General features: G+C 44.5%; 2 long non-coding RNA genes across 3 annotated transcripts; one reads left to right on the top strand and one right to left on the bottom strand.

Annotated features, from left to right (window-relative positions):
• Window positions 1-17,243: 17,243 nt before the first annotated feature.
• Window positions 17,244-45,582, top strand: LOC137376492 (uncharacterized). The gene is made up of 4 exons (XR_010976254.1): window positions 17,244-17,323; window positions 18,551-18,725; window positions 43,555-43,642; window positions 44,809-45,582. It is a non-coding gene; the product is annotated as an uncharacterized lncRNA (long non-coding RNA).
• On the bottom strand, window positions 41,788-69,115 carry LOC137376491 (uncharacterized). Of its 2 annotated transcripts, XR_010976252.1 has the most exons (5): window positions 68,809-69,115; window positions 47,746-47,818; window positions 47,103-47,152; window positions 42,897-43,002; window positions 41,788-42,804 (listed from the first exon to the last, which is right to left on the bottom strand). It is a non-coding gene; the product is annotated as an uncharacterized lncRNA (long non-coding RNA). The 2 variants fall into 2 exon arrangements; XR_010976253.1 differs by lacking the exon at window positions 42,897-43,002.
• Between the last annotated feature and the right edge of the window lie 2,974 nt (window positions 69,116-72,089).

Below are 72,089 nucleotides of genomic sequence, written 5' to 3'. Positions count from 1 at the left end.
GAAATTCCCTCCAAGTAACCTTTTGGACCCCCACACTATAATGCAATGGCTGACATGAACAGAAGGGGTTCTACTCCATCAATGTGCAGTCAGTTACATCAGCACCTGTTGGAGAAATTCAGATTATGCCAAATTGTTGAACAAATTCTCTGGACTCAGACCTTGAGAATAAACACTTTATTGCATGATATCATGGGGCGCACACCTTTCCTAAGTGCGGTCCAGTGCCACTGCACCGAACAAAGGAAAATCCTCAACGGATATACAGTTACTCAGCCCATCCTGGCTGGACATAATCCAATCATAACGGTTATTGATTACATACATTACACATATTACCAATTAGATTACTCATTAGGCATCATGTGGCTACGTGATCAGCTCGTGCAAGCCCCCTGATCATCTCGTGATGTTTCCTTCTACCTTTATCAAGCTTGCATTCCTGAGTGTTTCGTGCAGTCTGCAGTTACACTGATAAGAGGGGCCCTGCTTGGTGTTTGTGCTAAGCCATACCATGCTCAAGGCTGCAAGCTAACTAACTTGTCCCACAATGCCTTGGGTAAATACTCCATTTTGTAACAATATGTGGCTATACTTTCAACTTGTATATGAGTGTATATATATATATATTCACTAGGATTATATTAATCTACTTACTCAAATAACAGTTATAGAAGCAAAAGCTCAGCAAAACTGCTACCACAGCACCCTATTATAAACGTCAATGCCTGCTTGTGGCAGTTCCCGCAAGGCTTTTGTTTCAGGCCAGTTATCAGTATGAGGCTTTTTTAAAGGTGAAGAGTAAACTAGAAACATTTTTTAAAAATGTATTTGCTTCATGGGATGTGGGCATCGCCAGCATATGTTGCCCATCCCTAATTGCCCTTGAGAAGGTGGTGGTGAGCTGCCTTCTTGAACCGCTGCAGTCCATCTGGTGCAGGTACACCCACAGTGCTGTTAGGGAGGGAGTTCCAGTATATTGATCCAGTGACAGCAAGATACCAAAGATATTTTCTTCATCCTTGGCTAATAACACACTTGTGCAGCCATACACAGAAGTGAAAAGCAATACAATGAAGCCCATGCAGCCAACAGCATTTTTATTTGGGATCTGGAAGCATCATCTTGATATACTGGGGTCACATGATGGTACATCCCCTACAATCTCCAAGATCATCACAGTCTGTTGCATGCTCCATACCTTTGCTGTAAAAAGAACACTAACCATTGAGGGGGAGGAGGACCATCTAGAAACAATTCCAGACCAGAAAGTTCTCAGTGACCATTCGGATATAAACTCCAAAATACCAGCACAGCTAGGGTAACTGGTTCATCAGACTCTCATACAAGATACATTTAACTATGGGCCTAAGCTGGTACTTTAAGGAACTCTTCAGTTCAAATGTATGAAATAAAGTGGCCAAGACTCTTTAGTAATACTCACCTCTGCATTTCCTCAACTACCATAAATGCCCATACTTTTTCTGTGCTGCTACCTTATTCTGAACAAATCAATCTGTAAGTCACCAGACACTACCTCTCCAACCAATTATCCTCATCTTGCAGGCTGTGCCTGTGTGTGCTGGTGCTTGGAAAATGTGATGAATATGATCCAGGGTGCTGTGAGGCGTGGCTTAATTATGAACATTAGGTGTGCTTCAGTCTGTTGTTTCAGGTCGACAACAGTTGGGGAGAAACACTATCAAATGCTGCCTCAAAGAAGCATCTTCAAATAGTGATTGCACTGCAACACACTGCAGGAGGGGAGTCACAAGGCAGGATGGTGTGTGATGTTACTGAAATTGAAAAATGCCTGGTTATCAACATGATGGTATGAGCCTTAAACTTCGAGGAGGCATTTAGCTTCACTGTCCTCTATTGTCTCAATGTTCCCGCTCAGTGATGCCCAGGGTGGCTTCCTGAAATCTTCACAATCTGATTTGCTGTCTGTTATGTGCAAACTTATCCTGCAAGCAGGTAAGCGCTCATGACATGTTGTTAGTTTAGGTAGTGCAGGCAGTAATACACAGCTGTCCACTTTCTAGGTCGTCTTGCCTAAATGATCTAATAAATAGGTTGTAGGTTGGCACATAAGAATTTCCTGTGTGCAATTTAAGATTTTTGGATGTCCATAGTCTGATTTACACCGTTGCTGTTTGGCATGGTCAGCGTCTGGTGGCTTGCTTCTTTGTGGCAGAACACCACAGATAAACTTCTATTAATGATTCTGATGATTCAGCACAAAATGATTTACCCTTTGTTTCGCGGTGATGTGGAGCAGGTGTTCTACATTCTAAACTGTACTTGAGATTTAACCTAGCTGCTTTCTTGAGGTCAGCCATCTGTTTCCTCATATCTGTCCAGGTCCAGTTTGTTCTGCAGACTGTGTTCACTCTGCTATTTTTTCCAAGCCTACTGGGATAAATGCTCCTGGGGAGGGTGTCCTTCAAGTCTCCAGTAGACCTGCCCTCCGGTTTCTTACTTCTTGAATCAGGTTTCCAGTATTTACTCTTTATAACAACTCTTGCAAACATAGGATGCCTGGATTTTACTGAAGTGTCAATGAGAAAACACCAGACCTACTCGTGCCTGTTCAAGCGCTCAGTTTAAACGCCCATCTGAAAGCATATAATACCTGATCAGTCTTGTTATTACTTCTGGCACTCCATTGGCCAGCCCATTGTGCTTGTGTTGTATTATATAATGAAACCAGTGACATTGGGGTTATGAAACAGGCACAAATTCACCTAGAAACTTTAAGTAACTTACAGTTCACCCTGAATAGAGCTAACACCTATTTTTAGGCCTTGCTATCCGTATCTGATGTGCTGCAGGGCTCATATAGCTAACATTTTGGAGTTTAATCTATAATTTATGAGCCAAGCATTGGCCATCTCGCCTTAGATGATTCTCCATATGTTGGAACAGTCTCTGATTTGTAACTTGAGTTCATCATATTGAATGATTCATAATTGATTCCTAAAGTGAATTGTTATCAAGATATAATACAGCATCTATATAAGACGTATCAGGAGCAAAGCCTATAATAGGCCATCAGTTTAACAAGCCTCGGCTGAACCAAAAATCAGCCAGCTGTCGTGCCTCTCCCAAATAAAAGGTACCATTCCCCCACCATCTCCCTCCCAAGACACAAGACAGAAGGGCAATTTTATGGCTACAATTTTCCATATATGGTATTTTTGGAAATGGTACTGAAAGTTTTAAGTTCTCCAGTGTTTTCTGATAATGATGGTCCATTGTTGCCAATGATGATGGTCTATGATTCCCCTTCAATTTACTACAGGCTGTATTCATGAATGGAACCCAAGTGCCACCTACATAAAGTAATAGGAAGCTGCCTGTCATCCACTGTGTTCTGCTTGATTCATGATTAGATTAGATTAGATTAGAGATACAGCACTGAAACAGGCCCTTCGGCCCACCGAGTCTGTGTCGAACATCAACCACCCATTTATACTAATCCTACACTAATCCCATATTCCTACCAAACATCCCCACCTGTCCCTATATTTCCCTACCACCTACCTATACTAGTGACAATTTATAATGGCCAATTTACCTATCAACCTGCAAGTCTTTTGGCTTGTGGGAGGAAACCGGAGCACCCGGAGAAAACCCACGCAGACACAGGGAGAACTTGCAAACTCCACACAGGCAGTACCCGGAATCGAACCCGGGTCCCTGGAGCTGTGCGGCTGCGGTGCTAACCACTGCGCCACTGTGCCGCCCTGAAATGTTGCATCATGTTATAAAATGTTCTGTTTGCAGGAACAGTGAGTTACAATTAGTGTGAAAACCATTTTTTCGAGACATTACTTAAAATTTGTATCAAAGGTGAATAGTGTGACCAGGTTTTAAAGTGCTACTGTCATGAATTAAAAGGTTTTGTATGATAAAAAATACAAAACACTAAAATGCAATTTAAAAATACTCCAGCAATACTAAATGCTAAACTAGAGTTAAATATGTGGAAACATTAAAGAAAACTCTGACCATATTGAACACAAATCAGAATGATTCATTCACAATCTACTTGCCATAATTTCCAATGCTATTTAATGCTGAAACTATTTTTCTTTACTCAAGAAAAATTCATGTTCCATTATGACCACACTACTTTGAAAATATTTCTATCTTTCAACAAGTAATTCATACGATTTACTTCTTTGACATCATCAACTGCCAATGCCACAGTAGTATCTCAAACTCGGCCCAAGCCCAGGAGTCACACACAGCTGACAACATGACAACCAAATCACAGCATACAAATCCTGTTTCATTCAATTTTGAAAAAGCCTAAGCCTTCGTTTGAAACCATAAAATCAATTTCCATTTGTGTAACCAGGTCACTGGACCATTCTAATGTCATGCAATGGTTTTCTTTCTTATTATAGAAAAGAATTGATGAGATCTTTAAAAAAACTTGTGGACATGACTGATTGTAACAAATTTGTGAATCGATTGCTCATTCTAGGTAATTGGGTCTGCAATGATTGGTAAGCTTCTGTAGAAAGGTTCCAATTTAAACAAAAATTCTGTACCTGCAAGTGAATGGTTTTCTCTGGAAAAAGTCTGAAACATAAGTTGATCCCACATATTTCTGAATGTCATACACTGATGTTTGTCAAATGAATTTAAGTAGATTGGCCATTATTTTAATCTGCTAGCCTGTTGGAAAATATTGTAACACATGCATAAGTATACAAGCTTATGGGGTCAATTAATGTTATTCCACAATCTCTCATTTACAAAATGTATTCAGATGTATGAGCCAGAGCTATTTCCCTTCCACTTTAATACTTTTTCAGTCTCCACCTCCCACCAAAGTCAACAGCTTCAATAAATTTATTTTTGACATGGAACTTGATTAAATATTTCTTTGAATGTTTACACTCCCAAAAATTCTCAGGACAAATTTGGTGACAAATTGTACAACTGTGCTGTTTAGGGGCTTGTACTTGTCTGTAATTTCTAACTTAAATCCCTGCTTTGGGAATTTCCAATATGGCTACCAAGGAAAATACTGCTAAATTAGAATTCACACAACAGCGAGTATGTGGAGAGGAAGTGATGGCTGAAATCCAATCTCAGTGGTAATGACCTTATGGAATATTGTCCAGTTTGATATGAAGGGAACTGTTAATTGCTGAAACCACAGGGACACAATGGAAAATGGCTGTCAGCATCAAATGTGTGAAGCATACAATGGTGCCAAATTAAAGAAAGAGGAAATTGCCATTCCTGCAGAGATTAGCCAGCAAGCACTGAGAGCAATCGAAGTGCAGAAAAGCTCCATTAATCCCAGCTTGTTTCAGTCAATGTCTCAGAGGGGTTAAACTGTATCCATGGATACCTGGTAAAGTTTGCCCAGTGTTCTGAATAACCATAGGTTTGCTGCAGAGAGCGTTATCCTGTGCAGGAAAAACAACAGGAAGGGTCATGGGGAATTCACTAGGTTTGGGAAGGGAGCATGGAAAGCAGATTTGCAGAGAAATATATAGTACCTAAAAATTGTACATATATGTGGCACCGTTAAAGAAAAAAAAACTGCATGCTTCCTTATTGCTTGTATTTGGCCAGGAGACTAGATTTCTGCTTGAAAGATGTGCTGCTGCTAGACTCTTTAGAAGAATTGCAATGGATTTACTCCAAGATTTTCTGGTACACAATTTATGTAGCTGAGTAGTACCTGTAACTATAGGTGCTATAACTGAATGTTGTTATAGCCGTAGGGAACCAGAATTTGGTGAGACTGTCAGAAACAAGGCTAAATGCCACAGCGAAGAAAGAAATATAGTTTACAGTAGTACATAGTATTCAGAAAATAGATAGTGAACAGAAAATGTCAAGGACCTCTGGGGGGCAAATGAATTTGATCCTATGAGAGGGGAAAGCTACAAAATGAACTACGCTGGTTGGGCATCTGTAATTGAAAAAAATCCAAGGTAACACTAGGGGATATGTTACAGACTACTAGGTCAGCACAAGACAGAGAGGACCATTACTGAATCCCCCACTATCAACATCGTGGGGGTTAACATTGACCAGAAACTGAATTGGACCGGCCACATAAATACTATGGCTACAAGAGCAGGGCAGAGACTGAGAATTCTGCGGTGAGTAACTCATCTCCTGACTCCCCAAAGCCTATCCACCATCTACAAGGCACAAGTCGGGAGTGTGATGGAATACTCTCCACTTGTCTGGATAGGTGCAGCTCCAACAACACTCAAGAAACTCGACACCATCCAGGACAGAGCAGCCCACTTGATTGGCACCCCAGTCACCACCTTCAACATTCACTCTCTTCACCCACTGACGCACAGTGGCAGCAGTGTGTACCATTTACAAGATGCACCACAACAACTCACCAAGGCTCCTTCCATAGCACCTTCAAAACCCACAATCTCTGCCATCTAGAAGGACAAAGGCAGCAGATGCATGGGAACACCACCACCTGCAAGTTCTCCTCCAAGCCACATACCATGAACTATACTGTCACCTGGTCAAAATCCTGGAACTGCATGGGTGTGCCTACACCCCAAGGACTGCAACGGTTCAAGAAGGCAGCTCACCACCACCTTCTCAAGGGCAATTAGGGATAGGCACTAAATGCTGGCATTGCCAGTGATACCCACATCCCATGAACAAATAAAAAACATTTGCTTTATGAAGAACAGGAAAGTTATTTTTGTGAGAGACTTCCATCAACCAGATATAAACTGGGAAAATCCAATAATTTAAAGTCAGAGTTGATAAATATAATGCATGACTGCATCATGATTTAATAAATTATAGAATCACGAGAGACAGTGCTCATCCTGACCTGGTTTATTGACTTCTATTGACCAGGAAGATTGCTGCTGTGGTCCTGCTGCCCGCCCAGCAGGCTTGGGACCCACATTTGGTCCCGCCATCGCGACTTAACTTGTGCTGGGTAAATCCCGGCTCTATCATAAAGACAGCTTACTTGCACCTCCATATCATCACCCACCTATATCCTAGTTCAGCCCACTGACCACTGAGATCATCATTCACACCTTTATCATCACCAGATTTGATTACTGCAGTGCTCTGCTGGCTTCCCATCATCCACTCAACAAACAATACGTCAGGTCATCCAAGACTCTTTTTGCTATTACACATGCCCACCACATCAGTTATCCATCGTCTCCATTGGCTCTAGATCCTGCAACACCAACATTTAAATATTCTCATTCTTGTCTTTATTTCCCTGCATGTCCCTACCTCTCTCCAGCTCTGTAATTTCCTTTTGTATTTTATACCCCTTCCTGTGAACTCTTCATTCCCATACTCTGGGCTCCTATCATTCCTCCCTCTCCCTACCCACTCCCGCATATCCCATCATTCACCTAAGGTGCCTTAAGCTATCTTGGTCCCAATCTTTGGAATTCCCTCTCTAAACTTCACTGCCTCTCCAACCTCTTCTACTTTAAGACCCTTCTTCAAATCCATCCTTTGACCCAGCTTTTGATCACTCCTCCCAATCTCTCCTTTTCTGGCTCAACATTTGTGAAGCACTTTGGGATGTTTTTGTACATTAAAGGTGCTATCTAAATACAAGTTGTTGCTATGAAGATGCTATATAATGCAACTGACTTTGCAACAGATGCTGATTTACCTGCATCACACGAGAGAAATGCTGAGGATGTGTATTTCCATGGAGGTTCTCCTGATCATCTATGGTAAATTAGGTGAAGAACTGCAGAAACTCTGGAAAGACGGTGCAAGTGGCCTTAATTCCATTTTCTCGTGGATTCACAGCTTCTGTGCTGATATTATAGTGGACGAGCTGGGGAAGCCCCCACAAAACTCATCCTTGAGCTTTACTTTGGTAATGATTCTTAACCTTCTGTACTTTGTGTGGCTAGAAAAAGCTTAATGTCTAAGAAGACACTTGATTTTGATGGAGGATATTCCAGTGATGTAACATTGCAATGTCACAGGGTGTAGTTTACTGCAACGGTGGAAAGAAAAATGTTACTTATTCACTTCAGTTGGAACAAATTCCAAGTGCAGCCTGGGCTCTGATATTTCAGGTACACAGTTAAGTGTTATTGTTTTTAAAACGATACAGTTGTTTGTGCTAAGGCCACGTTTTTGTCCATGTGAATATGTGCCAGAAAATCCCTAGCTCAGAATATATAAAGTTCAGTGTATCCAAGCAAGGGTGTGTGTGTGGAGTAGCAGAGAGCGACTGAGATCACTGTTGAGTTGAACGGGTATTTATTCATTTTTTGTTTTGTTTACGCATTTAAGTCAAGATGTGCTCCTTTCATTGTGAATTTCCTACATTAAACCATTAATATTTGAATGTATTATTGATGATGTATTGTAGTGATGTTTTATTGCTATAGCAGAATACAGTAAAGTAAAATTAAGGAATGAAAATGCTGGAAAGTTGGAAAAAAAGCAGAACTCAGAGCAGGTCAATCACCGCCTGCAAGAAAAACATTGAATTGCAAGTCCCACTGGCAATCTAAACTGTCAGGGTTCTAAATGGTCTTGACTTTCCGGCTTCCTTTAATTGGGGTGCATCTACGGCTGAGTGTAACTTCTGCCTGCCACAGATATGCATCCCTGGCACTGCCAAATGTCTAGCCTTGGGGCCATTTAAATACTGGCTCCCTGGCTTCTGTTGGGTTTCTTGCCAAAATGGGAATGGAATATTTCAGTGGCGGGCATTAGCGATATTGTACGGACACTTTTTAAATAAATACTGTTCCTTGTTCCTGCAGTGTGTGCAAAGCATTGCCTTAATAGTGATTGTATGAGCCTTGTAGTGAGGAAGGTTTTTGGGCTTTCCCCTTTGCTGACCTTTGAACGCTGAATGCCTGGGCCAAACAGGCATGCCTTGCATTAAACATTTAACCGGTGCAAGTGCAATAAAATAGGCCAGAGGTGGTATTTCCCTGAGTTGCATGTTCTTTCCTACGTTGCATATCAACGGGCACATTCTGTGATGCTGGGCTTGAGCTTTGGTAAATGATGGTGCACTGGTAAAAGGTGTCAAGTGTAGGTCAATGCTTTCTCACATGGAAATCCAGAGAGAAAGTCACCTGCCTGTTGTTATTCACCTTTCAGGAGCAACTTATAGAGATGCATTGGCAAAGCCAATTTAGGATGATTGGCAAAGGTGTCAGAGAGCAGAATTCTTATTGTGCAGCAAGTTGTTGTGATGTAGAATGCACTGCCTGAAGGGATGGTGGAAGCAGATTCAATGTTAACTTTCAAAACAATATTGGATATATACTTGAATAGGTTAAAAAATCTGCAGGTTTATGGGGAAAGAACAGGGGAATGGAACTACTTGAATGGCTGTTTCAAATAGCTGGCACAGGCACAGGCGTTGACACCAGTGTCCCATGGTAAAAGGTTTTGAGGTCTGTGACTGGTAATTTCAGGGACAAGAAATTTCCCATGGGCTTGTTCTTTTCGACCAGAATGACTTAAAAAAAAAATCGCAACTCATTTTCACAGCTGACAGCTGACAGGTGCTGGGAGCGAGAACGCCACTTCCAATCTTCAGACAGATTCGGGGTTTTGCGGCAGGTTCCAATTTTATTTGCACAGCCTGCCGATAAATTCTGAATGCCTTTATCTTCCTGAAATTGTCTCAGTGGCCCTCTATGTAAGACAAAAATTATAATGTGGCCCCCACACAAAAAGGTTGGACACCCCCCTCTCCGTCCCCCCCTCTCTCCCTCTGTCCCTTCTCTCTCTATCCCCTCTCTCTCTGTCTCTCTCCCCCACTGCCTAGCAGCTGGGTTATTTTAAAACACAAGTTTAAAGGCTTGTGTTATATAAACTCATTTTAAAATGGCAAATTCGCTTAGGGAATGCCTCAATTTCTACACTCTAGCACACATTACTTTCACTTGGGACACAAGCTCAGTAACATGTTGTATGTTGCTGGACTTTTACCTGTATATAAATGTTGCAATTCTGCTGCTATCCATTTGGAATCACATTGTTCCAGACTTGTATTGAGAGGAATATGGGCAAGAAAATCCAAGGAATCTCCAAAAGTCAACTCTGTAAGTTCCTCATAAATACAAGCCTACGGTGTAATTGGGCTGAGTGATATTGGGAAAAACACAGTGCTGCTGACCCATATACAATAGTTAGTAATGTTAGTGATGGTTAGTACAATGGTACCGATGATGTTAATAAATGAACTGCCTACAATTCCTTAACAAAATCCATGCTGCATTTGCAGTTTTAAAAACTGCTGGAGAAGACATAGTAAAAATGTATTATGTTTCAATGACCATGGTAGCAGAAATCTTTGACTGATTTTTTGCTACAAATTGGATTAAAGGACAGGTTTTACTTATATGTCAAAGATCAGTAACTGCAATGTGCATCATTACTATCCAGTTTGAGGGAAGATAACCTGACTGGAGAATGTCATTTGAAAGTTGTCTGTATCATATAATTACATGCCATTAAAAGTGCACCTTTGCTAACAGGTAAGAGATTTGGCTTGGAAATAAATTGGTTGGTCTGGAGTTCAATCTTACAGATAGTGACTAAACATTTTGTAACTGAATAATACATGCAGTAACAACTGCTCAACTTTTTGCATAAAACCTTTTTGTTAATAATTATCTTGTCACAGCTGAAATGGAATCAATAGTGATGGACTGAGATATAGACATAAGTGAATTTAAGAGCATCACTTTATTGGAGGAGCTGAAGGACACTCTTTATTTGTAATTGTGTTTATCTAATTTTGTTACTAGCTTTGGTGAACAAATATTTTTGTATTCGTTCATGGGATGTGGGCGTTGCTGGCTAGGACAGCATTTATTATCCATCTCTAATTTCCCATGAGAAGGTGGTGGTGAGCCACCTTCTTGAACCACTGCAGTCCTTGTGGGGTAGGCACAGCTACAGTGCTGTTAGGAGCGGGAGTTCCAAGGTTTTGACCCAACCACAGTGAAGGAACAGTGATATAGTTGAGGGGCTTCAATCCCAGAAAGTGGATAAATTGCCAGGACCAGATGAGATTGCATCCCAGGTTGTTAAAGGAAGCCAGGGAGGAAATAGCAGATGTGCTGAGGATCATCTTCAAATCCTCACTAGATACAGGTGAAGTACCAGATCATTGGAGGTCTGCTAACTTTGTACCATTATTTAAAAAGCGTGCGAGGGATAAGCCAGGTAATTATCAGCCAGTCAGTCTGACCTCGGTGGTGGGTAAATTGTTAGAATCTATTCTGAGGGACAGGACAAACTGTCACTTAGAAAGGCATGGATTAATCAGGGATAGTCAGCATAGATTTGTTAGGGGAATGTCATGTCTTACTATCTTGATTGAGCCTGTTGAGAAAGTTACAAGGAGGTTTGATGAGGGTAGTGCAGTGGATGTGGTTTACATGGATTTTAGTAAGGCATTTGACAAGGTCTCGCATGCAGTCTGGTCAGTAAAATGAAAGCCCATGGGATACAGGGGAAGGTGGCAGGTTGGATCCAGAATCGGTTCAGTGATAGGAAACAAAGGGTAGTAGTCGATGGATGTTTTTCTGAATGGAAAGTGGTTTTCAGTGGTGTTCCACAGGGCTCAGTGTTGGGTCCCTTGCTGTTTGTGGTATATATTAATGAATTGGACTTAAATGTGGGAGGCATGATTGGGAAATCTGCTGATGACACAAAAATTGGCCGTGTAGTTAATAGTGAGGGGGAAAGCCGTGGACTCCATAATGATATCAATGCTTTGGTTGAGTGGGCGGAAAAGTGGCAAATGGAATTCAATCCAGAGAAGTGTCAGGTATCACATTTGGGGAGGGCAAATAAAGCGAGGGAGTATACAATTAATGGGAGGATATTGAGAGAGGTAGAAGAAGTGAGAGACCTTGGAGTGCATGTCCACAGGTCTCTGAAGGTGGTGGGACAGGTGGATAGAGTGGTGAAGAAGGCATACAAATTTGCCAGTTCTGAAGAAGGGTCACTGACCTGAAACGTTAACTCTGCTTCTCTCTCCACAGATGCTGCCAGAACTGCTGAGTGTTTCCAGCATTTCTTGTTTTTATATCCGGATTGCTTTCCTTTATTGGCTGAGGTATAGAGTACAAAAGCAGTGATGTGATGCTGGAACTGTATAGAGCATTGGTTAGGCCACAGCTGGAGTATTGCATGCAGTTCTGGTCACCACATTACAGAAAGGACATAATTGCTCTGGAGAGAGTACAGAGGAGATTTACAAGACTGTTGCTAGGGCTTGAAGGTTGCAGCTGTGAGGAAAGATTGGAGAGGCTAGGGTTGATTTCCCTGGAACTGAGGAAGCTGAGGGATGACTTGATTGAGGTGTACAAAATTATCAGGGGTCTAGATAGAGTGGACAGGAAGGACCTGTTCTCCTGTGGGGAGGTCAGTTACCAGGGGGCACAGATTTAAGTGATTAGTAGAAGGATTAGAGGTGACATGAGGGGAAACTTTTTCACCCAGAGGATAGTGGGTGTCTGCAAATCGCTGCCAGGAATGGTGGTGGAGGCAGAGACTCTCAATTCTTTTAAAAGTTACCTGGACATGTACCTGAGGTGCTATAACCTGCAGGGCTATGGACCAGGTGCTGGGAGATGGGATTAGTTTGGGCGGATAGTTTATTTGGCTGGCACAGACATGATGGGCTGAATGGCCTCCTTCTGTGCTGTACTTTTTCTATGGTTCTATAGTTCAAGTCAGGATGGTATGTGGCTTGGAGGGGAACTTGCAGGTAGTGGTGCTCCCATGCACCTGCTGGCCTTGTCCTAGGTGGTAGACATCGCAAGTTTGGAAGGTGCTGTCTAAGGACGCTTGGTGAATTGCTGCAGTGCACCTTGTAGACGGTATACACTGTTGCCACTGTGCATCAGTGGTGGAGGGAGTGAATGTTGAAGGTGGTGATGGGATGCCAATCAAGCAGGCTGCTTTGTCCTGGATGGTGTCAAGCTTCTTGAGTGTTGTTGGAGCTGCACCCATCCAGGCAAGTGGAGAGCATTCCATCACACTCCCGACTTGTCAATTGTAGATGGTGGACAGGCTATGGCGAGTCAAGAGGTGAGTTACTTGCCGCAGGATTCCTAGCCCCTAACCTGCTCTTGTAGCCATGATATTTATATGACTACTCCAGTTCAGTTTCTGGTCAATGGTAACCCCCAGGATGTTGATAGTGGGTGATTCAGTGATCGTAATACCATTGAATGTCAAGGGGAGATGGTTAGATCTTCTCCTGTTGAAGATGGTCATTGCCTGGGACTTGTGTGGTGCGAATGTTACTTGCCACTTATCACCCAAGCCTGGATATTGTCCAGGTCTTGCTGCATTTCTGCAAGGACTGCTTCAGTATCTGAGGAATCATGAATCGTGTTGAACATTGTGCAATCATCAGCGAACATTCCCACCTTATGATTGAAGGAAGGTCATTGATGAAGCAGCTGAAGATGGTTGGGCCTAGGACATTACGCTGAAGAACTCCTGCAGTGTTGTCCTGGAGCAGAGATGATTGACCTCCAACAACCACAACCATCTTCCTTTGCACTAGTAATGACTCCAACCAGCGGAGAGTTTTCCCCCTGATTCCCATTGACCCCAGTTTTGCTAGGGCTCCTTGATGGCATACTCGGTCAAATGCTGCATTTGACAAATTACATTTTGCCTGTTTATGTTGTTTCTGTATTTTAGAATCCAGGACCTAGTTTAACACTTGTCATGGTAAATAAACTGGTTTTGGCTACCTACTGTTAATCACTCTGTCCTTTCTTTTCCCACTCTGCTTTTTTCTGTACATGACTCTTCTGAAGTACAATCTGCTCCAGCCTATAAAATTCTCCTGATTTGGAGATCACTGCCCTTTTGTTGGCTGCCCTGTCTTCTGACACAAATTACAAGCAGGTGGCGAAGTTGCACAAACATTGACCATCACAGGTTAAATTGTCTTGTGACAATAGTAGTGTGAGAAATGGTCTGTCTTCCTATTGCTGATTTTTCTACTGCCTCACCTCAATAACCATAATAACAATTCTTTCCTTGAGTTTCATGGTTTATTGGATGAATTTGCACTCCTGACACAATGTGAATCCACAGAGGTCATCTGATAAAGTCCATCTACCACCCCGTGACCTGGTGTAGGCTAACTTTATTCTGCCAACAAAAGTAATTTGCATTGGCATTGCATAATATTTTGCTTGCTAGCTAGCTAATACAGTTGTGTTGCTCGCCATTGATATTTGTTTGCTTAGCTACTTTATTTATAAGGAGAAATGTGTTTTAAATCGAACTGTGTTTTGATGGTATTAGATTGGCTATATAATTTATATACAGATTAATTGCTCCTATGTCCGTGGCTGAGTCAATAATTGTGTCAAATATCCATGGTGCAACATGTTGGTGCCTATCCCGGTGCCATGAAGGGTCAAATAGCCTTCTTCTGTGCTGTATGATTCCATGACTTGTCATTTGTTATTTGTCTATATTTTTGGTTGGGAATAGCATGTGACATGGGGAGAACACAGAAAGAAAGACTTGCTTTTTCATAGCACAGCCTCACTCCTCCCCCTTCACATATCATGAATTAATTTGAAGTGTCGTGATTATTATGAAGGAAAAGACAAAGAACGAGAAAAGAAATAATTGATGCAGACACATTAAGCAGCAATGGTGAGAGCAGCTCCTTCAATGGCTCAGTGGCTAAATTCTTCTTTCATTATGGCACTGAGCCATATAGTTTAAAAAGGACCCACCTTTGATCCCAGTTTCTTTTGAGTTAGCTGACCTAGCCAAGATAACAGAGGCAGTGTGACATGTCTCAGTGCTTCTGGGCGACAGAGTGAAAAAATCAACCAAGCTTCCTGCTCCTGATCTCTATCTTTGGACTGTTGCTAAAAAGACGGCGTGTGCACTTTATCTCTTGGTTTATTCTCTCTCTGTATTACCAAATGGATCATCGTTGAACACAGAGAAGCAGTTTGATTCAATCAGCCATCACATTCATACTGTCGTTTTGCTGTTCCACATTACTAGAAACCTTGTTCTGTGTAGGTCATGGCTGTTACTGTCATATTAAAAGTTCAGTGGTAAAGAACATTTTACTTTCATGCTTAACCTTGATTCAGCTCAGGGCACCAGCTGGGTCTGTTATATTTCTTATCGGGACTCATTACCCAAATTTGACCACAGTGACCTATTTCACACAGGATAAAGACATTGCACATATTCACACAATATGCAAGACTAAAAGTGACTACTTCTTTGGAAAAGGCTTTAAATTAATGCTGTGAAAGCGAATGAAGGTATTTAAACTATATGAGTAACTGTCAGCCACATAAGGGCTGGGAGTTGGAGAACAATCTTTGCCACCGTGGGTAATCTGTTATTTAATGTAATAAATGTTTTCGTTACATTTTTGAAAGGAACTTCCTGGGTTTGCAGCCAGGTACACTGGTTCGCCTGGGTGCAATGGTTATTGGGCGGTCAGTGTGCACACCTGTAAAGAAACTCATCCGATTTTAATCCATTTAAATTAAAGGAAGGAAAATCAGCCTCCTTTACAGGTTTGTGCTCCGATTTTATTTTCTGATATCTGCTGCGGTTCAGTATGCCTTGTTGCAGACCCAACAAAATCACCCTGGCCCTTGCTATAAGTTTTGTTTGTATGTGAAAGACAGCAATGGAATTGGGAGGGAGTCTTCAAAAAGTCTCTCCATAGAGTCGCTCAATGGCCAGAACCTACAACTGCATCATGACGATCGACAGCAAAGTGAAATGTGAAATGTTGACATAGCAATTAACAATGGGAAATGTTGAACGACAGCCTGACCAAAAGTCGTGTCAATGGAAAATAAGATTTGTGTGAGAATTCTGTGCCCTAAGACATTACTTTCAGTAATATATTAGACAATCTCCCGTGACATTGCTCATGTTGTAAATCCTAAGCGTAGTAATGCTCCATCCATCAATATTGGCGACCACGCTCTGGAAGTGGTTCAAGAGTTCACCTACCTAGGCTCAACTATCACCAGTAACCTGTCTCTAGATGCAGAAATCAACAAGCGCATGGGTAAGGCTTCCACTGCTATGTTCAGACTGGCCAAGAGAGTGTGGGAAAATGGCGCACTGACACGGAACACAAAAGTCCGAGTGTATCAGGCCTGTGTCCTCAGTACCTTGCTCTACGGCAGCGAGGCCTGGACAACGTATGCCAGCCAAGAGCGACGTCTCAATTCATTCCATCTTCGCTGCCTTCGGAGAATACTTGGCATCAGGTGGCAGGACTATATCTCCAACACAGAAGTCCTTGAAGCGGCCAACACCCCCAGCTTATACACACTACTGAGTCAGCGGCGCTTTAGATGGCTTGGCCATGTGAGCCGCATGGAAGATGGCAGGATCCCCAAAGACACATTGTACAGCGAGCTCGCCACTGGTATCAGACCCACCGGCCGTCCATGTCTCCGTTATAAAGACGTCTGCAAACGCGACATGAAATCGTGTGACATTGATCACAAGTCGTGGGAGTCAGTTGCCAGCATTCGCCAGTGCTGGCGGGCAGCCATAAAGACAGGGCTAAATTGTGGCGAGTCGAAGAGACTTAGTAGTTGGCAGGAAAAAAGACAGAGGCGCAAGGGGAGAGCCAACTGTGCAACAGCCCCAACAAACAAATTTCTCTGCAGCACCTGTGGAAGAGCCTGTCACTCCAGAATTGGCCTTTATAGCCACTCCAGGCGCTGCTTCACAAACCACTGACCACCTCCAGGCGCGTATCCATTGTCTCTCGAGATAAGGAGGCCCAAAAGAAGTACTCAGGTGAAGTGGGGTTAGAGAGCTGAGCTAATAGATCAGCGTGATGAAAGTCATAGCAACAGACAGTAAGGTTGGTGTGTAATAATTTTCCATGTGCAAGGTCTTTAAAATATGAATATATATAATTAAATATGCATTGACACATAAATGCAAGAAGCAATTAGCTAGAGAGGAAACTGGGTGGCAAGCTAGTCAACTCAATTCAAAGATAATGATTTTACTGACCATTTTTCACCATCTTTGTAACAGATAAGATCCTATCTGGTTACAGAGTTTATTTACATTACATGGATAGGGTAAACTAAGGACTCACTCATGCATTCATGCTTGTATTGCAGGCCAAATAAATGTTGTAATTTTGTAAATTATTTGCAGGGCCGCAGCTCTTATCTGGACTCCTGTCTCCACAAGGATGAGACATTGTCAAAATAGCACAGTAATTTAAAATTCTAGTGTGCTTTATAATTGGATTTAATGGAATATGGTGAACAGCTTATTAGTGAGTAAGTGCTGCTTAATAGCACTGTCAACAGCATCTTCCACCACTTTTCTGATGATTGAGAATAGACTAATGGCGTGGTAATTGGCTTGATTGGATTTGTCCTGTTTTTTGTGGATAGACACTACCCGGGCAATTTTCAGCTTTGTCGAGTAGATGCCAGTGTTGCAGTGATACTTGAACAGCTTGACTCAAAGTATGGCTAGTTCTGGAGAACAAGTCTTTAACACTACAGCTGGGTTGTTGGCAGGGCCCATAGCCTTTGCTGTATCCAGTGTGATCAGCTGTTTCTCGATATCACATGGAGAGAATCTAATTGGCTAAAGACTAGGCTGGCATCTGTGATGGTGGGGTCCTGAGGAGGAGGCCAAGATGGATCATTCACTCGGCACTACTAGCTGAAGGTGGTTGCAAACGCTTCAGTCTTGTCATTTGCACTCACCTACTGGGTTCTGCCTACCACCAATCATGATTGGATATGGCTGGACAGCAGAGCTTTGACCTGATCTGTTGGTTGTGGGATAGCATAGCTCTGTTTATAGCATGCTGCTTCCACTGTTTAGCATGCATGTAGCACCAGGTTGTATCTCATTTTTAGGTATGCCTGGTGCTGCTCCTGGCATGCTCTTCTGCACGTCTCATTGAACAGATCTTCTACATTGGGGAGACCAAATGCAGATTCGGAGACCACTTTGCAGAACACCTCCATTCAGTCTGAAAGCATGACCCCCAGCTTCCAATTGCCTGTTATTTTAATTCTCCATCTCTCACTCTGACTTTTCTGTCCTCAGCCTTCTGCAGTGTTCCAGTGAAGCTCAACGTAAGCTTGAGGAACAGAACCTCATCTTTCGCCTGGGCACTTTACAGCCAGCCTTCCGAACTGAACGTTGAGTTCAACAATTTTAGATCATAACCTCTGCCCCAATTTTGTTTGCTTTTTCTTTGCTGGTTTTGGTTTCTCTCAATTGTTGTTTTCCCTTTTTTTTTGCTTTTGGATGGCTGTCTTTCATACCTCATCGCGACACATATTTTGCTTCTTTTCTTGTCCCATTACCATTCTCTTTGGCCTTGCACCATGAACCCTTTTGCCATTTAATCTCTCCTGCCTTCCACCCAATCACAGACCTTTCCCCTTTCACTTGCTAAAAACCTGTTACATTCCTAAATTTTTCCAGTTCTGATGAAAGGTCATCGACCTGAAGCATTAACTCTGTTTCCCTTCCACAGATGCTGCACAACCTGCTGAGTTGAGGCCTGCTACCTGACCTGAACCCGACAGGACCTGACGACATGTGTCTGGTTCGGGTCGGGTCGGGCCCATCTTCAGGGTCCAGCTTTCGGGTTCAGGTCGGGTCGGGCCGAGTCCAGGTCGAGTCGGGTCGGGTCGGGCCGGACACACACAGTAAGTGCTCTGCTGGTAAGAACTCAAGTTAAAAAAATTACTTGAGCTGGGAGTCCAGGACGAAACTGAGTCTGTGCAGTGAGCGAGTGACATCACTGTGATGTCATCACTCATGTGCTGCAGCTTCTTGGAGGTTCCGAGTCCGAAGGTAAGTGAACGGATGGTCGGGTCGGGTCGAGTTGGGGGGGGTTCAGGTCGGATTGGGCTCAGGGCAAAATCGGAGGGATTCGGGCCAGGTCGAGCTTGGGTCAGCTGTGGTTCGGTCAGGTTTGGTTCGGGTTCCTTTTGCCCAACCTGAGAAGGCCTCTACTGCTGAGTATTCGCAGCATTTTTGTTTTATTTCAGATTTCCAGTATCCGCAATATTTCGCTTTTATAATCATCTTATTCAAATGCATGACCTGGTCTGGAATTTAAAACAGAATGAAAGAAAATGTTTGAAAAACGTTCTTTATTCAGAGGTTGACTAGAATGTGGAACTCTGCTGGAAACTATTGTTGATGTAGAATGGCCTGTTACTATGTTACAACATTTCATGATTCTACGGTAAAATCTATATTTTAATTACCAATATGCTTCAATGAGAAATTTGTACACCATTCTGCTCGGACTGAGTTGGACAATATTTTGAATTGTTCCATTATAAAAGGTTACCCACTTGATTCAGGAATAGGTGTATCGGACAGAACAGAAAATCTCGGGTTTGATGCTTGATGTGTACTGGTTTAGCTGATTTTAGTCATAAGGCCGTTAAAGGTGACCTTGTCCGTTCACTTATGAACAAGGTCCTTAACATCCTTGACCTTATTGTGAACCATTGTGTCGATAGCCTGGCTTTGACGGAAAATTGGCTCACAAGTGACGACATCTTGTCCCTTACATCTGGCTTATCTGGCAGGGGAGTTTTTGAGTAAAATGGCTGTAACCAATTCTAGAGCTTCAGGCCAGGGTGTGTGTAACATTGTTTGGGTGGGAGTGAAGGATAATGAAGGAGGTGCACCAGTTGACCGTACTGTCTTCATTAAGAAAATCCATATTAACTGCAGTGGATTCCAAGCTGCAGACATCTTCTGCCTGCAGGACTTCCCCAGCAGTAGATATGTCACTGTGATGGTCAAGAATGTGGCGGGATGCATCAATTTCCTGAAGGTGTTCAAGGAGAGGGGAAACCAGGTGCCGCTGTCGATCCTCACAGTGGAGCCACTCTTTACACTGTCGTCGCAATGTGACCATGTGGTGAAAATCCACTTCTACAACCCCCATGTTCCTGTCGTGGATGTACTCACCTTCCTCGTCAGATGTGTCGAGGGGACTGGCAGTAGTACAGATATCAAGGACCTGTTTGGGATTTGGACCAGCAAGCAGTAGGTCAAGGTGGCCTTGAAGGTCGATGCCAACAGAGCCATCATCCAGCCCCCCTTCAGCTTCGCTATCGGGGGAAGTCGAGGCCGCTTGGTCCAAGCTGGGCAGCCCAGAGTTTGTCATACCCAAGGCAAATCTGGTCATATGGTGGCCAATTGCAGCACAGTCGTCTGCAAGAGCTGCAACCTGTGCGGTGGGCAGGCCACCTCTACAAAACCTTCCCCAAATGCTGCTTCAGTTATGCACAGGCAGCAAGGTCCAAGGAAAGGACAGGACAAGGAATGGTAAATGCGGCTGGTGCTGGGAAGGAGACAAGAAATCCTCCCTGCAGCGAGGAAAGTCCATCTGAGAAGGAGAAGAAAGGGGAGGCAGCTACAACCAGTGACCCAACACCTACCCTATGCCCAGAAACTCCTCCTCTACAGACAGAATCAATGGAGGTGGAGGCAGCAGATGGACGAACTGGTCAGTGGCAAGTGGTAAAAAGGAAAACCACAAAGCAAAAGCCTCCAAAAAAGGAACAGGTCACCACCCAAACCAATGACAAGAGTAGGCAATCCCGTCTGAGGCAGACTACAGCAGCTCCTTCTCATTGGATGAGGAAGGGCTGGAAAGTCAGCACCTGCAAACGAAGCGGCAGAACTCAAAGGAGCTGGAAGAGCAAGCCCCCCAGCTCCAGGGCACTGGAAGCTGTGATGGGCCCAGCACGCCCCAACCCCAAAGCGCCGAACCCAGCGAGATGCCCAACACACCACAGCTCCGGGAGGCCGAGAGCAGCAAAGCGTCTGGTGCACTCCAGCTCCAGGAAGCCAGGAGCAGTGATGTCTTCGAGGAGGGACAGAGGGCAAAGACACCACCAGCAGAGGGCAGCCCAAGCCTTGCTGCCTACAAGATCCCCCCCACTCCCCCCAATATCACCTCAGTGGAACAAAAGCCCCCATGAGTAACCAGGAGGAGTTTCTGAGCCCAACGAATGTGAAACAGCTTGTGTACACAATGGGTATGCAGGAACATACCCAAGGACTAGGACTAGCAAGGGCACTTGGTGTAGTAAGCAACACCCAACATTAAAATGGGTATAAAAATTGCTTCGATTAACGTGCGTAGCGTTAAATTCAGTACACGATGTGTTTCGACCACCTCGCCAAGGTCAAAGCTGACCTACTGTTTCTGCAGGAGTGTGGAATCCCCGCACCTCGGCACTTACAGGCAATGGTCGGATGGTGGTCCCACGGACCATCGATCTGTTCAGGGAGAAATAATTCCTGTTCCTCCGGCCTGAGTATTCTGCTGCGGGGAGGCAACTTCACCATCTCCGAAGTTAAGGAGGTGGTGAGCGGTCACCTCCGTGTAGCAGATATAATGTACAACAATGCTCTGCTCCGGTTAATCAACATGTATGCCCCGGTTCAACGCAGCGAGCGACTGACTGTCCTCCAGCAGCTCCCACTGTTGCTGGTGACATCCAGGCCGGTCATTCTTGGCAGTGACTTCAACTGCATCATTGATGCAGCTGGATGATCCGGCAGTGATGACAGCAAACTGGACGCTACGTCCATATTCCTAATGGCAGCAGTAAAAGATGCCAAGCTGCACGATGTCTTCAGCAAACCTGTAGACGGAGCGCAGCGTAGATACACCTGGTCAAGATAGGATGGGTCTTCTTGTTCCAGGATTGACTTCCTGTGCTGTCACGGTCAGATCCACCGATGTCAAGCCTGTGTTCTTCTCTGACCACTGCCTCTTACTGGCCGACAGTCACTTATAGAATGACCAGCGGGACCTGGAAGCTGAATATTACACTGCTAACCCCAGAGAACACTGAGGAACTCAAAAGGGATTATAAAGGTTGGAGAACTGTGAAATCCCTCTGTGAGTCTCCAGTGCACTGGTGGGAAGCGATCGAGGCGAACATCAAGAGGTTCTTTATCTTCAAAGGTGTTCAGAGGGCAAGAGAGAGGCAGAGAGAAATGTCCCGACCCCAGAAAAGAATGCAAAATCTGCTCCGGCTGCAGTCAATGGGGGTCGAGGTCAAGGAGGATCTCCAAGAGGTGAAGAGACAGCAGGCCTCGTTCTTTGTCACGGAGGCATCCAAGATCATCTTCCAGTCCAGAGTCCACTCTGTTGAGTAGGATGAGAGGTGCTCACGTTTCTTCTTCCAAAAGGTACACAGAGAGAGCTCTGTGATCAGCAGCCTGAAGGAAGACGATGGCTCGGTAACGTCTTCACAGTCTGACATACGAAGGATTAGCAAATCCTTTTATGCTGGGCTGTACGACGTGAAGCCCGTGTACAGTACGGCCTCCCAGTCCTTCTTGTCATCTATCACAGAGGTCTTAGATGACAGCATGTGGGAGAGTCTGGACAAACCGCTAACTCTGGACGAGCTGACGGCTGGATCAGCCCAGACTTGCTGGAAGTGTACGAGAGTATACTTCTGGCCGGCAGCATGTCAGAATCCATGAGGAAAGGCATCATCACCCTCAGCTACAAGCGGAATGGGGAGAGGGCAGAAATCAGAAACTGGTGGCCTATCTCACTGCTTAATGTAGACGACAAGATTCTGTCCAAAGTCATCGCCAGTCAGGTCAAGTCTGCTCTGGAGTTGGTGATTCATCCTGATCAGACCTGTACTGTACCCGGCAGGAAGTTCTCTGATAGTCTCGCGCTACTCAGTGATACGATCGCCTATGTACGGGACAGGGGGGGTAGACACCTGCCTCATCAGCTTGGACCAGGAGAAGACTTTTGACAGGATATCGCACATATACACGATGGACGTGCTCTCCAAAATGGGGTTTGGGGAGGGAATCCGCAATTGGATCCAACTGCTCTACACAAACATCAGTAACGCAGTCTCAATCAATGGGTGGGAATCAGAAAGTTTCCTGATCAATTCTGGAGTTAGGCAGGGCTGTCCTCTCTCCCCTGTCTTGTTTGTTTTCTGTATCGAACCTTTTGCTGAGTCCATTAGGAAGCATGCGGGCTTTAGAGGAGTGACAATCCCAGGCAGCAGAGGCACTCGGGTCAAAGCCGCCCTGTACATGGACGACGTCGTTGTCTTCTGCTCGGATCTGCTGTCCGTGCGCAGACTGATGAGCATCTGCGACCAGTTCGAACTGGCCTCGGGAGCTAAAGTAAATCACAGCAAGAGTGAGGCCATGTTCTTTGGGAACTGGGCCAACCGATCCTTTGTCCCCTTCACCGTCAGGTCAGACTACCTGAAGGTGTTGGGGATATGGTTCGGAAGGGCCAGGGCGTGTGCCAAAACCTGGAATGTGCGAGTAGCTACGGTACACCATAAACTGAGCATGTGCGAGCAGCGTTCTGTCTCCATTGTGGGTAAGAACCTGGTCATCAGGTGTGAGGTGCTCACGTTGTTGCTGTATGTGGTACAGGTCTGGCCCATACCCCACTCCTGCGCTGTGACGGTCACCCAAGCCATTTTTCGCTTTATCTGGAGATGCAAAATGGACTGGGTCTGGAGGGACATGATGTTCAAACCTCTGGATAAGGGTGGAGAAAACCTATTCAATGTTGCCCTCATCCTGATGACCACCTTCATGTGCGGCTGCATCAAGCTGTGTATAGAGCCCCAATATGCAAACACCAAGTGTCACTACGTGCTGAGGTTCGATCTGTCCCCGGTGTTGCGAAGGATGGGCCTGGTCACATTGCCACGGAACACTCCATCCAGTTGGACCGTGCCATACCACCTATCCGTCGTGGGAAAAGTTTGTGCAGAAAAACACCTATGACCACCAATCCATCAGGCAGTCATCTGCATGGAATGTCCTCAAGGCCCTACGGGAAAAGGAGATGGTGGATCCTGTCAGATGGTTCCCCAAGCAGAATGCCAAAGTCATTTGGCAGAATGGCTCAACACCAGAACTTTCCAACAAGCTTGGTTGGCAGTGAGAAGGGCCCTCCACATCAGACCCTTCCTGCACGCCTGGAATCTCATCGCCTCCGCACGCTGCCCTCGAGGTGGCTGTAGTGGGAAACTGACTGTTGCCCACCTGCTTCTGGAATGTCCCTTTGCAAAGCAGGTGTGGAAAGAGATGCAGTGGTTTCTGTTGAGGTTCATCCCAAGCAGCTCTGTAACACAGGAGTCTGTGCTCTACGGGCTGTTCCCAGGGACACACACCAAGATAACCATCAACTGCTGCTGGAAGACCATCAATTCAGTAAAAGAAGCTCTTTGGTCTGCCAGTGCAAAGAGTTGTCCACGACCGAGTGTTGCAGATTGGCACATTCCAAGGTCCAGGACAGTGCTGAGGGACGCACAAAACCTTGGGGCAGCCACTACAAAGGCTCAGTGGGGAAAGACCACTGTGTAAAGTCCTCCCGCCATAGTGAACTGACAGGCTATTACTCATGGAAAACCCCTCGGGCTGTATACATCAAATATGGGTTTGTTGTAAAATGTACATTGTATGTAAAATGGAATGAAAGGGTTAAGGTGCAACTCACTCCTATATTGAAGTAAGCTGATTTCCTTTGAACTTTATGAAATGTCAACTTGATGCTGTTTTGAATTGTTTTGTAATGTATTCTCTGACAGATTTTATGAATAAAGTATATTTCTGGGGGGAAAAAAAATCTCATCTGGTTATACTTTCCACCAAACCACTGCTGTAATGGTAAATATGTACATTTGGAGCCTTACACCTATTGAAGGACCCCACTGAAAAATACATTGGTGATGAACGGAGCAGATGTTGGGCCTTTCCTGCTTAACATTCTTCAGCAGACACTGTATTCACTCCAATCCTCCCTCCTGGGACTTACCTTAATAATGTTGCTCAAGTGAGCTGCCTGTGGAGGCGTGACCAGTACCGGCAGCTCATGGTGAATATGTTGATGAGGACCAAGGACCAATTTCCATCTGTTCAAGGGGTCTCTTGGCATGGCCACATGCTAATAGCACAGTGCCAAGGCTAGACCCGAAATCAGGCCCAAGCTAATTTCTAGGCCCAAGTCTTGATTTTCCTATGTTAAAGGTGCCATATAAACACAAGTTGTTGTTCCAGCTTCTTATCGCTATCCAGCAATCCCTCTTTTAAATGCACATGCATGGATTTCATGTACAAATAGGGTCAACTCCCACTGTAGTAATTCTCAAACTTTTTTGGTTGAAGGGTTCCTTTTCCAATGGATTAGTAATCACAGACACCCAATCTAAATTATAGTACTATTATAATACTCAAAATAAGAAAGTGCTGCATATATAGCATGTTTTAATAATGCTTTTAAGAAAACAGGTAATTACTTAGAGTAGCAGTTTCATAGAATGATCATAGCACAGAAAGTTTCGGCCCTTCATGTCCGTACCAGCTGTTTGCAAGAACAGCTCTGCTAGTGCAACCCTCAACCCTTTCCCCATGGCTCTACAATGTTTTCCCTTCAGGTGCTTATCCAATTCCCTTTAGAAAGTCACAATTGAATCTGCCTCCACCACACTCTCAGGCAGTGCATTCCATATCCTACACACTCGCTGCATTAAAAATTATTTCTCATGTCGCCCTAGCTTCTTTTGCCATTCACCCTAAATCTGTGTCCTCAGGTTCTTAACCCTTCCACCAATAGGAACAATTTCTCCCTATTTACTGTCTAGACCCCTGATAATTTTCAGCATCTCTATCTCTCAAACTTCTCTTTTCTAAGGAGAACAACGCCAGCTTCTCCTGTTGTGTGATCTCCAATCTATCCATGTAACTGAAGTTTTCATCTCTGGAACTATTCTCGTAAACCTTTTCTGCACCCTCTCGAAAGTCTTCACATCCTTGCTAAAGTGTGGTGCCCAGAATTGGAGACGATACTCCAGTTGAGGCCGAACCAGTGTTTTATACAGGTTTATCATAACTTCCTTGCTTTTGTACTCTGCTTTTATTTATAAAGCCCAGGATCCCGAATACCTTTTTAACCTTCTCAACCTGCCCTGCCACCTCCAATGATCTGAGGAATATTTCACTGAAATAGACAGTGATGAGACAACCAGACAAACCAGAAATAAAGGATAAGTGTAAATATAGAAACATGGAAAAATAGGAGCAGGAGTAGGCCATTCAGCCCTTCGAGCCTGCTCCGCCATTCATTATGATCATGGCTGATCATCCAACTCAGTAACCTGTTCCTGCTTTTTCCCTGTATCCTCTGATCCCTTTCGCCCCAAGAGCTATATCTAACTCCTTCTTGAAAACATACAATGTTTTGGCCTCAACTGCTTTCTGTGGTAGCGAATTCCACAGGCTCACCACTCTCTGGGTGAAGAAATTTCTCATCTCAGTCCTGAAAGGTTCACCCCGTATCCTCAGACTATGACCCCTGGTTCTGGACTCCCCCACCGTCGGGAAAATCCTACCTGCATCCACCCTATCAAGACCTGTTAGAATTTTATAGGTTTCTATGAGATCCACCCTCACTCTTCTGAACTCCAGCGAATATAATCCTAACTGACTTAATCTCTCCTCATATGTCAGTCCCGCCATCCCAGGAATCAGTCTGGTAAACCTTTGCTGCACTCTCTCTATAGCAAGAACATCCTTCCTCAGATAAGGAGACCAAAATTGCACACAATGGTCCAGGTGCGGCCTCACCAAGGCCCTGTATAATTGCAGCAAGACATCCCTGCTCCTGTACTCTAATCCTCTCGCTATGAAGGCCAACATACCATTTGCCTTTTTTACCGCCTGTTGCACCTGCATGCTTACCTTCAGCGACTGGTGTACGAGAACACCCAGGTCTCGTTGCATATTCCCCTGTCTCAGTTTATAGCTGTTCAGATAATAATCTTCCTTCCTGTTTTTGCTACCAAAGTAGATAACCACACATTTATCCACATTATACTGCATCTGCCATGCATTAGCCCACTCACTCAACTTGTCCAAATCACCCTGAAGCCACTCTGCATCCTCCTCACAACTCACCCTCCCACCCCGTTTTGTGTCATCTGCAAATTTGGAGATATTACATTTAGTTCCCTCATCTAAATCATTAATGTATATTGTGAATAGCTGGGGTCCTAGCACCGATCCCTGTGGTACCCCACTAGTCACTGCCTGCCATTCAGAAAAAGACCCATTTATTCCTACTGTTTGTTTCCTGTCTGCCAACCAATTTTCTATCCATCTCAATACTCTACCCCCAATCCCATGTGCTTTAATTTTACATGCTAATCTCTTATGTGGGACTTTGCCGAAAGCCTTTTGAAAGTCCAAATAAACCACATCAACTGGCTGCCCCTCATCAACTCTACTAGTTACATCCTTGAGGAATTCTAGCAGATTTGTCAAGCATGATTTCCCTTTTGTAAATCCATGCTGACTCTGTCTGATTCTACCACTGTTCTCCAGGTGCTCTGCTACAAAATCTTTTATAATGGACTCTAGAATTTTCCCCACTACCGACATCAGGCTGACTGGTCGATAATTCCCTGTTTTCTCTCTACCTCCCTTTTTAAATAGTGGGGTTACATTAGCTACCCTCCAATCTGAAGGAACTGTTCCAGAGACTATAGAATCTTGGAAGATGACCACCAATGCATCGACTATTTCTAGGGCCACTTCCTTAAGTACTCTGGGATGTAGATTATCAGGCCCTGGGGATTTATCGGCCTTCAATCCCATCAATTTCTCCAACACCATTTCTCTACTAATACTGATTTCTTTCAGTTCCTCCCTCTCACTAAACCCTGTGTTCGCCAACATTTCTGGTATGATATTTGTGTCCTCCTTTGTGAAGACAGAACTGAAGTACGCATTTAATTGGTCAGCCATTTCTATGTTCCCCACAATAAATTCCCCTGTTTCTGATTGTAAGGGACCTACATTTGTCTTCACCAATCTTTTTCTGTTCACATACCTATAGAAACTTTTACAGTTAGTTTTTATGTTCCCCACAAGCTTACTCTCGTACTCTATTTGCCCCTTCTTAATCAATCCCTTGGTCCTCCTATGCTTAATTCTAAACTGCTCCCAATCCTCAGGTCTGTTGTTTTTTGTGGCGGATTTGTATGCCTCTTCCTTGGATCTAATGCTATCTCTAACTTCCCTTGTAAACCATGGTTTGGCTACCTTTCCCTTTTACTTTTGCGCCAGACAGGAATAAACAATTGTTGCAGTTCATCCATGCGTTCTTTGAATGTTTTCCATTGCCTATCCACCATCATCCCTTTAAGTAATGTTTCCCAATCCATCATAGCCAACTTGCGTCTCATACCTTTGTAGCTTCCTTTATTAAGATTCAGGACCCTAGTCTTCGAATCAACTATGTCACTCTCCATCTTGATGAAGAATTCTGTCATATTATGGTCGCTCATCCCCAAAGGGTCTCGCACGACTAGATTGTCAATTATTCATCTCTCATTACACAATACTCAGTCTAGGATGGCCTATTCTCTAGTTGGTTCCTCAACGTATTGGTCCAGAAAACCATCCCGTATGCACTCCATGAATTCCTCCTCTACGGTATTGTGACAAATTTGATTTGCCCAATCTATATGCATATTAACGTCACCCATAATTACAGATGTTCCTTTATCGCATGTGTCTCTAATTTCCTGTTTAATGCCATTCCCAACCTCACCACTACAGTTTATAGCACATAGATTAATCAAATCTGTAATCTATCTTGCAATTTGAAACAAGTTCCGGGAATATTTTTCAACAGTAGTAACAGGGACATTCATAAAATATGAAATGCTACTAAGAATTGGTGCCAATTAGGCCACTGTTTTTCAAAGCACAGCCTGCAACCTGGTGATTTTGGTTTAAGTGAGTTCCCAATTTGGAAAATGCAATCTTGATGCTCCTTCACATGCTCACAATTGCACATCACACAGCAGCACTGCATTAACAATGCCCATTAATAGACTAGTAACATGCATTGTATTCTTTAACTTGACTTTCCAGATATTTTCTATTTATAACTCTTACTTCAGAGTGCCACTTATTTCCACTCATTTTCCTCCCACTGATGAGAACAGTGGACAATACTGTAGTTCTTGCACTTTTCCCCCACTGTTCTCTCTAAATGTGCTAACTTTTGCTGAGGTATGATTACATGAGTGCCAGCAGCCCTCAAGTATTTCACATGAAGGAACTTGCATTACTATAGTGTCTTTCACAATGTCAGGACATCCCAAAGTACTTTATCATCAATGAAGTATGTTTCAAGTACAGTCACTTTAGTTATATAGAGAAATAAAGCAGATCATTTGTGCATTGCAAGGTCCCATAAAAAGCACTGAGACAGCTGACCAGATAATCTCTTTTAGTGATTTTGGTTGACAGATAATTGTTGATAGGGTACTGGGAGAACTTCACTGCTCTTCTTCAAAACATGCCATGAGATGTTTTACATCCACCTGAGAGGGCCAATAGGGACTTCACTTAATATCTCATCTCAAAGATGACATCTCACTCAACACTACAACAGAACTGTCACATAGCTTATATGCTTAAGTCTCTGGAGTGGAGAATGAACCCATCACTTCCTGTCTTTGAAGTGAGAGCACCATCACTGAGCCACAGCTGACACTGTGATGGGAGTAGCCATTCTTCATGTGTGAGTCTGGTGAATGAGTGTCACCAGCTTATTTGAATGTGGAAGGTGTTCTCACTTAATATCCAACCCAGGCACTTTTTAGCAAGACTCATTGGAAAACAATCAAGAGTGGGAACCATGGCTGATCTTTTTGCGATCCTATATTTCATCCTCTGAAGTATGGTAGCTCGGGGTTTATAGTACTGAACTAGCCAACTCACACCTTTTGAGCTCAAATCTCACGGTATCAATATGTGAAATGTAACTGCTAGCACCATGAAAAATGAACCCAACTGGTTCACTACTGTTCCTTAGAAAAGGGTTTCTGTCACCCCTGCCCAGTCTGGCCTACATGTGACTCCAGTGTCATAATAAATAGTTGACTCTTAAAGACCTTTGAAATACAGTAGTAAACCACACAGTTGTAAAACAATTGCTGGGGAACAGAGTATTGCATTGGTTTAACAAAAGGTCTCACCACCACCTCATCAGAATTTTAAAAAATCAGGCAATTTAGCACAAACTGGGGACTAAACCCAATATTCATAGGTCTGTATGGTATATTACTACACCAGTACCTTTTACCCAGTAGGCTACAAAGGGGATCTGGAATTCAGTGCTAGTGCTTGTAGAGTTTGACCCTTAGCAGCACATGCTGGGTCAGTGAATAGTCTACTTTGTTAAATGAAAGGTAGAGGTCCAATGGAAAAAGCTGTTAGACCAGAAAGTCGAAATAACATCCCAGAAGACTCATAAATTTTAGTATCAGGAATTGGAAACAGTTGTCCAATGTAATAGAGTCATCAGAATCAAATTTAGTCCTCATAATCTATAAGGTTCTGCAATACAGCACCAAAAAGCTATTAAGAGTCTCAAATCTTTATAGATTAGAAATGCTCGATGTAAAATCGTACTTGGAATATTTGTTTAATTTTGTTTACTGTATGTCCAGAAAAACCTGCGTGTATAACAAAGAGCAGCAAGGACAGCACTGGCTCCTAATCAGTGAACTATGAAGTCAGAGCCCAATCTCTTCCAATCGGCACAATACAAACTTAGAAATTAAGAGGGCAGAAGAGGAAGATGACCCAAGTTTCATGACAGGGATCAGTGAGTTCTTTGTGTATAACAGAAAGAGAGTGAGAGAGGAGGCCTCAAGCAAAACATGACCTTCTTGATGGATCACCAAAAAGGACAAAGATTAGTGAACAGACCAATACGATTCTGTTGAATATAGTGGAAAAGAAAATGACACATTTCATATATGATCGAGTGCTTCCTTATACATCTTACCCAAGTATATTTTCCATGACAATCTAAACTCATTCAGGCTTCCACAGTGGAATACAAATTTGTATACATAATGTATTTGGTCCAAAAAATCCTGGCTTTGGCTGGTATAACACACTGTGCAGGCTAAAACCTCCCAGCCTGGTTCTGCATACACACATTTAAAACAAATACATGTTACTAACTTCACTACAGAGGAGCTAATATTTTCCGAGCCATCTGGATTCCAGACTACATAAGCAGATGTTTTAAAAAAAGTTTATGTTGTCCCATTTGAAGGCAACAGGTCTACTTCCTGTGGACTGGAGTACAACTCTCATCATTTATACTCTGTTCTTACTGGTCATTCTATTTTACTGCATTGCAAAGTTTCATTAGTGTAGTTGGCAGATACTATGACTTTATTTGTCTGAAAAATGTTCCTTTAATTGTTAGGCAGTTGATAATGTAACTGCATGAAAAGTAAAATGGGGCTAATTAACTCCAATGCAAATGAACAGATCTGCATGAGATTGACATCAGTTTACAAACTTCAATGAAACACAATTTGTGGGAACAGTGGACAAGGATTGTAGGAAGAGCTTCAAGTGACACTGAATGGAAAAGGATGACATTTTTAGTGTAATCCTCTGAATGACAAAAGTGTCTCTAGCATGAATAAAGAGAAATTACACGTGAAATGTGTAATTCTTTGCAAAGTGTCATTGTTTTTTTCACTTTACATCCACTGGCTGTACCCTTGACAAATACAAAAGAAGTTGGGGAAGAGATAGCAGAGGCAGTCCCCAGGAAGTAGAACTGTTAGCTTCAAATGGGACAACATCTCTGTTGTCTGGAATTTTACCAGTCCATTGGAGATGGGCTAGGAGGCAGGAGGGGTGGTAAAATGGCAGCGGAAGGCATCGGGAGGAAAGCCAAGGGGTATTTCCAAAAGCGGGAATGGCAGTTGCTCAGCTGCCTGCCGACTGGAAGCGGAGGGCCAATTAATCCAATTAATTGGCTTATTAACGGTCATTTTACCATGATGCTGGGATTTTACTGGCTGTGGAGTGAGACTGTTGTGTGAGGAGACTGCCAGGTACATCGAAGTAGCCTCCCAGCAGCTTCCTGGGAGAGTGTGACTCTTCTATCCCAGAGGCTACATTAGAGCATAGCTACCTGACCCGAACCCAATGGGACCCGATGACATGTGTCGGGTTCGGGTCGGGTCGGATCGCTCTTCCTGGTCCGGAATTCGAGCTCGGGTTGGGTTGGGCCGGTTCGGACTCAGTGACAGCCGGGACGTCAAGGCGGGAAACACTCCGCACTAGTCTGCAGTGAGCGATTCCATCCAAGGTAGAGCACAACCTCTTTAATATAATCAACTTTATTCCGGTGGTTGGGTGGGATGTGGTTCTGTCGGGCTCAGATCGGGTTTCATATGCAGACCCAAGTATGCCTTTAAGCTACATGTCCCATGGAGGGGTCCCCATGCAGCGATGGCCAACCCTGTGGCTCTGCCGCTGACGGAGGGTTCACCCCTCCAATCGACGGGGCCTGCCTGCCTGGCCCCGGAACATTAAAAGAATTTCTTACTGGCCCTTCGAGGGCAACTCAACATGAAGGCATCCTCTCCTTTGCACTGCAGCCTATGCAGCGCCCAACTCTATTGGTGGCACCACCAATGCTGCAGAGCTGCCGGCCCTCTGAAGGCTGCCATCCTTAAGGCTGTTGCTGGTAAAATCCTTTCTGTGGTCCCGCTGTTTGCCTTGTGGGCTTGGCACCCCCATTTGATCCCAGTTGCGGGACCCAAGGCATGCCGATAAAATTCCAGCCACAATGTTAATCTTGTATAGAACCTTGGTTAGACCACACTTGGAGTATGGTGAACAGTTCCAATCTTCATCTTATAGAAAGGATATAGAGGCACTGGAGAAGGTGCAAAAAAGATTTATAATAATGATACCAGAACTGAGAGGTTATACCTATCAGGAGGAGGACAAGGTAGCTCAGTTGGTGAGATGGCTAATGTAATAAAAACAAGAAATGCTGGAACCACTCAGCAGGTCTGGCAGCATCTGTGGAAAGAGAAGCAGAGTTAACGTTTCAGGTCAGTGACCCTTCTTCGGAACTAGCAATTATTAGAAATGTCAAAGGTTATAAGCAAGTGAGCCGGGGGTGGGGCAAGAGATAACAAAGGAGAAGGTGTAGATTGGACAAGGACACACAGCTGACCAAGAGGTCATGGAGCAAAGGCAAACAATATGTTAATGGTGTGTTGAAAGACAAAGCATTAGTACAGATAGGGTGTTAACGAACTGAAGATTGAACAGCAGCAAGTACAAACATGAAAAAGCAATGGGTAAGCAAACTGAACAAACTACGATGAAATGAAATAAACAAAAGAAAAAAAATTGTAAAAAATGTAAAAAAGAAAAAATAACTAAAAATAAAAGTAAAATGGGGGGCCCATCATGCTCTGAAATTATTGAACTCAATGTTCAGTCCGGCAGGCTGTAGTGTGCCTAATCGGAAAATGAGATGCTGTTCCTCGAGCTTGCGTTGATGTTCAGTGGAACACTGTAGCAAGCCCAGGACAGAGATGTGAGCATGAGAGCAGGGGGGAGTGTTGAAATGGCAAGCAACCAGAAGCTCAGGGTCCTGCTTGCGGACTGAGCGGAGGTGTTCCGCAAAGTGGTCACCAAGTCTGCGCTTGGTCTCCCCAATGTAGAGGAGACCATATTGTGAGCAGCGAATACAGTATACTGCATTGAAAGAAGTACAAGTAAATCGCTGCTTCACCTGAAAGGAGTGTTTGGGGCCTGGGATAGTGAGGAGAGAAGAGGTAAATGGGCAGGTATTACACCTCCTGCGATTGCAGGGCAAGGTGCCATGGGACGGGGACGTGGTGGTGGGGGTAATGGAAGAGTGGACTAGGGTGTCGCGGAGGGAACAATCCCTTCGGAATGCCGACAGGGGAAGGGAGGGGAAGATGCGTTTGGTCGTGGCATCACGCTGGAGGTGGCGGAAATGGCGGAGGATGATCCTTTGGATATGGAGGCTAATGGGGTGGAAAGTGAGGACAAGGGGAACCCTATCACGGTTCTGGGAGGGAGGGGAAGGAGTGAGGGTAGAGGTGCGGGAAATGGGCCGGACACGGTTGAGGGCCCTGTCAACAACAGTGGGAGGGAATCCTCAGTTGAGGAAAAAGGAGGTCATATCAGAAGCACCGTCATGGAAGGTAGCATCATCAGAGCAGATGCGGCGGAGATGGAGAAACTGGGAGAATGGAATGGACTCCTTACAAGAGGTAGGTTGTGAAGAAGTGTAGTCCAGGTAGCCGTGGGAGCCAGTGGGCTTATAATGGATATTAGTAGACAATCTATCCCCAGAGATGGAGACAGAGAAGTCGAGGAAGGGTAGGGAAGTGTCAGAGATGGACCATGTAAAGGTGAGAGAAGAGTGGAAATTGGAGGCAAAGTTGATAAAGTTTTCCAGTTCGGGGCGGGAGCAGGAAACGGCACCGATACAGTCATCAATGTACCGGAAAAAGAGTTGGGGGAGGGGGCCTGAGTAGGACTGGAACAAAGAATGCTCGACATATCCCACAAAAAGACAGGAATAACTAGGACTCATGCGGGTACCTATAGCAACACCTTTTACTTGAAGGGAGTTTGGAGTTGAAGGAGAAGTTGTTCAATGTGAGAACAAGTTCAGCCAAGCGGAGGAGGGTGGTGGTGGATGGGGACTGGTTGGACCTCTGTTCAAGGAAGAAGTGGAGAGCCCTCAAACCATCCTGGTGGGGGATGGAGGTGTAGCGCGATTGGACGTCCATCATGAAGAGGAGGCAGTTGGGGCCAGGAAACTGGAAATTGTCAAAATGCCGTAGGGTGTCAGAAGAGTCACGGATGTAGGTGGGAAGTGACTGGACCAGCGGAGAGAAGATAGAGTCAAGATAGGAAGAGATAAGTAAGGATCAGGCTGACACAATGGGTCTGCCGGGACAGTCCCGTTTGTGGATTTTGGGAAGGAGGTAGAAGTGGGCTGTCCGGGGTTGCGGGACTATGAGGTTGGAAGCTGTAGACGGAAGATCTCCAGAGGAGATGAGGTCAGTGACAGTCCTTTGGACAGTGGCTTGATGTTCGGTGGTAGGGTCATGGTCCAGAGGGAGGTAGGAAGAAGTGTCTGTGAGTTGGCGTTGAGCTTCTGCAAGTTAGAGGTCGGTACGCCATACAACAACAGCACCACCCTTGTCTGCAGGTTTGATGACCATGTCGGGGTTAGACCTGAGAGAACGGAGTGCCTCAAGTTCAGAGGGGGACAGATTGGAGTGAGTGAGGGGGGCAGAGAAATTGAGATGACCCATGTCTCGCCGACAGTTTTCAATGAAGAGATCAAGAGCGGGTAAGAGGCCAGGGGGAGGGGTCCAGGTAGAGGGAGAATGCTGGAGGCGGGTGAATGGGTCTGCTGGTCGGGGGGAGGACTCCTGGTCAAAGAAGTGAGCCCGGAGACAGAGGCGACAGAAGAGGAGCTCAACGTCATGCCGAGCGCGAAATGCATTGAGGTGGGGACATAAGGGGATAAAACTGAGACCTTTGCTGAGTACAGAACGTTCAGCATCAGAGAGGGGGAGGTCAGAGGGTATAGTGAATACATGGCAAGGGGTCATATCAGAAGGGGTGGGGTCAGAGGGAAGTGAAGTGGAAGGAGGATCTGGAGGAGCATTCGTCCCCATCTGCTGCTGTAGCTTGCGTTCTTTGACATCTGAAAGGAAGAAAAAAAGTTTTTGTTAATGCATTGGATGAGACGAAAGATGAAATGAAACTGCGGAGAAGAACAGCTTTGAGATAAGGTGAGGCGGTGCTGCTGGAGAGAGAGGTTCAGTGTGTGCATGTGGCGGCGCATAGCACTGAGTGTGGATCTCAGCATGCGGCGAGAGTAGCAGTCCGAGGAACGTTGTATTTCTCGGAGATGGCTAATGTGTTGTTCAGAACAATATCAACAGTGCGTGGGTTTAATTTCTGTTCCACGTTGTGGAAGGCAATGGGAAACTACCTCTTCCCTGTGCTTATCTCTCCTGGGTGGACCTGCCCTCTAACAGACCACCACCATGGCATAGCACATATCAAGAACGATAGCACAGGCTGGGCCTCCTTTCTCTAGCAAAGAGACTGAGGAGTGACCTCAAACAGGCTTTGAAGATTATGAAAGACTATGATAAAGTAGATGTAGAGAAGATGCTTCCACTTGAGGAAGAAACCAGAACTGGAGGCCATAAATTTAAGAAAGTCACTAATAAATCCAGTGGGGAATTCAGGAGAAACCTCTTTACCCAGAGAACGGTTAGAATGTGGAACTTGCAACCACAAGAAGTAAGTTGAGGTCAATAGCATGGATGCACTCAAGGGAAAGGTAGATAAATACAAGAGGGAGAAAAGATTCAAAAGATATGTTGATAAGGTCAGATGAAGAGGGTGAGAGGAGGCTCATGTGGAGCATGAACATCAGCATGAAAGTGTTGGGCTGAATGACCTGTTTTTGTGCATAGATAAGTTAGACAAGGAAAAACAATTCCCATTAATTAATGATACAAGTACTAAGTTATACAGATTGAAGGTTTTGGGCAAGAGATGCAGGGGAATGTGAGGAAGAACTTTGTTACACAGCAGGTGATAATGACCTGGAACTCAATGCCCACAAGGATGGTGGAAGCAGAGACGACTAATGATTTGAAATGGAAATTGGATGGCCACATGAAGGAACTAAACTTGCAGGCTACAAGGATCGAGCCGGGGTTTGGTGCTGACGGGATGGGCTCCTCTGTGCTGTAAATGACTCTATGACTCTATAAATACTGTGTAATTCTATGAAATACTATGTAGTATGATCTGGGTATAATGTGGAGCTCAATATAAGTTATCTTGACAACGTATCTAAACTCCATTTTCCGAAGGTCATACTTAGGGGATGCTTGTGGTGTTTTCATTTCTCATAACATCCATCTGGTTTTTCCACTCTTTTTATGAGGTCTATTTTACCATGTTTTCCCCATCTCCCTCCTTTCTCAAAGGCATTGGCTTATCAATGATGTACATTTCCACAGGTGCCAGTCTTTTACTTGAACTCATGGCAATTATTCTCACATGCCACAATAAAACCACCATGGAAGCGGTATCGGGATGGTACTACACTACTTAGTGAAGTATGTGTATATGAAAACAAAAAAATAGAGGAGAGAATTTTAACTCCCTACCACCACCACCCCCCACCACCACTCTGTCCGCAGGTGGAGACGGTTGGTGTTAATTGACAAATCTGCAAAACCTGATCCCAATCTGCTGGGAACGTGCCAACTTCCATTTTAACCATGGTGGTTTTGGACCGTTTGTGTAACCCACCTTGGAGAGCCGGCTCCATCATTATAATATTTAAACAAGGCTACATTCCTGAGATTTTGGCAGCCATTTAAAATTAATGTTGACAGGCCAGTTTTCCCAGAGCTCAGGAAAAGGGTCAGCTAAAGGAAGGCAGGAGCAGCTGGATTCAGCTGTAAGTGTTTTTTATAGCACTGTTTGTGGGTTAGGAGGAACAGGAGTGCTTCCAGCCCCTCAAGCAAATCTTCCATTGCGATCAGCCTACCCACCTCACCGCCTCCACCTCATCCGCAAAGCTGCGATCTCTCCCAGTACCCTCTACCTCCCGATTGCACTGTTTGACCCTACCCTCACGGGCCCCGCATCTCTCTTGATGCCCTCTGACTCACGATTACTGATCAGACCTCTCCCGCAATCCCGCCCGATCCTCCATTCCTCCTGATTGCCTGTCCAACCCTGCTCCGAACAGTTTGATGATCTCTTTGGGTCTCCCATCCCTTTTGATTGCTGGCTGCGGAGGACCAGCCCCAGTGGTCCCTGGTTGTGACTTTCTACATCTAGCTTTCAATCTGATCACCTGCCAGCCAGGAAACGGGGCATAACAATAATTCAGCAGGACCTCCACAGTCCCAGCATTTCCGAGTTTCCTTCCCCTGCAAACATGCACCCCTGATTCCGCTGTGCGACCCAATAAATATTGGAGCCAGAGTATCATAAACCTGGGGGGTAAAATTCAACTATGGTTATAGTGGGCTGTATTTTATTTAAAACGTGGTGACCCACACGCCAAAAAGCTGCCGCGATTCCAATCGCTGGGGGCTCATTTAAATAACCGGGGTGGGCTGCCCACCCCCCAGAACACGTGGAGGGGGCGGGCTGTCTGTTCCTGGCAATGGCATCAGCTGCCTGTGCGCTGGCGCTGACACCATTTTTTAAAGGGCTGTCAGCCCTACTGGGACATTTAAATATTTAAAGTGACATTGAATTAAAATTAATAAATACATTTTTTTGCCCCACTCCCACCCCCCACATTATCAATTAAATTAATTATTTGCCCTTCCCCCCCCCAAAACACTCACCTTCACAATCTAACCTTCCCCCTCCCAAACTGCACAAACTTTAAACCATCACCCTTCCCACCATCCACTACACCCATGACGATCATTTGACCCTGTTCCCCTCCCCACCCCACCACACTGAGAAACTTACCTCCTCTCCCCTCCCCACCAGTGTTGTGCCTCGAAGGTGCGGCAGTTCCAGCCACCGGGGTGAAGATTGTGGCGGGTCTTCAGGAGGTGACACGAGACTCATTTATTCAGGTAAAGTAATGAATTTAAATATTTAAATGGCGGTTCCGTCGCTGAGCGGCAAGTACGCCACCACGAGGCCTCGCCGCCGCCAGCAATGTCGGGCCGGGACCTGCCAGCATCGAGGTCCATGGCAGGCCTCATCTGGGGGGCAACCTTTATGCCCTCCCCCCTCACCATGGATCCCAATGTCGAGGGCTCTATAAAACCAAACCAGTCTGTTTTGCACCTCTGCTGATGCTGAATTTCATCATCCTTATTCCCAGTTGAGAGGGAGTCCAAATGACAATCATGCTATTTCCAGTCATTTTGAAGAAAAAGGTTCAATGCCCAAGTTGAAAAAACTGGGTGCCATGTGTATTCTTGCTGTTATCATACCACAATAGTGCAGGCAAACTGAAATCTGCTGAAAGAATATTTGAACCATAGCCCTTCGAATTTTTTTCTCTTCATACAACTATCCAATTCTCTTTTGAAAGCCTCAATTGAATCTGCCTCTACCACACTCCAGACAGTACCTTCCAGATCCTAACCACTCGCTGCAGAAAAGCTTTTCCTCATGTTACCATTGCTTCTTTTGCAGTCACCTTAAATTGATTTCTTGTTCTCCCTCTCTTCCGATCTACTCTGTCCAGACTCCTCATGATTCTGAACACCTCGATCAGATTTCCTCTTAATCTTTTCTTCTCCAATCTATCCACTTAACTGAAGTTCCTCATCCCTGAAACCATTCTTGTGAATCTTTTCTGCACCCTCTATTCTCTATCTTCACATCCTTCCTGAAGTGTGGTGCCCAGAACTGGACACAATCCTCCAGTTGAGGCTGAACCAGTGTTTTATAAAGGTTCACAGAATCACACAATTGGTACAGCGCAGATGGGGGCCATTCGGCCCATCGTGTCCGCACTGGCTCTCTGAAAGAAAAATTCCCTCAGTCCCATTCCCCTGCCTTCTCCCCAAAACCCTGCACATTCTGCCTTTTCATATAACTGTCTAGTTCTCTTTTGAATGTTTTCATTGAACCTGCCTCCACCACTTTCTCAGGCAGCGCATTCCAGACCTTAATCACTTGCTGTGTGAAAAAGTTTGTCCTCATTTCACTTTTGCTTCTCTTACCCATTACTTTAAATCTGTGCCCTCTCATTCTCAATCCTTTCACGAGTGGGAACAGTTTCTCTCTATGTGCTCTGTCCAGACCCCTCATGATTTTGAATACCTCAATCAAATCACCTCTCAGCCTTCTCTTCTCCAAGGAAAACAGTCCCAACTTCTCCAATCTATCTTCATAATTGAAATTCCTCATCCCTGGAACCATTCTCGTGAATCTATTCTGTACTCTCTCCAATGCCCTCACGTCGTTCCTCAAGTGCAGCACCCAGATTTGGACACAATACTCCAACTGAGGCTGAACTAGTGTCTGTATAAGTTCACATAACTTCCTTGCTCTTGTACTCTATGCACCTATTAATAAAGCCCAGGATACTGTATGCTTTATTAATCGCGCTCTGAACCTGTCCTGTCACCTTTAATGACTTATGCATATATACACCTAGGTCCCTCTGCTCCTGCAACCCCTTTAGAATTGTGCCCTTTATTCTACATTGTCTGTTCATGTTCTTCTTACCAAAATGAATCACTTCACATTTCTCTGCATTGAACTTCATCTGCCACCTGTCTGCCCATTTCACCAACTTGTCTATGTCCTTTTGAAGTTCTGCACTATCCTCCTCACAGTTCAAAATGCTTCCAAGTTTTGTATCATCTGCAAACTTTGAAATTGTGCCCTGTACACCAAGGTCGAGGTCATTAATATATATCAGGAAAAGCAAGGGTCCCAACACTGCTGTATCTCTAAAACTAAAACTAAAACTAAAACTAAAAACACTGATCCCTGGGGAACTCCACTACAAACTTTCTTCCAGCCCGAAAAACATCCATTAACCATGACTCTTTTTTTCCTGTCGCTTAGCCAATTTCATATCCATGTTGTTTAGTTTAGTTTAGTTTAGTTTAGAGATACAGCACTGAAACAGGCCCTTCGGCCCACCGAGTCTGTGCCGACCATCAACCACCCATTTATACTAATGCTACACTAATCCCATATTCCTACCACATCCCCACCTGTCCCTATATGTCCCTACCACCTACCTACACTAGGGGCAGTTGCTAATGGCCAATTTACCTATCAACCTGCAACTCTTTTGCATGTGGGAGGAAACCGGAGCACCCGGAGGAGTTGTTACCTTCCCTTTTATTCCATGAGCTACAAGTTTTCTCACAAGTCTATTGTGTGGCACTGTATTAAATGCATTTTGAAAGTCCATGTACACCACATCAGCAGCATTGCTCTCATCAACCCTCTCTGTTACCTCCTAACAAAACTCTGGCAAGTTAGTTAAACGTGATTTTCCCTTAAGAAATCCATGCTGGTTTGCCTTAATTAAACCGCATTTGTCCATGTGACTATTGATTTTGTCCCAAATTATTTTTTCTAGAAGTTTTTCTCCACCACTGAAGAAAAAACTGACTGACCTGTAGTTGCTGGGCTTAACTTTACACCTTTATTTGAACAAGGGTGTAACATTTGCAATTCTCCAGTCCTCTGGCACCACCCCGGAGTCTAAGGAAGACTGAAAAATTATGGCCAGTGCCTCTGTGATTTCCACCTTCACTTCCCTCCGTATCATTGGATGCATCTCATCTGGCCCTAGTTTTTTATCCACTTTAAGTTCAGACAGCCCATCTAATATTTCCTCTTTATCAATTTTAAACCCCTCTAGTGTCTGACTTACCTCCTCCTTCACCATTGCCTGGGTTGTATCTTCTTCATGAGACCGATGCAAAGTATTCATTTAATACCTCAGTTATACCCTCTGCCTTCATGTGTAAAACCCCTTTCTGGTCTCTAATTGGCCCCACTCCACCATAACTTCCTTGCTTATAACTTCTATGCCTCTATTTCTAAAGCCTAGAATCCTGTATGCTTTATCAACCACTTTCTCAATCTGCCCTGCCACCTTTAATACCCCTAGGTCCCTCTGATGAAGCCATTATTTGCCCCATACCTACATTAAATGTATTGTAGCACTTTTGCCATATATGTTCAGGGTCAGCAACAGTATTCATACCAGCATTTTGTCCTACCTTGTGAAAATTATATTTTGAGCAACCTAGGGGAAGGACCAAAGACCACAGCATAGTTTACATAAAAGTGAAAATATATACAAACATCCATCACTCATGTGTTCCTGGATTGAAGTATTGATCTTAGTCGGGATATATGTAGTAACAAGTGGTCTCAGTCTCAGTGAGTTGGTGAGGAAAGAATCAGCCAGCTTCAGATCTCTATTCAGTGGCCTTGGAAAGTGATATTTGTAGACATCAGTTGTGCACAGGATCAAGCTTGGTTATGATACCCTTCACCATCAAATAGCCCTACTGACACTTGTTATCTTGCTTTGAAGAATGGCTGCATGTATGAAGTACTAGGGTGCTTCCAGCATCAAAGGAACTAGCCACTCCAGAAGAGAAGATGGGGAATTACAGGGAGAAACAGTATATAAAAGGAAGATTCAGCTGTCGCTTCTGCTCATTTAGCAAGCCTACTCATACTGTCTTTTCTTTGTCTTGGAACAGATTTAATTGTCTACTTTTGGAAACTACCCTGTATTATATTGCATGTACATTAAATGTAAGGCAAGGATTAATGCACATTTTAACACTGGCAATGACAGGGGTTCTTCATTATAATAGGACATTCATAATACAAGTCTATTGTATACAGCAGATTATATTGCTATGTTGGTAATTCAAAATAAAGAGGCTCAGTTTTTCCCTCTCAAACCTAAACAGCCAGCAAATCATTCAAGCCATTCTCTTTTTGTTAATCTGAGTGTGTGCCATTACGAACATATTTCCCTTCATGAGCACTTTTCAGATGTTTTGGAAGATTTTGCATATTTCAGCTTACTCGATAGTATCAGGCTTGCCTCTGTGCACCTTCGGCCCACAACAAAGTTTGTTGGCTGCGATAAGAAACAGCTGACGATATGCATCGGTGGGAAAGCAGGCAGACTTTTTTCTAGAACTTGAGGCTAGAGGCTGGTGGGTGACGCAGGTTGTGTGCTGAATGTATTGGCTGTAGCGCTGGTGGGTATCGCCATGGTTGACTTGTGGCTCAATGTTCCATCAGATACCTCTCGTGAGGATGCAGTGATAAAACCTGTGAAAGGAAATGTTCCATTCGAAATTGAGAGCAGTGCAATCAGTGAGGTTTTATTATAATATTCCACTTTATCTTTTCTTTACACTCACCTGAAGCAACTTGCAAACCAGAAAACATTTTGTGTAGGCGGATGACAATACAGCCAGGAGCCATTTCATTACATTTCAGAAATAAAAAAGACCAAATGCAGGAAATCTGAAATAAAAAAGAGACTGCATCCAAAAGAAGTAGAAGTAGGTCAGTGTTTTGGGTGGGAACTTTCAACAGAATTTGTTGCATTCTTGGAATTGCATATCCCCACTGAACCAATAATTAATTAGGTTGTTATTTGCTCTGTGCATGCTGACATACAATGTGTAAGCAATGTAAGTGAACTCAATAATCTTTACAGCAAATCTTTGATTCTATCACATTCGATGTAAGGTTCAAATATTGGAATCTGACTTGGAGGTAGGGGAGTGCAATGACACACCTAGAAATAGCTTGGATTTCAAGATTAATATTTAGATAGGAAACATGGAACTTGTGTGAACTGAAATTGATCTAGTGCTTGCTGGGTGCAGAGCAACTACTTTGAATATAATTTTTCAGCATCAAGTGAGTTTTCTTTCATTTTGTTTTACATTTTCTTCTTCACAATCATGGGTCTTAGATTGACAAAATAAAATGCCATTTTGGATTTTACTCCGATTTGTATGAAAAAGGATTGATATGTAAGTTTTTTTTAATTTTTTACTCTATGTACAGGATGCGTGAGGTACCTGCTGGAAATGTTACTTATCTCACAAATCTGATGCAGCGGAACGTGACACTGTGACATTAGAGAGGTAATGTGGTAAGTGCTGCCTAATGAGCTGAATTGTGCAACACATAAGTGAAAATCAAATAATATTGTAGTGGGACTGCAGAGGAGATGGAGACAAGTAGAACAATATAATGGGCCATACTCGGGGTGAAACTGAGCTCAGAACATTCAGTTCAATTAAGAAACCGCTCATAATTCTGCGCAAATGATACTTACTGAATTGCCCAGGCAGGGAACGCAGTTAAAACATTGCCATTCAACCCTATTTGAAGATGTCATTACAGGAGGATCAAGTACACAACCTGGTTCAGTCAATGAAAAAGGAAAGATCTGCATTTATATAGCACTTTTCATGACCTCAGAATGTCCCAAAATGACTTACAGTCAATGAAGTACTTTGAAGTGTAGTGGCTGTCTTAACATAGGAAATGCGGTAGCCAATTTGCACACAGAAAAGTTCCACAAACACGTGATAATGACCGGATATTCGGTGTTAGTGATGTTAGTCGAGGGATAAATATAGGCTGTCATTATTTTGTTTCCTTTTATTCTCATCTAAAAGAGAGCTCTTCGGAAGGAGAAAACAGCAGTCGACCTTGGGCCAACAATAGTCATCTTTGCCAGGTGTGGAAGGGATTGTCACTCACGGGTCGACCTCTACAGCCACAGCAGGCAATGTTGAACTCAGAAATGCCATACACCCCGAGCGCAGTCCATTGTCTTCTGAGATATAAAGTGTAGTCTACTATGGAGTGTAGTCGATTTTACACAACTGAAAGCACTTGCTACAAAATTAATTTAATCATCAAATTTATTTAAGAAACTCATTTAATTTTAAAATTTAGGTTTCCTGGAGGGTAGATTTTCACCTTCACCATCTGGATGGCATCTGGCATAGTGGATATTCCACCGATTATGTAACCTGCATGATTTTCATCCCATTGATTTCAGTGGAATGAAAACTGGGTGGGTTCGGTAATGGACGGGCAGGCAAATTGTTCTGGCCGATGGCCACCCATGCAGTGAAAACAGAAATTTGGCTCCCTATTAGTTTAATACAACTTACTGAGTTTGTTACTGCATATGAACTTCTTCGCTGTGAGCTTCTTCAGCTTGTTTGCTATTTTACTGTATGTTTGCGATATTATTTTGAATTCTTTCCGATTATATTTTTTTCCAATATTCTCCTTCAATAGCTGGTTTGTGCTGGGTTAAAGTTCCACAAGTGTTGACAGCTGGTACTTCACTCAAATGACCATTCCTGATGTGTACGTCCAGACTCTGATGTCAACAGACTATCTGACCATAGAGGATACCAGAAGAATACTCAATCTGTCCTCACACAAGTATTTTTCAACAGGAAGCAATGGATGGCAATCCAAAGCAGAAATCCTGGCTGATAGTTTTCCCGTCTACACTCCAGGATACTGAGGTCATTTGGAGCATCTTACTACTGCACTGGCTGAGATCAAATAGCTCAACACTCAACAGACCAGGAATTGAATCTGAGATCCTTTGGTCTTACAACAAGGTATTTATTACGTCATGAGGAGCATTTACTCAATAAGCAATTAGAAAAGCTTTAAATTAATCAGCTTGAGAAAAACTTAATCTGAGTATTCTTTAGGAGAACAAAGTTGTTGGACCGAGACTCCATGTTTGGAGCAATGGCAGCACATATTGGCTGGTTTATAATGTCACAATGTACTTTTGTTCACTATTAAATATTGGTCTAAAGGTAACCAAACAATTGGTATACATATTACTCAAATCACTTGCTGCTAATTCTTAGTTGTGGTTGGCCTGCATCTAGTGTGATCCATATTTAGGCTATGATTTGGAAAGCTTTTCCCAGAAGTTTGTTTTCATTTCACAGGTTTACGGAAAAATGGTGCACTTGAAGTGGGCACAAGCTCTGTTGGCCCAAAGATAAAAATAAGCTGATGTACTGTTTCAAAACACTTATTAATAAACACTGAAAATAAATGAGATGGCTCCTCTTCGGTCATTTGGTAAGTGCCCTGACAGGTGTGGAACTAAGCCATACAGACTAAGATAATACAGGTTTAATCTCTAATCTGTGCTGAATTAGCAGGTCTGAGGGAAAGTTCTATGAAGTTACAACGATCCCTGTATGTCCAGGTTAAGGTGGTGGGTTGTGTGGGGGCAAGAACAAATCAGCCTGCCTTCCCCTCTCGGCCACTCTGATTAGAAAGTGTGAGTTTAGACATTAGGCCAGGACCATATCAGGCTTGGCTGTGCCGCCACAGTCAAGCTGCCTGTTGACATTCACTGTCTAGGCCAACACATGAAGAATGCCAACTTGTGCCAGGTATCTGCGGGCGGCCATTGCCCATGAAATCATATCTCTCCATGACTCAGGAGAAAAAAGAGAAAATTGGAAGACAAAAATAATTGAACAATATTTTTAAATCCTTTTTAAATTGGTGCAATTAAAAGTTATTATTAAATATTGTTGGCTGGCTAGAAAATTCACGTAAGCTGTGATGAGGAGAGAATGGCATCTTGAAAGCAGGCTATAGTCATACCAGTTGTGCTGGATTCTGAATCTGCATGCCCATTGATCACAAGAGTGCAAAGCTGATGGGTATGAGTTTGATCCTACAGATCCTGAGAGATGTTGCCCTGAATTTCTCAGAAGCTGGTTGCCACAAGGCCTGAAGATCAGTGATCAAAGCATCCATGTTGGATGATCTGCCTGACCTGGAGACCTTTATGTGAACAAGAGTGGGTTGGAGGTGCTCTTGACAATGCCACCAACTCCAGATAGTGTTGATTCCGTCGCATGCTCAGATATTAGCACTAAGGATGACTTTGGACTTTGCTGTGAGCCCTGCCATCAGTCTCAACTTCTTTGATATAATCCTCAGTGGCTCCATGTGAGTGTGATGCATATGTAGCAACCCATCATTTTAGAGCAGGACCCCAAAGATCTGAGTACACAGGCCCTGAAGGCAGTGCTGAGTTTTTCAGACTTCCCACTCTCAAATTCGACTTTCACCTCTGATTCCTCTGGTACTCCATGTGTTGTGTCTCACCCAGTGCCAAACCCTCAGCAAAATGGGTAGCACAGTGGCACAGTGGTTAACACTGCAGCCTCACAGCTCCAGTGACCTGGGTTCAGTTCTGGGTACTGCCTGTGCGGAGTTTGCAAGTTCTCCCTATAACTGTATGGGTTTCTGCCAGGTGCTCCGGTTTCCTCCCACAGCCAAAGACTTGCAGGCTGATAGGCAAATTGGCCATTGTAAATTGCCCCGAGTGTAGGTAGGGAATGTAGAATTAGTATAAATGGGTGGTTGTTGGTCAGCACAGACTTAGTGGGCTGAAGGGCCTAGTTCAGTGCTATATCTCTAAATAAAAATATTTACATTCACCAGATAACTTTCTCTGGGCTGGTGAGTGAGAAAAAAAGGGTGATGGCAGAGTAGATGAGGATGTGATTGGTTGAGCAAAGTGGAAGGTTGTTCACCTTATTTTTTTCTTCTCCTCCTTCTCATTGGCATTCTTGTGTTGGGTTAGCTAGAGGAAAAGAAAAAGATGTTATAGTGTCATACAGCTACTGTAACAGTTCTTCTGAAGATGCCAGATCATGGATTAAGAAGTGGGCAGGTGGGGTTCAAGTAAAGCAAGGCTGACTTCACTTCCTGTTGGGGAATGCTCAGAACAGGGTTGCGAGGGCAATGTGGGGCAGTCAATGAAAGCAGGGGAGAGGTGCAGATGAGTATTTTCCTCTTCACCTCCCTAAAACTTAATAAATCACATTGGAGCCCCCCCCCCACCCCCACCAATTAGGATCAGAGATAGGGCCACAATACTATGACCCTAATTTTTTGCCATGCACTTCAATCTAGAAAGGCTTCGCACGGGTAGGATACTTTGACTTAATTTATGTGTAACAGCTCGCGATTGAGTCTGTGATAGCCACAAACCACCGGATAATAATAACTGCTCAGACAGGTCACTGGCATGAAGCAGCAAAATCAGGAATATATTAGATTTCTGAACCTCTGAAGATTGTAGCACTACGAACAGGCATTCTGCTATAACGTTGCCTGCGACGTGTGTGAAATTTTGTAGATAGAACTGAAACTGGAAAGAACTGAAAAACAAACCTGAGTCATTGACTTTATGCAAAGGTCTTCAGTCTAGAACGTGCCACATTTTGTTTCAGATGCAAAAAAAATCCTTATGAAATAAAAAGAACATTAATCATTTGATGCTGGGTTTTTCTGATCTCAAGTCAGTAATTTACACAGCTACAATTGCCTAAAATTTGAGCTCAGGAATACAAAGGTGTGCCGGAATCATTGCAGTTTCCAGCTCCATGCACATTTCCTCCGCCTTTTAAGATAAATTATCAACAATCGACTTTACCAGATTATGATTTGGTCGTGTAATTAATGGAACATTCAAATACTGATAAGTTATGTAACCAGAACTAGTCAGGCAATATATACATTCGACTATCATCAATTGTTTAATTGCTATGAAGACAGTTTAACCAATCACTTAAAACTAAATCATATTAATGCTATGATAGTATATTGGATATTCAAGAGAGCATGTTTACAAGGCAGACAGCTTCAACAACGAAGATGGCATGGAGACTGAAAAGATCAGCACCTGCTGCTGTTGTGAATTGGTATGTACAGCTCTGTGTCATGGACTGGTAAAATATGCCTACATCTATAACTCTCTTATAGCAAGTTCCAGATTACAGGCAGCTACACAGCAATGTAAAGGGGAGGAAGGGCAGGGGTAGTGGTGGGGTGGGGTGGGGGGGGCTGGGTGGTGGCAAAAGCCCCAGGAATAGACTTAAATAAAAACATAAAATGCTGAAAATACTCAAAGTCTGACAGTATCTGAGCAGAGAAAAACAGAGTTAACGTTTCAGGTCAATGGTCCTTCATCAGGAATCCTTGGAATAGACTGTTGATGTGCCTTCTCAGTCAGGGAGTAGTGTGTAATGCAGGAGAACCTGAAGAAGGTAAAAATAACAGAAGAGTGAGGGGGGATGTCTTCCAAAGGAAATACTGTGTAATAAAATCAGTATATTCAGGCCCGAGGATAAGCATTAAATATAATACTGCTGTTTTGTGGAGAACAGATGCTTTGCAAGGCAATAGATTGATATAGTGATCAAGTCAGTACCTGTGAGGTGGATACAGTTCATTTTACCCAAGCTAGGAATGCCCCTGCCAACAGTCTAGTTAAAATTCATAATATACTGGATTACCCAAGTGAATTCTTCCAGCAATTTCTGTTTTGTTTCCTATCATTTTGGTTAAAATTCAGTGAAGAATGAGGAAGAAGATACTTGCTATTCCTAGTTGTCTTTTCCAGTGCACAAATAAATGTATTGTTTTCATTCACAATCTCTAGCCAAGCTGTTCCAGTACAGCTACAACACTGGCATCAACTTGTCAATGTGGAAAATTGCCCAGGTATATCCTGTCCACAAAAAGCAGGACAATCCAATATGGTCAATTACCGCTCCACCAATCTACTCTTGATCATCAGTAAAGTGATGGAAACTGTCGTCGACAGTGCTATCATGCGCCACTTAAACACCAACAAGCGGCTCATTGATGCTCAGTTTGGGTTCTGTCCGGGCCACTCAGCTCCAGACCTCATTACAGCCTTGGTCCAAACATGGACAAAAGAGCAGAATTCCAGAGGTGAAGTGAGACTGTATGCAGCACTTGACCGAGTGTGGCATCAAGGAGCCCTAGCCAAACTGAAGTCAATGTGAATCGGGGAAAACTCTCCGCTGTTGGAGTCATACCTAGTGCAAAGAAAGATGGCTGTGGTTGTTGGAGCCCAATCATCTCAGCCCAAAGACATTGCTGCAGGAGTTCCTCAGGGCAGTGTCCTAGGCCCAACCATCTTCAACTACTTCATCAATGACATTTCTTCCATCGTAAGGTCAGAAGTGGGGATGTTCGCTGATGATTCTACGATGTTCAGCACCATTCGCAACTCCTCAGATACAGAAGCAGTCCATGTCCATATGCAGCAAGACCTGGATAACATTCAGGCTTGGGCTGATAAGTGGCAAGTAACATTCGCACCACACAAGTGCCAGTCAATGACAATCTCCAACAAGACAGAGTCTAAACAAATAAAAGCAAAATACTGCGGATGCTGGAAATCTGAAATAAAAACAAGAAATGCTGGAACCACTCAGCAAGTCTGGCAGCATCTGTGGAAAGAGAAGCAGAGTTAACGTTTCGGGTCAGTGACCCTTCATCGGAACATCTCCCCTTGATATTCGATGGCTAAACCATCACTATACCTTTGACCAGAAACTGAACTGGACCAGCCACATAAATACTGTGGCTACACGAGCAGGTCAGAGGCTGGGAATTCTGCAGCAAGTAACTCACCTCCTGACTCCCCAAAGCCTGTCCACCACCTGCAAGGCACAAGTCAGGAGTGTGATGGAATACTCTCCACTTACCTGAATGAGTGCAGCTCCAACAACACTCAGGAAGCTTGACACCATCCAGGACAAAGCAGCCCACTTGATTGGCACCCCATCCACCACCTTAAAGATTCACTCCCTCCATCATCGGCACACAGTAGCAGCAATGTGTACCATATACAAGATGTCCTGCAGCAACTCACCAGGCCTCCTTCGACAGCAACTTTCAAACCAGTGACCTCTACCACCTCGAAAGACAAGGGCATCAGACGCACGGGAACAGCACCATCTGCAAGTTCCCCTCCAAACCACACCATCCTGACTTGGAACTATATCGCCATTCCTTCACTGTCACTGTATCAAAATCCTGGAACTCCCTCCCTAACAGCACTTGGGTGTACTCGCACCAGATGGACTGCAGCAGTTCAAGAAGGCAGCTTCTCAATGGCAGTTAGGGATGGGAAACAAATGCTGACCTTGCCAGCGATGCCCACATCCCATGAACGAATAAAAAAAAATTAATCTTCTGGTTCCCATTTCAATGTTTAAATGTCCCCCTCTACTCCTAGGCCACTACTAAAAGTTATTCTCCAACTGGCAACTGGAAGGGGTAAGAGACATGATATGGGCAATGATGCCTCACATCTTCCTTCCCCATGTGGGCCTCCACTCTGGACTTACTCAGGATTGCACAGCTAAGACTGAGAACTCAGCACATGGAGGGATCACATGCACAATTCCACCATGCCGCTGCATTATACTTGGAGTTGTAATGTGCTGCTCCTACACACCCCCTCATACCATTTCCATCTAACTTCTGAGGCCTTTCAATTTGAAAAGGTGAATGGAAAATGGAGCAGAGAAGGCACTCCTACCATGTGGCATGAAGAAATGACCTGTATTTGCTGCATGGAACAAAGCACAATCTATCCATTGACTGAGACAGGATACTTCCTCTCAGAGCATTATGATAACACTGTTTATGAGTACAGTTGTAGGAAGTGGAAACTATGGTCAAAATGTGACCGAGACAAATTAGTTAATCTTGCAAACGTGAAAGTCCCATTTTATACACGCCCACCTAGTGCAGCAGAGGAGTAAAGGTCACAGGTTTCTTTCAGCCACAATTTTATCCTGTCCCTTATCAAAATTTCACTTTTTGTTCACTGTATCTTGTTCTTGTTTGTGGCTCAATTTTAACTCCAGTAGCACGTGGACTCAAATTCCTGTAGTGTCTTTTTTGTTTTATTCTGAAGAGCATTTTTTTTGTAAAGAATTTAAGATAGAATTCTGTTGTACAAATGTTTAGTGTGCTTTCACTAAGTTCCTTTCTCAACTAGAAAAAAAGGTGTGAGCCCAACAGGAATTTCACACTCATATTGAAAGAAGGGGGGTAAAGAAACATCACTTACCTTTGAGGATTTACATTCTTTTTGACTAATGACAATACCTCAGTGTCTGAGTCTACAGAGGCCACTTTATCCACACCTACCTTGTTACAACAGGGGAATAATGGGGAGCCTTATCGGATAGCAGCATATATTGGAAATTCAGCCACTCAAGGTTTACCTTCCATGGTTGGAAAATTGGGCATTGCAGAAGCCCAACTTTCCAATGTACAGCAAGGTTCCTTGCCAGGAACTTGAAGGTGGAAAATTAATTCTTGGTGGCACTACCATTTGCATCCATTACTGTCTCACACAACTTATATTTATAAAGCATATTTAATATAATAAAAGATCTTGATGAGTTTCACAGGTGCATTATCAAACAAAATTTGATGCTGAACCACATAAGGAAATGTTAATACAGATGACCAATAGCTTGGTCAAAGAGGTAGGTTTTAAGAAGTACCTCAATGGTGAAGGACAATAAGGGGTGAACTCCTTATTTGAGATTCTACTGAAGTTACAAGTTTTCAGTGGAAACAGACAGTCACATAGCCCAGTCAAAAATCAAGGCCGCAAAAAGCATATATGTCTTGCAACCACAATGGAAGAAGGGATTGACACCTGATGACCTTAAGAACCAGACAATGGAAGGACATAGGCTCAAGTACTGTGTGGTCTAAGGATTGAAGAGGTGTGAAAGACTGGCCTTCCTGAAATCAATTATCAGCAGGAAATAGGTGATTGTGACTTTCACAGAAAAGGTATATCAAGAATGAGGACATAAGTTGCCAATCAGAACTAAAGGTTTGGGACATTGCCAAATCTGGAGATGAGACGGCCCAGCCAGCAGCAAGAAATGTATAAATGTACAAGGCGATCGAAGTGTGCTACTGTTCCTGCAAGGAGCCAAGGAAGACGGTAGAGCTTGGTCAACTCCACTGAGGGATCTAAGAACACCATCGGCAGACCAACAGAGGTGTGATTGTAAGTACAAAGTTAGGAAATTTAATTGGTAAATTAAGTTAGGAATAGGGAGTTTAACCTATGCTTAGCCTCCAGCAGGACAGGGTCCCAGGTCACATAACTGTAGTTGCAACTGTAATTTGTGATTGTTGACTGTAACCCTTCTCTAAGGATTGTGGATAATTCAATAAAATAATTGTGAGTTATCAGAAGAAACTTGTCTCGCTGGTTATTCTGTTCAAGTCATACATTTGTAATTCTGGTGTCACAAAATCGAGTTGTGGGGGGGTGGGGGTGGTGGTTTGAGTGAGGAAGATAATCCCCTACAATGGAGGAGAGAGAGGTAGAAAGGTGGAGAGGGTTAGGGAGGGAATTCCAGAGTTTAGACCCTAAGCATTTGAAGGCATGTTGGAGCGATTGAAATTGGGGACGTGCAAGAGGCCAGAATTGGAGGAGTGCAAAGATTTCATAAGGTTAACCAATGCACTAATTCTTCTTCTTCTTTGGCCTCCTTATCTCGAGAGACAATGGGTAAGCACCTGGAGGTGGTCAGTGGTTTGTGAAGCAGCACCTGGAGTGGCTATAAAGGCCAATTATAGAGAGACAGACTCTTCCACAGGCACTGCAGATAAAATTGGTTGTCAGGGCTGTTACACAGTTGGCTCTCCCCTTGCGCTTCTGTCTTTTTTCCTGCCAACAGCTAAGTCTCTTTGACTCACCACTCTTTAGCCCCGCCTTTATGGCTGTCCGCTAGCCAAGGCGATCACTGGCAACTGACTCCCACGACTTGTGGTCAATGTCACAGGACTTCATGTCGTGTTTGCAGATGTCTTTAAAGCGGAGACATGGATGGCCGGTGGGTCTGATACCAGTGATGAGCTCGCTGTACAATGTGTCCTTGGGGATCCTGCCATCTTCCATGCGGCTCACATGGCCAAGCCATCTCAAGCGCCGCTGGCTCAGTAGGATGTATATGCTGGGGATGTTGGCTGCCTCGAGGACTTCTGCGTTGGAGATACGGTCCTGCCACCTGATGCCAAGGATTCTCTGAAGGCAGCAAAGCTGGAATGAATTGAGATGTCGCTCTTGGCTGACATATGTTGTCCAGGCCTCGCTGCCATAGAGCAAGGTACTGAGGACACAGGCTTGATACACTCAGACTTTTGTGTTCTGTGTCAGTGCGCTATTTTCCCACACTCTCTTGGCCAGTCTGGACATAGCAGCAGATGACTTTCCCATGCGCTTGTTGATTTCTGCATCAAGAGACAGGTTACTGGTGATAGTAAGTTTTAGTTTTAGAGATACAGCACTGAAACAGGCCCTTCGGCCCACCGAGTCTGTGCCGACCATCAACCACCCATTTATACTAATCCTATGCTAATTCCATATTCCTACCACATCCCCACCTGTCCCTATATTCCCCTACCACCTACCTATACTAGGGGCAATTTATAATGGCCAATTAACCTATCAACCAGCCTATCTTTGGCATGTGGGAGGAAACCGGAGCACCCGGAGGAAACCCACGCAGACACAGGGAGAACTTGCAAACTCCACACAGGCAGGACTCAGAATTGAACCCGGGTCGCTGGAGCTGTGAGGCTGCGGTGCTAACGACTGCGCCACTGTGCCGCCCTAGTTGAGCCAAGGTAGGTGAACTCTTGAACCACTTCCAGAGCGTGGTCGCCGATATTGTTGGATGGAGCATTTCTGACGTCCTGTCCCACGTTTTTCGTTTTCTTGAGGCGAATGGTTAGGCCAAATTCGTTGCAGGCAGCTGCAATCCTGTCGATGAGTCTCTGTAGACACTCTTCTGTGTGGGATGTTAATGCAGCATCGTCAGCAAAGAGGAGTTCCCTGATGAGGACTTTCCGTACTCTTAGACGGGCAAGTTTGAACAACCTGCCATCTGATCTTGTGTGGAGGAAAATTCCTTCTTCTGAAGACTTGAACGCATGTGAGAGCAGCAGCAAGAAGAAGATCCCAAATAGTGTAGGTGCGAGAACACGGCCCTGTTTCATGCCACTTAGGATAGGAAAGGGGTCTGATGAGGCACTGCTATGCTGAATTGTGCCTTTCATATTGTCATGGAATGAGGTCACGATACTGAGTAGCTTTGGTGGACATCCGATCTTTGCTAGTAGTCTGAAGAGACCACGTCTGCTGATGAGGTCAAAGGCTTTGGTGAGATCTATGAAAGCAACGTAGAGGGGCATCTGTTGTTCGTGGCATTTCTCCTGGCGAAGGGAGAACAGCATGTCAATGATGGATCTCTCTGCTCGAAAGCCACACTGTACCTCAGGGTAGACACGCTCAGCCAGCTTCTGGAGCCTGTTTAAAACGACTCGAGCGAAGACTTTCCCCACTATGCTGAGCAGGGAGATTCCACGGTAGTTGTTGCAGTCACCGTGGTCACCCTTGTTCTTATAGAGGGTGATGATATTGGCATCACGCATGTCCTGTGGGACTGCTCCTTCATCCCAGCAAAGGCAAAGCAGTTCATGGAGTGCTGAGAGTATAGCAGGCTTGGCACTCTTGATTATTTCAGGGGTAATGCCTTCCTTCCCAGTGGCTTTTCCACTGGCTAGAGAATCAATGGCATTACTGAGTTCCGATTTTGTTGGCTGTTCATCCAGCTCATCCATGACTTACAGAGACTGGGCTGCATTGAGGGCGGTCTCAGTGACAACATTCTCCCTGGAGTACAGTTCTAGGTAGTGCTCCACCCAGCGGTCCATTTGCTTGCGTTGGTCAGTGATCATGTCCCCTGATTTAGACTTGAGGGGGGCGATCTTCTTGATGATTGGCCCAAAAGCTCTCTTAATGCCATCATACATTCCTCTGATGTTTCCAGTGTCAGAGGCCAGCTGAATACGACTGCATAGGTGTTGCCAGTAGTCATTTGCACGTGCCTGACTGTTCTTTGTGCAGTGCTTCTGACTACTTTAGGTGCTACGGATGTTAACTCGCTGGGGGCTTTCTTGTAGTTCAACAGTGCAATGCACTTAGTGGCTATGACAGGTTCCAGCTCTTCAAACTGAGATTGAAACCAGTCTGCATTCTGCTTCTCATGTTTGCCAAAGGTGATCATTGCTGAGTCATAGATAGCATCTCTGATGTCGGCCCACTTGGTCTCTGCATCCCCTGTAGGAGTGTTTTGAAGGGCATTTTCAAGTGAATTTAGAAACTTATGTAACAGCTGTGGATAAGAAATTCTGTTCGTATTGATGCGCGGGCGGCCCTACTGCTTGGAGTGATGTAACTTCTTTGGTTTGAGTCTAACTTTGCTGCACACCAGGGAGTGGTCAGTGTTGCAGTCCGCACTGTGAAAGCTGCGTATGATTTGGACACTGTTTATAGAGGCTCGCCTTGTGACGATGAGGTCCAGCTGGTGCCAACGACGTGATCTTGGGTGTCTCCATGAAACCTGGTGACAGGGTTTAGTGTGAAGGAATGAGTTGGTGATGCAGAGGTTGTGATAGGTACACAACTACAGCAGTCTTTGTCCATTCTCATTCATCTTTCCAATGCCATGGCGCCCAAGGCAGGAAGGCCATGAGTCATGGTCGGCCCCAACAAGTAATTGTGCAGTCATTATCTTGTACTTAACTTGTGGCTTTCAATCTCATTTTACAACATTTCAGAGTCTTAAGATTTTTTCTTTTTTTTTGCAAATATTATACTTATTAAGATGATCTATGCTTATGCTGGTGAAAGGAACACTACCCTGTTCTGTGAACCCAATGTTACCATAATATCAGGTACGGTTAAGCTTCCTCTGTATTCTATCTCAGCTCACAATTCAGAGGCACACCTCTATTACTATTGCACTTAAGTTTCATTTTTTTCCCTCTTTCCACATCAACCATCCTGTGGAGTGAGGCTGCCAATTTCACACCAAGTTAGGGACAGATTTGAGGTGGCTACTAGGAACTGCAGAAACTTGTTTCACGTTGGAATCCTAAGTCAACGGGGGAGACTTTAACTGCTCTTACTTATACCGATGCTGTTTTATTTCAGCTTCCAGAAGACCAGTAGCTGTGAACTGGATCCTGGTGTATATACTGTTTTCACTGAATTCAACATTCTCCTATCTATACAGCAGCCTCACAGACCCAGTTTATGTGGATCTTCCTTCTGGATAAGGGTGTCCGATTTAGCAATTCAAATGCTGATTTTGTATTTGTGAATGTTGACCTTCTAAAACATGAACGATAATGGGCCATATTTTGCTGGTAAGTTCGACAATTTCCCGCACCCTTCAGCTCAAATTGTTTTGCCCTGTAAGTTGCTGGACTAAGGTGCAAATTGATAACAGCATGGTGAGGGCAACGGGGCATCTGGGACCTTGGTGAACCATGGGGCCAACAGTGTATATCCTTAACAAATGAGATTTAAGGCTTGAGGAATATACAGAAAGGACTGTGAATCAGGGTGAATTAGAATAGGTGAACTCAATGTCAAATCAGGCACAGACAGCGAAATAGAGAGGGAAAGAAGATTGGTTTAAAAGAGAGAGAGTGAGAGAAAAGAGACAGAATGGAGAAGTAAGAAAAAAATGTAAAAATTCAAAATGCAATTTTTGTAACTCTCAGATAACAATTCATTACCTGAAGGAATGAGACTGCACACTTTTAATTGTTCACTTTCTCAGCCAGAGAGGTTGATTGGCACATTCTTATAAGGGTACTTACACTATTAATTACTAGACTTTAGCTCATGGTACAAGGACTAGGGGATGTAGATGCAAGGTTTTGGGCAAGAGATGCAGAGGGAATGTGAGGAAGAACTTTTTTACACAGCGAGTGGTAATGACCTGTAACTCACCGTCCACAAGGATGGTGGAAGCGGAGACGATGAATGATTTCAAAAGGAAATTGGATGGGACTTGAAGGAAATAAACTTGCAGGGCTATGGGGACGGAGTCAGGGAATGGGACTGATTGGATTGCTCTACAGAGCGTGGGCATGGACTTGATAGGCCAAATGGTCTCCCCCTGTGCCGTTATGTCTCTAATACTCTATGACTTAATTTTCTGTGGTGAACCTAATGGGCAATTAATGTGCAAATGCTGCAACTTCATGAAACTCACAGGGAGGTTAAGGGTCACTGCCGTTTTCTAATGGAAGAATGGTGCAAATTGTCCGCAATCTGCGGCAATTTGCAATTGAAGCACACCTCTTCCTCACCACAAGTTGCAGACCGATTTTCACATTAATAATAACAGCAAGCGTCGTTCAGATGCCATTATTTTTTCAGCAAATTCCTGCAAAGTAGCACCAAGATAAATGTTCAGGTTGGCTCAGTGGTGACAGTCCTACTTCTAAATCAGAAAGTTGTGGGTTGAAGTCCCACTCCAGGTCTTGAATATATATAATTTATAATATATAATTTAACATATACATATAATTTAGGCTGGCACATTTATGTAACATCTTTAAGTGATTAGAGCACTGAATTAATCCCTTCTATTTCATCATCAGCTGGATATATTTGGTATGTGGTAATAAGCAGGGGAATAAATAAAAACTGTCATTACACAATAAGCAGATCTGGCGAAGTTCCTAAGTATATATGGAAACTTTCGCCATTTTCACATTTCCTCTCATGCTTTATCTTCATCATTGTAAAGCACTTTGAGACATCACCCTGCATGTGTGGAGTGCAACAGAATTTGTGACTTGCTCTAGCATATTTTTGGCATACTGGACCAAAATGGGTGTTAAATAGCAGGCAGTTCCAAATTTCATACATTAATTAATTATTTTTCCTGATGGCTTCATGTCAAGATACAAACATATGTGCATAGACATATACATCTGTGTAAAGACATACAAACTTACATGTACAGATATATTTTTGTATAGACACACACAAAAGCTTACATATAGACTTATATGCTTGCATGTACAGAGGCACATCTATGCATACAGACACATTGGGGTAAAATTCAAATTGAAGCCAATGGAAAGGAGAATTAGATGTGATGTGTAAGATGTGGCTGATTTGCTACTGCTCATTTACTGCCCCTGCTGCAGTTAAATTTTACCCCCATTATATACACTCTTCATAGCTCCATAGGTCATTACCACTATGTCGGATGCAAATTCTTGTAGGTGGTTGGAGATTAGCTGCCCATTTTAGACTTTTAGCTCTTAAGTATAAAAGTGAAACAGACATATTGGACTGAATTTAATGAGGCCCGGAAAAGTACGACATTCCCGTGCATCACATACGATTACGCAGACGGTGGCCGGTTGACATAATGGAGATGCTAGTCAACCCCAGGTGGGAGGTGAGATGCTGATTCTGGCATCAGCTGACAGTGGATCGCCATCTTTAAAAGCCTGCCAGCCCTGCCGTGGAACACTCCATCCAGTTGGACCGTGCCGTACCACCTATCCTTCGTGGGAAAGTTTCTGCGGGAAAACACCTTTGACCACCAATCCATCAGGCAGTGGTCTGCACGGAATGTCCTCAAGGCCCTACGGGAAAAGGAGATGGTGGATCCTGTCAGATGGTTTCCCGAGCAGACTGCCAAAGTCATTTGGCAGAATGCCTCATCACCAGAACTTTCAAACAAGTACCAAGACGTAACTTGGTTGGTGGTGAGAAGGGCCCTCCCCGTCAGATCCTTCCTGTACGCCCGGAGTCTCACCCCCTCCACACGCTGCCCTCGAGGTGGCTGCGGTGGGGAAGAGACTGTTGCCCACCTCCTTCTGAAATGTGTCTTTGCAAAGCAGGTGTGGAAAGCGATGCAGTGGTTTTTGTCGAGGTTCATCCCAAGCAGTTCTGTAACACAGGAGTCTGTGCTGTACCAGCTGTTGCCAGGGGCGCACACCGAGATAAACATCAACTGCTGCTGGAGGACCATCAATTCGGTGAAAGACGCTCTTTGGTCTGTCCGAAACTTGCTGGTCTTCCAGCGCATGAGTTGTCCACGACCAAGTGTTGCAGAATGGCACATTCCAAGGTCCAGGACTACGTGCTGAGGGACGCACTAAAACTTGGGGTAGCTGCTGCAAAGGTTCAATGGGGAAAAACCACTGTGTAAGGTCCTCCCACCATAGTAAACTGAGGGGCTGGACCCATGGGAAACCCCTCGGGCTGTATACACCAAATATGGGTTTGTTGTAAAATGTACATGGCATGTAAAATGGAATGGAAGGGTTGTGAGGCAACTCACTCCTGTATTGAAGAAAACTGATCTCCTTTGCACTTTTTGGAATGTCAACTTGGTGCTGTTTTGAACTGTTTTATAATGCATTTTTTACAGATTTTTCTGAATAAAGTATATTTTTTGAAAAAAAAAGCCAGCCCTGTATTCACTCCTGCCTTGCAGTCAAAAGGTCTGTTTACTGTAAGGCATAAAAAGTCACAGCACTGTTTCCTACAGCACCCAATACCACCTCCCCCCTTCCAGGAAGAGTGGACAGGATTGGCCAAAGGTAGACCGGGGTGCCCCCAGGTTTCAGTGATGCCTCCCCGCAGATTCTTCTTCAGGCTGCAAGGGTTAGGCGGGAGGTTCCCTTCCCCAGCGATGGCAAGAAGATGTCCTTCCACCTGACCAATAAGCCTGGGTGGAGATCGCAGAGGTGGTCAGCAGCTGTGGGGTCACTCACCGCAACTGGATCCAATTCAGGAAGAGGTTCAATGACCACCTGTGTTCAGCCAAGGTTAGTCTGTGTTCCAATGCTCTTTTCTGGGGTTTGGATGTAATTACATGGTGTGCGACATGGTGAGGGTGCCACCTCCAACGCGATGACAGAGAGGTTATAACCTCATCCTGACAGATGCATGGCTGCATCTGGGCCACACGCCACCTTCGTTCATAGTTCACCCCCAGTAAATCCCATGACAGTGTACGTCATCGTGAGATATATCAGATCAGCCATTTGGGGACGAGGAGCCCATAGTAGCAGAACTATCATGGTGATACTTATATCAATTTATAATTTCTCCATCCTTCCACTTGCAGGAGAAGGGGTCCCATAACAGGAGAGAGGTGGCCAGGACTGGTGGAAGGGGTCCCTGACATTTGTCCTCTAAGCCATGCTGCAGTAAAGGCTTTAGAACTGGTGGGGAGCCAGGACAGATGCACAATATCTGACAGAGAGACTGGAATCCCTGCGCAAGAGTGATTATTGCCATTCATCAAAATATTCATAAATTATGGAGAACCACACAGGCATGTTTGCCGTAATGGGATATGTGCAGATAAACGCACACACGTTTCTATTCTGTCATGCAGGTTAGAATTTGCAGGTGACCGCAACCACTGAGGGACATCTGCCAACCCCTGAGGAGGAGGACCACTCAGAGGATGCACCGTCCCATGACTCTCCTGCACTTTCCACCAGTGTAGATACTTTCACCTCGGTGGGTAACCGGTCAGCATTAGAATCAGGATCACTAGCAGTTGGGAGCACTGCACACAAGCCAGAGCAGCTGGCTGAGGCTGAGACAATCAAGGCCTTCGACAGTTGGAGGTCTGTGGGTGGCCAGGCCCATGCTCAGACCCGGGCTAATGACAAGCCTTTGGTGTCAATGGCACAGGGCATGTTGGAGTTGCAGGGAGAGGTAAGGCAACACCTAAATGGAGAAGGTAGAGGGCATGCACAGCCATGAGCAGATGATGGAAGAGTCCATCCATGCCATGAGTGCTGCCATGTTCCAGGAATACGAGTGCATGGCTTCCTTTGTCAAGAGGTTGGTGACCCTCATAGAGAACCAGATTCCACAGATGTGCCTTGGCCATGAGCTCAACTCAGCAGTAGCAAGGTGCGAGAAGGACCAGGAGCCTGGAGACTTCTCCCACTCCTCACCCTTCTCTGGTGAGTGCGGAGGTTCAAGTGAGCCTTGACAGGGAGGAGGAGAGGCTGCCCTCCACATTTGGGGGCTCCCCTCCAGGCGCTCTGAATATAAACTTCAGCTTCTCAGCCCCTCCACCAGTGAACCCAGCTCCAGCAGCCACAACGCCCAAGGAGAGTCCTGCACCTGTGCTGGAAACCCTCAGGCAGCCGGGGCCCTCCAGGCCTCAAGCAGCCAGAGGATGGCTGCTGAAGTCATCTCAGGCCAAGGGGCATCTTGATCAGCAGCCTGTTCCAGCCCAGCTGCTAGCATAGGGGTCACACTGCATAGAAGCACCTGCAAATGTATTAAGAAAAGGACCTAGCCACACTTGGGGATTCACGACTTTGTAAATATGTTCTTTGGAATTTAATTAAACACTCTTTTGTGCCAATCATTATCTATCTGTGTGAAAACCATGTTCCATCATGTCATAATTGTGAGCTTCTGACTTCCACCCTACCCCTTATGCAGTGCCAATGTGACCACAGCCCTCTTTATCATGGCAATGTGACTGCAGATCTCATTAACATATGTTCTCCCATGGGCAGTAGCGCGCATTGCAGCTGGTCAGTATTCAGGGAACACAGATGGAAAGGAGATGGAAGACTACATGCATGACGGTGTCTTTATTGGATTCTCAGTAAGTGGCCATCAGGGTGGCTGAAAGCAGGTCATTATGAGGTTGGATCTTGCCTCCTTTGCACGTCGCTCAACATGTCTGGCCTCCATCGCCATATTGTCATCATCCAATGCTGCTCGCCTGTCTCTCCTCTCTCCTCTGCATCCTCCACATTGGAGGATGATGGTTGCTCAGGCGTATCTTCTTCATGTAAGGCCACCCCCTCTGTAGTGCTAGATTGTGCAGAACACAGCAGACCACCACAATATGTGAGATCCTCAACGGGGCATACTGCAGGGCTCCACCAGATCGGTCGAGGCAGCGGAATCCCATCTTCAGTAGCCCAATAGCCTGCTCAATGGTTGCTTGGGTGGAACCATGGCAAGTGTTGTTCCTCTCCTCTATTGCATTGCGAGGGTTCCTCATAAGCATCAGAAGCCATGCCTTCAATGGAAAGCCTTTGGCCCCAGGAATCCATCCCTGAAGGTGAGCCAGGGGATTGAAAAGCTGAGGTACTTGGGACTATTGAAGTATGTATGCGCCATGGCTGCTTCCCAGGAAGTGGGCACACACCTGCAGGAAATCCTTTCGGTGATCTCCGACCAGTTGAACGTTGATGGAATCGAAGCCCTTCCTGTTGTTGAAGGTGGCTGGCTGGTCTGTGGGAGCCTTGATGGTCATGTGCATACAATCTATTAGACCTTAGGAAATCCAGCTATGGCCTCGAAACCAAGGACCCTCTCGTCATGACTGTCAGGGTCGGTCCGGTAGCACACATAGTCGCCGACCCTCTTAAACAGGGCATTAGTCACCTTCTTGATGCAGTGGTGGACTGCAGCCTGGGAGACTCCACACATGTCCCGGGTGGATCCCTGGAAATATCCAGATGCATAGAGGTTTAGTGCCATGGTAATCTTTAGGGCCTCTGACATAGGGCGACCCCCAAATGCCAAAGGTTGCAAATAGTCCTGCAGAAGGCCGTATAAGCCAGTGATGGCCTCCCTGGAGAGCTGTAGTCTTTGCTGACCATTTTGCTCGGATGTTTGGAGGTAGCTGATGTGAGTCCTGTAGACTGTCTGGCGTATGTAGGCCCTTCTTGGTGTGGCCGGTGCTGCTGCTCTCGTTGTGGAGCTTCAGGGTCAGGCACAGCTGACTCTTGGGCCCACCTCCATCGGAGGTGCCTCAACATGCCAAGGAGATCCAAAAACACTGGGTGTATGAGACCCATGGCAGGTATCCTGGGGCCTTCAGATCACTTCAACTGCAGAGACGAGCCTACCTTGGAAAATATTGTGCTACCATCCTTTTCAACAGTGTGAGGCACCACACACAGTAACACAGCATTTATTATACCCTCTAATGCCTACCCACACGCAACTTAAACCCTTGCAGAGCCCCCGATAGACATAACCTCCTTGCAGAACCCGCAATAGACACAACCCCCTAGCAGACCCTACATCAGCAGAGCAACAATGACTGCAGAACCCCCCCACTTACCCTGTGCTACATTGGTCAGGATACCTCCCCGTCGCGGCACTGAGTCCTCTCGCCTCGGTGCCGCCAGCTTTTAACAGTCGCAAAGCTGAAGACACGTGAGTGCAGCACGCCACTCACAAAATCACGGTTCACTCATTAAATTGGAGATAATTACATTTAAATTCATGTTGAACAACACTACAGCAATTTAAAATAGGTTCTCGTTGTGTTGGGCCATCAATACTGCCGTGGTACTTCCCCACCTCTGACAAAATCAGGGAACTATGGAACAACGCTGGATTTCAAGGTGGAAATCGCCGCTGCGATGCTCTGTACCCCCACACTATCAGACCTGCTTTAAATGGCCGCACAAAATTCAGCTCATTCTTTTTGCCGCTGGATATATATTAACAGAAAGGAGGCCATTTGGCTCGTCAGGCCTGTGCCAGTTCAAGCTGTGCATCAGATCTCCCTATTCCAATTCCATTCCCTTTGTTTCTTGCCGTACACTTTCATCTTTTCTCTTCTCAGATATTTGTCTAATTCCCTAAATGCTGTGACTGACATGGATTCAATAGCTACAGTGTATTCCATATGCTCATAACCCTTTGGATGAAAACATTTCTAACCTCTCTCTTTGTGTACATGTGCACATTTGCCTGTTAGAAGCTGCAGACTGGAGAATATCAGTACCAACTGGATACTCCTGGGTGCTCAAGAAATGCAGGATTTTTTGGGATTAGGGAACTCTGAATTGGCCTGCCAGCGAGGGTTGGCCCTGTTAAAATTAATGGAGTTACTCCAAACACACCTTACTGTGTTATTGGAACGATGTGAAGGGAGGCAGAGATACAAAATGCCAGCCTCCTTGAGGGTATGAACATCAAAGTATTTAAACAAGGCAATGTAAAGGATTATAAATCTACCTTTTCAGGAGACAGTTTGTGAACTAATTTAAACTGAAAGTATTCCTCTCACACCTTCCTCCCCTTCAGGCAGAGAAGCATTTGACATGAAAGTCAGGGAGCAGTGCCTTTACAGAAAAAGCTGCTGAGACTTTGATGACATATTTTACTAGCAGTCTCAATGGCTAACAAATCTTAAATGCCTAGGTACACTTAATGAACCACAAAGTCTATATAATTAATATCAGTTTCAATTTATTAACAAAACTTTTTTGGTTTTTTGAACTGGAGTTCATATATTGTGAGTTAAACAAGTCTGGAAATGAACCAGCATAATACACTTGACAGTGCTGAGCGTGTATATTGTGCTGTTGTTATAGGCACTGTTTAGATTTCAAATGGTTCTGCTTCTTGCAAATATAGTAATATGTGGATTGGAGTAAAAAATCATTTTCATCACTGGGATTCCACCTTAATCCCTTGATGAAATAATCACCTGTAATTATTCACAACTGCATACACTCATGGGCTGAATATTCACATTAGGGATGGGTAATGCAAGCCAGGACAATTTCCGGGTTGCGAGCCCACCCCTGAAGGGGAAATAAAAATTATGCATGATATTCGGGGGTGGGGGCAACTTCATATCTGATATGGAAACGGTTTCGATGTCCAGTTGGTGGCCGTGGGGGGTGGTGGGGGGAATGGAGGCGGGACTTTGAAAGAGTGGGCTCAATTTAAACATGCCACGGCAGCCATTACTGTGGCTCCTGTTTAGATTAATCTGACAACTTTTCCAAAATGCCCCAGGAGAGCTAGAGGCCTAGAATCCAGGGCAGGGCTGCCCCTACATTCTCCGTTGCTTCAGAGGATGGAGGAGTCTATCCAGCTCTTGTGCGCCACCATGGCACAGGGCTTTGAGCACATGAGCTCCTCCATTGAGAGTGTGGCCAACCTCATGGAGAGTCATATGCAGCATCACTGTGAGTGGACGCAGGAGTGCGCACTTGGTGCATTGCACAATGTGTAGCATGTGTTGAGTGCGCTGATGGCGCAGAGATGTTTAGAGTGGATGCCAGTTGCGCCCCACCTGGTGTCCCCCTCCAGGCATCCAGTCTGCCCACCGGGAGCTGAGGATGTCAAGGAATAGGATGAGGGTATCACCCCTCACAGGGCACCATCATCATCCTCGGCCTCCTTGACTCCTCTGACAGTGGGACCCTCTGTGCTGCAGTGCCAAGTGATGGAGGCTGACATTCATGGCACCTTGATGAGATCTTCGCACCACACATCATGCCTGGCCACCTCCTGTACAGCTGCATCAGCTCGGTATTCTGCATCCTCCTCCTCACCCTCCATTTCCTCCTTCTCTCTCACCTCCTGCTCCTCCTCTTCCTCTGATGAGCTATGTGGTTCCAGGGCTTCACCATCCTATCTGGAGGGCCATGTTATGGAGGGCAGAGCAGACCACCAAAATGACCGAGATCTTTGCAGGAGGGTATTGGAAGGCATCACATGTCCAGACACCAAATCGCATCTTGAGAACCATGATGTTTCTAGTGAGCAGGTAGCATTGGCTGTATCACCTTTGTGCCTCTGTCTGGGACTCTCGTAGAGGGGTGAGTGGCCGTCTTCTAGGGATATCCATTGTCCCCCAGGATCTATCCATGGACTTTGGGGTTGGTGTGAAGATCTGAGGCAGTTTGGACTGGTGGCGGATGAAGGAGTCATGGCAACTGCCAGGAAAGTGAGCACACACATGGAGGAAGGTTTTGTTGTGGTTGAAGACCAGCTGAATGTTAAGGGAGTGGAAGTCTTTCCTGTTCATGAATTTCACTGGCCTGTCACTGGGTGCCTTGATGGCCACATGTGTGCAATTGATGATGCTCTGTACCTGGAGGAATCTGGGGCTGGTGATGAAATGCAATGCTCCCTGCGCCTGTGAGGCCTCATCTGCTGTGAAATGAATGTATCGTCCAGCTCTGGGGCAACAGTGATCTGCGAAATGCAGTGATGTGTGAGATGTCACCAAGGTCTGCAGCTGATCTCTAGAAGGAGGCAGAAGCAAAGAGGTTCAAGGCCACAATGAATTTGATGGCTACTGGCAGGGCATGGCAACCAGTACTGTGAGGTGTGAAGGCTTTGGTAATGAGGGCACAGATGTCTGTGACCATCTGCCTGGAGAGTCACAGTCTGCTGGAGCCATCTCCAGATAGATCCTTCTTTGCCAGTGGATAAAACCTGGCTCAGGTATAAAATGAAAACCCGATCCGGGCCTGACCTGACCACAGCCAACCCGAGCCGAGTCCGGGCCCTAGCCCTTTAATTTTTGTTCGCGCCCAACCTGACCTGTTACGACACGAATCTCCTTCATCTGTTCCGGCAGCAGGCTATTCCTGCAGATGGAGTTGTGGGGAATCATGGGTAAGTCTGATCCCATGACTCCCTGGAAGCAGTGTCCAGCCCGACCCGACCTGGGCCTGAATGCTGGACTTGGAATTTCGACCCGACCCGACTCGAATCCAACACATGTAGTCGGGTATAGTTGGGTTCAGGTTGGGTAACCAGGCTTTACTGGTGGATTGTCTGCAAAGGGTCTGGCCTCCATGTCCTTCCGTCCCTTTATTTCTCTCCCCTGCCTCCCTCATGCCTGGGACTCCACCCTTCCTGCAGAGGGTGTTGTCCCTCATCAGCAATAGGCCCAAAATCGTAGAGTTGTGCCCCCATTGCCAGCTGCTTTCCTCTGGTCAGCTGGTTGTCCAATTGTCCTTGGCAGTCTTGCACCTGCTCTTCTGCTCCCACAATACCAGGAGGGCAACAAACCCCTACACTACCCATTCTGCCTATTACATGCGCAGTGCCGAGGGCACCTGGCTACCAATGTCTGAGTCCTGCTCTGTGCCGTTGAAATGTTTATGCTTCAGGGGTAATTCTCTGGGGCAGCCATGACTAGCTCTGTACTGGATCCTCACTCAGTACCTTCTCCTTTCTACTGGTCTGGCCCAGACAATGCCTGTGTCCAGTGTGCCCCCATTAAACTCTCAACACCCAAAATCCCCCATTAATGGGCTCTTAATGAGCTCAGCAAATCACTTTAATTGGCCTTAATGGAGGATGTGGTCGGCTCACAATCCTGCCCTCCCCTGCCCTGATGATCATAGCCGGTGCCAGGAATGGGATTGGGAAACAGCATGCCGGTATTTTCTGGCCGTTAGCCTCTAATCCCAACCTTAGCAGGCCCTGAAAATTTAGCCACTTGTTCCTTATTTTCACCATTGTTCGGAGAAATACCTCAGATTCTAGAAGTAGCTGAGGTTTACACATGGCATTTTTGCAATTTCAGATAGGGGATTTCAACTGCTTAGTTCTGATTTCAGGAACAATTGCCATTTAAAAAGCTAGCAGTTTCATTAGAAAAAAATCTTTGCTGGGTGCAATCTCTTGCTTGTGCTGAGTTAGCTGATTCCAGACAACAGCCCTGGGCTAAGAAGGGAGAAATCAGTTTCTGGTCACCATCCAGAGACTGCTGATGGAAAGTAAGCATATCAACAACAACAACTTAAGTTTATATAGTGCCTTTAATTTGATAAGGCATCCCAAGGCACTTCACAGGAGCAATGTAAAACAAAATATGACACTGAGTCACGTGAGAAGTTATTAGATCAGATGACCCAAAGCAGAGTTTTGAATGACCTTAAGTTTATGGAGGAAAGAATGTGGCAGACTTGACAGGAGTATGCTGGAATAGTCAAGACTAGAGGTAACAAAGGCATGAATGAGGGTTTCAGCAGCAGATGAGCTAAGGCAGGGGCAAAGTTACAGAGGTGGAAATAGGCAGTCTCAACGATGGCGCGAATATATGATCGGATGCTCATCTCAGGATCAAATATGACAGACACCCAGGTTGTGAACAGACTGGTTTGGTCTCAAACGTTGCCAGGAAGAGCGATGGAGTTGGTAGCTAGGGAACGAAGTTTGGAGTGGTGACCAAAATCAAACTTCAATCTTCCCAGTACTTAATTGGAGGAAATTACTTCTCATCCACTACTCTTTGTTGATAAGCTGTCTGATAATTTAGCAACAGTGGAAGAGTCGAGAGAGTGGTGGTGGTGAGGTAGAGCTGGGTGTCATCAGTGCACATGTGAAAATAGTGTGCTGGCACTGCCAAGACTCACACATGAATAATGGCTAATATGATCACGTACCAGAAGGGGGTAATGCCAAGGCAAAAAGTGGCAGTACCTACTAGGATAAAAAGCAGAGAAAACTGAAAGGAAGGGTAATAATTTTGGAAATCCTCGCACTGTAGGGGAAAGGTGAAGAACTGAAAAGGACCCTAAGTAATTTCCTCTTGCAGATATTGACCCTGATTTTGCATTCAGTGAAGTTAAATCCATTGATAGGCAGACTCGGCCCTGGTTTCTCGCTTTGCCTTTATTTCAATTTTAAAGTACAGTAAGCAGGATGCAGTCAAGCCTAGATGTGAGTTCTTCAGACATTAGCACAGCTTTAATCAAATCATCCCTTTTTATACATTCAAATACCTTGGTTTTAAGTTTGTGAATTGTCTTATATGGTGCATCACTCTCTTTTCTCTTTGTGCTTCCCTCAGCAGTTTCAGCCGCTCCCCGTTTCGGCCTGTGGTAAATGAGTTTTCAAGCTGCTAATTTAATCAATTGCTGAGGCGATCAGGGTCTTTGTCTTCTGCTAGTTTAATCATGCACACGTTATCATATATCCCAACTGTCCTTTCTGCTCATTTTCAATTTAACTCCTTTCTTGCCATGTCGCAACAGTCAGCTGCGAAAGAGTGGTGCTTGACGTTCGTTACGTTTACAGCTCTCACAAACTTTTCATGGGCTTTTGCGTGGCAACTTAAAGCTATTGGAATTTTTGAGACAGCGTGGTGCCCTCTACAGGGCATCTGGAATCTGTGTGAATAGGACAAGCAACACTGTGTCTCTTCAACCAATCAGATTGAGGAATGCTAACTGAGGCACACAGAGTCTGAACCAGTAAGATTAAATTAGAATATTTAATTCAAAATTATGTAGAGAGAGAGTAAAGCAACAATAATGAATTTCAAAATGATGTATGTAAAGTATGGTGTTTATAAAGTAATGAATAAAAGCAAACATTTCTAATCATCAGGTCTGTTCTCCTTTAAATCTTTTTTTTTAAATTATAAGCTTACAATGTTTTTTTCTGTAATAATAACTGAAACAGTGAAAATAGACAACCTAGCAATGCCTTATAAATATATCTGGTACTGAATAATTCAGCATGATACATCACCTTTTTTTTGGCCAAATGTAAATAATTTGTCATAGCACTGTCTGTACAGAGGCAAATAGGTTTTAAAATAATTTGAAATCATGCTGACTTCCAGATTCTTTGTACTAATAACTTGATATCGGCCTTGTCCTGCACTGGTTCTGGGTCAGCTTGTTTCAGTCTAGGCTTTAAAAAAAGTTTGACCTTTTCTGTCTGATCATTGGTAACTTTCAGCAACCTACAGTCTCTCTAATTTTGAGAACTGCTGCTCAACTTAAAATGTTTATGTTGTTGTCAAATTGACTCATTCATATCAATGCTGTAATACTCCTTTAACAGTTATTCGCTCATTAGAATTGCAGTATGGAAAATATTATGCAGTCTGCCAACACAGTGACTGTCAGCAGACCTGTAGGTGTTAAACACTCGAAGAGCTATTTTCAGCATCTAAAAAGTCAGTAAAAATAGCTATATTTATTTTCTTGACAAAAAAGGTAACACTCAGCAAAGAAATTCAGCTCATCATGATTATAGTCCAAGTCTATGCAAGGATAGGGGTTTTAATTATGGTTTATGGGGGAGGTGAGTGAAAAGGAACAGGCAGCTGTATATGCAGCCAAACATGAATACTCAACTCATATCATAGTCTGTGACTCACAGGGTTATAAATGTGCACTCTCTCATTCTCCCAGTTCTCCTTTCTCCTGAAAGATCTCAGTTTCTTCTATCCTCACATTGCCAGTTATGCAGACAAACAGTGCTTGCAGTATTGAAGGAAAATAAGAAGGACATTATAGCAGTAGTATAAAGAAATAATCATTACACAGTGGTCTATACCACATATATTAAAGTAAAATACAACAAAAACTTTAGGAAAAGTCAGACATGCAACTCATTTTTTATTTAAAGTAACAAGTCCTTCAAGTTTCAAACAACCCAAACTCTGAAAATTATTCAGTACATATTTTATGCTACTTATTAATCAATGAATGTCAACACCAATGTTTTTTGCTGTTGTAAGCTCTCTTGCCTTTCTCTAATTTAACAATATGACTACAGTAATTTCTCCTCTCTAAACCTTTGTGTTCTTCCCAGGTGCCGGATTAATTGTCCTACACACTCTTCCTCTTCCTCTGTTCCTCATATGTCAACATTAAGATGCAACTCGCATTGTGCTAGATCCAGCATTTTCTCAGGACTCCTTACCATTTTCATCCTTCCCTCCCTCCTACAAGCTTCATGCCTTTAAAATGCTTAATCATTTTTTAAATTTATTTTATCACCTTCCCTAATCTTTTCAAACTTGTTCATTTGTACTATGGATCTTAGCTGTCCACTTGGGTTTCTAACATTTTTAATAATAATTAAGAAGCAGTCTATATCATAAATTGAAATATGATTGGGAACAAACAAGAATTGCTAATCTTTTTCATGAGATCAGAGTCCCTTTAAAAAGGTCCTTTATGTTTCTTTCATTTTATTTTACAAATCTGTAGGAACATGGTTTTGTCAATGTTGTATGAAAAGACAGAGGCGCATTCTTTTGGATGTGAAAGATTCTTTTAGTGCTCAGAGGCAGCGTTATAGGTTGAGCAGAAAAGGAAATTAGGAAATTGAAATTGCAGCACTTTACTCGTTTTTATTTGTCACTTACAAAAAAAAACTTACATTTCTTTAGGGCCTTTCAGGACCTTAGATCAACCCAAAGTGCATCGCAGCCAATTAAGTACTACTGAAATGAAACATCGGCCTTAATATTAGTCCTCCAATGACAGGCAGGAGAGGGTCAGGTTAAACATTTAAAAAAATGGAGAACGCACCCCCAGCTTGACGTAAACTGTCCTGTTGCCGTTTTCACAGTGGCAGGTTTCAAGGCGACCAAGGGTCCTGCCATGAACGGGCAGGACATTACATTAACATATTTAAATCGTGCTGTCGAATTAGGAGCCTGACTAAAATTTTACAGATGCCATGCAGGTTTCCCAAGGGTTGGGAGATGTGGCAGTGAACTGGAGTCCTCCCCTGGCCCCTTTAGGAAGCCTTGACCTCCCCTCTGATCATGGCCTCTCTCTCACCCCAGTGCTGATGGCTTCTCTCTCTCCATCCAGCCGATCACGGCATTCCACACACCCCAAGCTCAACTTTCCAATATTCCTCCTGCAGCTCCCCCCCACCACCAACCTGAATGCTGACCTTCACTCCTCCCGATTGCCAGGAACCATCCCCAAAGCTCCCCAGCTGTGGTCTCCTGCCTTCCTGGCAGGCTGGCCACGCTGTTAATTCAACTGGTTGCCGGGTGGGAACCAGAAGAGAAAAGTGATAATGAGGCCTCGCTGTTAAGTTCAGCAAGATCTCCACGTCACAGGTCTTGCCAGGTTGTCTCTGTGCTGTTACATTCCCCCACACCCTTGCCACATCCCATTAATATTGGGGCCATTGCTGCCATGTAGGGAAGCACAGCAAGGTACCAGAAATATCTTCTAATTCTGATGAAAGCTCATTGGCCTAAAACATAGGCCTGAATTTTACCGATTGGGCAGATGACCCAATG

This window comes from Heterodontus francisci, chromosome 13 (assembly GCF_036365525.1).
Source record: "Heterodontus francisci isolate sHetFra1 chromosome 13, sHetFra1.hap1, whole genome shotgun sequence".
Taxonomy (NCBI): Eukaryota; Metazoa; Chordata; class Chondrichthyes; order Heterodontiformes; family Heterodontidae; genus Heterodontus; species Heterodontus francisci.
The sequence above is the reverse complement of the archived record's forward strand: the minus strand, read 5'-3'. Positions and strand labels throughout refer to the sequence as shown.